Source organism: Euphorbia lathyris, chromosome 10, assembly GCF_963576675.1.
Source record: "Euphorbia lathyris chromosome 10, ddEupLath1.1, whole genome shotgun sequence".
Classification (NCBI taxonomy): domain Eukaryota; kingdom Viridiplantae; phylum Streptophyta; class Magnoliopsida; order Malpighiales; family Euphorbiaceae; genus Euphorbia; species Euphorbia lathyris.
In genome coordinates this window covers 41,163,799-41,235,887 of record NC_088919.1, presented here as the reverse complement: position 1 = coordinate 41,235,887, position 72,089 = coordinate 41,163,799, and the positions used below count along the sequence as shown (strand labels likewise).

Below are 72,089 nucleotides of genomic sequence, written 5' to 3'. Positions count from 1 at the left end.
ACCTTTTATGAAACGGAATCTCTCGTCAGTTACTTGGCTCTTTATAACCTAGGAACAAGCTAAGCTGTCTTATTTATTTTTCTATTGAGTACGATCTATTTCCGCATCCAACAAATTCTATTGAGAAATAAGTTGTGCTACCAATCCTCATAGTTGATCCAATGAATAGTCTGTCTCCTCTCTTATATTTTTCTTACTCTTGTAATTTAACTAAAGCAAGTAACAAAGTGCTTGGAAATAGTTGTATCTACTCTCTCCTAGCAACAAAATTAGAATGACAATGTTAGATGCAAAACGATAGCAAGCCCGAGCATAGCATGAAAGCGGTGGTATACAACAACGTTTACCGTTGCGTCAAAAATGTGTGCACATCTGCACTTAATGACAAGTTTCATTCATCTTTAATAAATTATATAGTATCATGGTTAAATTAAACATATGTTTAATTCGTGAACTATATACCTAATAACCAGTTTTAACTTCTACTATTTTATATAACACACCTTAATATTGGGACCAAAATGGTTATAGTAAGAACCTACTGATTGGGAAAATATATTACATGTGCCATATCAAGTTAAAAGTATCCAGCAGGATGTAAATTCGACCCACACCATATAATTAAACGTATGATACTATTATGCATGTATTATATTATGATACTATTATACAATTATTATATGATGCATTGTCTTAATGTTTAAACTTTTCATGCCATGAACTTGTGTTCAAGTTGACCAAAACGCTTTTTCACCCATGTCTCTACATGCTATTCTAGCAATGATTGTAGTCGATTCCAGGAGTAGAGATTTTTCTTCTCTATTCTTCTACTTTCTCGTGCTCAAGGTTAATGAGTTGGATCATGGGAGCTAGTTGTGAAGTTTCAAAAATGGGTGGCTTCTCTTAAAATTACTGATAAACGGGAACATCCTTTACAACATTTTTAGAAGGGAATTTCAATGTTTTAGATGAGATGAGATACAAGCTGTGTTATATCTGTGTATGTAAAGTGGGAGTAATGGGAAGTTTTAGTTTCTTCAAGGTTTTCCTGGGAACAGTTTCTTTTTTGCAGTTTATTTGGCAAACATATCCAGTATCTCATCTGAATCTCTTCTATTTGTCAAAATTTTACACAGCCACTGAAGTGGGAGCTGAAGCAAAAACCAGGTATGAGTCCTCCTCGTGGGGGTTTTAGGCCCGATGATCCCAATCAGCAAATTGTTGCTGAGGACATAATTGATGAATATGGAGGTATGTACCTATAGCGTGAAGTTTTTGATTGCATGTTCTATTGGGTTATACATCCCGAGGTCCCTCAACTCCACAGTTTTTACATATTGAGCTCCTGATATTATTACCATACTTGGAGCCTTTCATAATTTATAAACTTATACTTTGAAAGCTTCATCTTTTATGTTTACACATTGAATCCTTGATCATTTATAAACCTACACTTTGAGATCAAGCGCTCAATTAGGTCCTTTAAGGATTCAATGTAGGTTTATTAATGATCAAGGGTTGAATGTGTAAACATAAAAGATGAAGCTTTCAAAGTATAAGTTTATAAATTATGAAAGGCTCCATGTATAATAGTAATAAACCCAAAGGAAATTAATAATAGTACATAATAACACTATATATATATATTGTAACACTTTGGTCCAATACTATGTAGATATTGTCCGCTCTGGCCCAAATACAACACCTTGGGCCTCACAGCTTTAAAACGCGTCTACATGTATTGGATTCACATCTTACTAATAAGTCCCAATCACTCTCTTTCCATTTCCGATGTGGGATTCAGTTCATTCCTGCCCCATCGCCATCCCTTAAGGCCGCTCCTTGCTCAGGTCTTCTACCTCGGCGCCACCCACTCCGGACCGGGTATATATATATATATATATATATTGAGAGAAGTATAATTTCAAATAATTCTCAATAGTTTATGAATCTTCCAATGATCTATTTATAAACTACAATGATGAAATAAAAGACTATTAAGGACTAATGAATACAATGATATTACACTAATGCCATCAAAATATTTATTCTAATACGCCCCCGTCAAGATGGAGGTTGGGAGGAGACAAGACCTATCTTGGAAAGAAAGAACCGGAGAGGAGCGGGGAGCGGTTTGATGAGAAGATCCGCAAGTTGTAGCTTTGTAGAAATATGAGGAGTAGAAAGAAATCCCGATTGGAGATGCTCGCGGACTATATGACAATCAATGTCAAGATATTTAGTGCGTTCATGAAAGACCGAATTTGAAGCAATATAAATAGCAGCTTTATTGTCACAATAAAGTGTGACAGGTAAAGGAAGAGGAACTTTAAGTTCTTGTAATAAAAAAGAAATCCATTTAAGTTCACAAGTTGTACTAGCCTTGCTACGATGTTCGGCCTCAGCCGAGGATTTACTAACTGGGGATTGTTTTTTTGCTTTCCAGGATATTAAAGAATTACCGAGAAAAATGCAATATCCACTGATGGATCGGCGAGTTTTTTTACAATGGCCCCAATATGCATCACAATAAGCGGAGAGGTTAAAAATGCTAGAAGCACTATAGAAGAGATTGTAAGAAAGAGTGCCTTTGAGATAGCGAAGAAGATAATAAATAACAGTGAGATGATGAGAACGGGGATCTTGCATGAATTGGCTAAGTTGTTGAACAACATAGCCAATATCAGGACGGGTAAAATTTAAATATAAGGGACGCCCGATCAAACGTCTATATTGGTCTGGAGAAGCCAAAGGTGTACGTTTTAGTGAGAAGTTGTCAAAAGGTTGTATACTTTTGCGTGCAAAATTGAAGGTTGTACACCAAAGTGTGAAATGGTGCAAAGGCTGTACATCACGTATGTAATTTACCCGAAATTGTGCCTTCTCTTCCGCATTGACGGTGGCGATTCAGTTGCTGATGTGGAATGGATATAATAAAAATTGATGATGTGGCGCGTTGACCGGTCATTTTTATCTACTGTACACCATATTGGGAGGTCGCCTATAAGGTCGTATATATTAGTGAGACAAAATGAAGGTTGTACACCAAAGTGTGAAATGAGACAAAAGTTGTACACCGTAGATGAAATTTACCCGTATTTTTTACTGTCGTTGTTAACGTTTGAACTTCAAGGTATTAGTTTGTAAATTTTTAAGCCACGTAGTTTATGTTGAAAGTGATCAAAACAAAAAGGTTTATTTTTGTAAGTTTCTCTTGAAATAATGGTTTAGTTGTGAATGTTAGTGTTGTGGTGAGCAATCTCACCTCTACAAAAAAATTTATACTTTTTTTTTTTTTAAGTAAACATGTCTAAAATTTAAGCGGACAAAACCGTTTAACCGACACTGGATCAATCGGTTCACGATTAGCTCGGTCGGTTTGGATGATTCTAGCCGATTTTTAAAGATTCAAAATTCAAACCCCTCTGTCTAGAACTGCGACCAGTTCCAGTCAAACTGAGTTGAACTGGTCAGTTAGTTTGGTTCTTGCAACCATGGGATTTAAATATTTAAACTTTAACTATCAAATAATAAAGTGATAAAGTGCAAAAAAAAATATTTCTAACATTGACAAATCAGGAGCAATTTTACCTCTAACGTCTAAAATGATGCAATTTTACCTTAACCCTGACAAGTAAGAGCCATTTTAACCCTAACGCTGGCAAGTTGGATCAATTTGAAAAATAATTTATCACACCGTTTTCTATGTCATTAACACTGTCATCTGCACTTCACATATATGTTATTTTATCTTTTATTAGTAACAAATCACAAACATATAAATAGGCGTGAAATCTTAAAAAAAAAATTATACTGTGTTTTGTACGAGTAGGACAAAAAAAATCCAAATATCTCATCGAATTTAAAAAATATTAATGTCCAATTTTATTATTAAATCACGGAAAAATATAAATTTTGTTTTATAGAACCAATCGGTGTAGCGTAACAAACAAAATATCTGTATTTTATAATGATGTTTGAAATTGATCTAACTTATTAACACTACGGACAAAATTGCTCTTACCTACAACCGATATGCCAACCGTCAAAGTTTTGTTGGTTACAGTAAAACCTCGATAAATGCATATCCTTGGGACCGGAAAAAGATATTCATTAAGCGAGATTATTCATTTATTGATAAATGAATAAATTATTCATTTATCGATAAATCAATATTTATTATTTTATAGATAATTTTTTATTATAAAATGCATACAGAAATAGGCCATGCTTAAAAACTCACAAGCAGCCCATTATCTATGGGTATAAGGTTTTCTGTTATTGAGTCACTGGTAAGCGAGTCCTTAGACAAGGGGAAACCCTAGCTCTTTGCTAAACTCTTTGAGTCCCCCCAATGATTGGGGTAAGTTAAAATTCTTAAGTATAAACTCATCTTGCCCAGGCATAAATCGAAAACCAAGCGTTAAGATGAAATCCTTTGATTTAGCCGTAATATCCAATATATTTCTTGGGATATCAACGAAAGGAGACTGTGTTTGTTCCATCACACGGCGTGTGAACTCTGAATGGTCACTATGACTTTTCAATAAAGAATTTAACATTCTAGAATATAAGTAGATAAATGGTTAGTAGTAGATAACTGTTGGGATCCCATATAAGACATGAGCTTGAGTCCGAGGGATAACTGGCAGCCTCTCTATCCACTACTAATACAACTTTATCCGCCCAGTAGTAAGAAGTAGAGTAATAAGTCATCAAACTTCCTAGAATGACTTATAAAGTGGAATGGAGGGAGTAACTTTTATGTAACGTAGTTTCCATCATTGATATGCTCCCATCTTATAGTATGCCTGGTACACATTTTACTAATGATAACATTTTACAGGCTGGAGACAGGTGTTTCTGCAAGAGCAAAGCCATTTGCGGTCGAAGTGCGTAATGTAAAATGCATAAGATGTAGCAATTTTGGTCACCAAAATGGTGATCGTGAATGTCCACTGAAACATGCTATAATGCCTAATGAAGAGAGTCGATTAAAAAGAGATGATCCCTTGACTGCCATCATTGCTCAAACGGATCCTACTGAGGTTAGCATTATGTCTAATTGGTTGTTGACAAATTTAATGATGCATAGTCTTGAGCTATGGCTAGTTGATGTTTTATAGTTATATTTGGCTTGCACAGCAATATTTCCTTAACATGCTTATAAGTATGATTTGATCATGGAACAATGGAACAAAGAAGTTTGATTTGTGATAACATGCATCAGGTTGTGCTTGGTCACAAGTAGTTTGTGCAGATGAGAAATAAATAAACCATTTGTTCCGAACCTTTTATGAAACGGAATCTCTCATCAGTTACTTGGCTCTTTATAACCTAGGAACAAGCTAAGCTGTTTTATTTATTTTTCTATTGAGTACGATCTATTTCCGCATCCAACAAATTCTATTGAGAAAGAAGTTATGCTACCAATCCTCATAGTTGATCCAATGAATAGTCTGTCTCCTCCCAAAGTGCTTGGAAATAGTTGTATCTACTCTCACCTAGCAACAAAATTAGAATGACAATGTTAGATGCAACACGATAGCAAGCCTGATACCTAATGACCAGTTTTAACCTCTACTATTTTATATAACACACCTTAATATTGAGACCAAAATGGTTGTAGTCAGAACCTACTGATTGAGAAAATATGTTACATGTGCCATATCAAGTTAAAAGTACCCAGCAGGATGTAAATTCGACCCACACCATATAATTAAACGTATTATACTATTATGCATGTATTATACTATGATACTATTACACAATTATTATATGATGCATTGTCTTAATGGTTAAATTTTTCATGACATGAACTTGTCGTGTTCGAGTTGACCAAAACTCTTTTTCACCCATGTCTCTACATGCTATTCTAGCAATGATTGTAGTTGATTCCAGGAGTAGAGATTTTTCTTCTCTATTCTTCTACTTTCTTGTGCTCAAGGTTAATGAGTTGGATCATGGAAGCTAGTTGTGAAGTTTCAAAAATGTGTGGCTTCTCTTAAAATTACTGATAAATGGGAACATCCTTTACAGCATTTTTAGAAGGGAATTTCAATGTTTTAGATGAGATGAGATACAAGCTGTGTATGTAAGTGGGAGTAATGGGAACTTTTAGTTTCTTCATATAAGTTTTCCTGGGAACAGTTTCTTTTTTGCAGTTTATTTGGCAAACATATCCAGTGTCTCATCTGAATCTCTTCTATTTGTCAAAATTTTACACAGCCATTGAAGTGGGAGCTGAAGCAAAAACCAGGAATGAGTCCTCCTCGTGGGGGTTTTAGGCCCGATGATCCCAATCAGCAAATTGTTGCTGAGGACATATTTGATGAATATGGAGGTATGCACCTATAGCTTGAAGTTTTTGATAGCATATTCTAATGGATTATACGTCCTGAGATCCCTGAACTCCACAGTTTTGATATATTATTTTCGCACATGGCGCCTTTCATCATTTATAAATTTATACTTTGAACGCATCAACTTTTATGTTTACACTTTGAGATCAAGGGCTCAATTAGGTTTTTAAGGATTCAATTTAGGTTTATTAATGATCAATGACTCAATGTATAAGTTTATAAATATCAAGGCTCAATGTGTAAAAGAAAAGGATTAGGGGCTCAATGTGTAAAAGAAAAGTTCTTCGTGCTTTGATCTTTTTTTATTGCATATTTTATTTCATATTCAGAATATGATATTCTTAATGTCATTCTCATCCATTTTGTAGGGTTTCTCAGTGGTGATATCTCTCAGTTGCTGACCACCTTTTCCCCAACAAAATCCGTAAAAAAGCCTAAACATAAAAGGGATTCGTCACCAAGTGGAAAATTGAAGTCTCCTGAAGAAAATGGGTCTGATAATGAAGAGAATAGATCAAAGAACAAGAGAAAGAAGAAGGTGAACCGTTCTGAATCAAGTTTGTTTGATGATTCGAAGTCTGACAGGTATACGAAGAGTAAGCGTGCATATTCATCTGATGATTCCGAGTATGGTAGGAGGAAAAAAGAGCAGGCAAAAGCATGCTCATTCATCCGAAGATTCTGATATTGAAGGGCATCATACAAGCACTAGTAGTAGAAAGAAGCATATATCTTTGTCTGAACGTGATAGGCATCGCAGAATTGATAAGAAACAAAAAGATTATCGACATTCGTCTGATGACATCACCATCTCCATTAAATGTTTATGAGATCAAGGTCGCAGATAAACTTTTGTGATTACTTCCAACATTTTGCAACATTCTGTGAATTTCAGAATTTCGAGCAAGTTTGTGTCAGGTGCATCTTCTTCATTGCTGAGGTAAACTCCTCTGCCATCAAATGTGAATGTATAAGTGCTAAATATCAGGGAGAGAAGGGGACTGATATCAGCACCTGGAGTTAAAACTATGTATACCTCATACAATGTAATTACTCTTTTCTCATAATTTAACTATGATTATGATTATATTTATATTGAATTAGCTTTTTCTTTTTATGTTAATGTGTAATCCCACTCTAAATAGGATTCCATCCTATTAGTCAATAGAAAGACTAATCCAAGTCTAAATAGAGATATTTTCCCTAGAGGCTAGGATTTTATCCTATTTCTTGTTCATACAATACAATTTTAAACATATGTAAAGGCCTTACATCTCAAAAGTATTCATTAGTATTGTTAGAAGATTAGTACTACTTCATGTGAATAAGTAGAGAAATAAAAAACAAAAAATTTACATGGTTGGGTCAATTCGAGTTCGCCACTAATGGTAGCGGCACCATCCGCTAAAACTTGTCCCTTTTTTACGGCTGCCATTTACCGGGGCTTCGATCGCCGGCTCCCTTGTCATCAAGTCACTAACTTCCTTACTTTCCAGTACTGTGACTACTTTACAATAGAGGAGAATTTAAATCAAATAGTACATGCATATTTACAAGCTTTAAAAGATTAATGGAAACACAAAACGCGTGCGTTTCGTGTATCCAACTATATTAATTAATAGTTAACATGACTACTAGTTAATAATTAATTAATAGTTAACATTAACACAAAGAGTTCAACCTTTAGGGTATGCTTAGATGAGGGGTTTTAGAGGATTAGTAAGGGAAGAGTTTAGAAAGATTAATGAAAACCCTTGTTTGGGAGAGCGCGCATTAGAGGGGTAAGGTTATGGAAGTGTTATAAGGTGACATATTCATGGGCTGAGCTGGGTCGGACCCAATGGACTTTTATCTAAAAATACTAAGCACAAGCCTAACCTAGCATGCTATTAATTTAGACGGGCTTAAAAATCAAATCCTAAATTTAGCTCAACAGGCCTTCGCAGGTGTCCAAGCCCGTTGACAAGTCTAGTTATAAGCCTAAAAAAAACCTTCAAATTATAAACCCTTCAAATTAGGGGATTAAGAGGGTTGAGTATTAATTTACAAAATTAACCTTATTTAATTTTTGTAATTACCTTTATCTAATTTCTTAATATATCTATATAATTTTTTTTTTTGCTGTTGTACAATTTCAACTAATTTATATATTTAAAACACGAAAACAGTAAAAAATGTGAAAACAGTAAAAAAACGTGAAAAACGGAAAAATATGAAAAGCAACGTGAAAAACAATTTAAAAAAAGTCAAAAGAAAGGCGACAAACAAAAAACTGTGAAAATTGAAAAAACTATAAAATATGAAAAACAGAAAAAATAGAAAAAACTACAAAAAGTTTAATTATGAAACATATGTTTGGAAGAATAAATTAGATAAATATTTTCATAATTTTATTATTTTGCATCCTCTTACAAACTCTTCAAATCAAATAAGGTAAGTGTATAAAGTATAAAGCCTTGTAACATTTACATTTCTCCAAGCAAGACTAAGATTGATCCATTACTTGTGACGTGGGATATTTTGATATGAGTTTTCTGAGGTCCTTTTGGTGCATGAGCTAAGACAAAAATGATCAAGGATGACTCGGAAACTGACGATCCCACTATGATACTTAAGTCAACAAAACTATAGGAGGAAATGTTACTTATCAGAAATTTTCACATGCACCTTAATAAGCAAGTGAATTTGCCTAGATCTAAGCCTCAGGATGCTTTGAATCTTCACCTTAGGATTCTAATAAGCCTAGATCTAACAGTGAATGAGCAAATTTTACATGCTCATTAATGTGCATGTGATCAAGACCGTGTTACTGATATGTAATCTGTATATACAAAGAGAACATTACATTTTTACGCACAATGCACTTTTTTATTTATAAAGCGACATGTTATACGTTTTAGAAGGGCTTGATTCCACATGTCATCTTCTCAAAGGAGGAAGTTTGATGTCAATTTGAAATAGGTGTCCCAACCTTAACAGTTGTATGTGTAACCAGACAATTATTTTTTCACTGGTTAATGTGCCACTCACAATTACTTTATTAGAAGGAACTATTTTTATTGGTCAACGTATTAATGATTTATTTATCATGATATCATTTTTCATATATTTTCCTCTCTTCCCTTTCTTTATTAACTCATCTCAACTCTCCATCCAATCAAAACGTTAATTATCTAAAATCATCTACTAATGTTTAACTCCATTCACTTCACATATTTCGACTAAACAACATTTACGCTATATCTGGCCAACATGCAACACATAATCAACAAAGTATTACTCCATCTGTTTCATTATATAAGTCGTTTTAGAAAATGAGATTTTTTTAAAATATAACTCGTTTTAGGTTTCCAAGAATTTCCAGTTTAGTTTTTCGATCCAAACAATCCCATTTTTATCTTAGTTTTCAATGTAGCCATGCGTTTTTTTAACATTCAAAGGTTTATTCCCCAACCATTACATTAGAGAGATTTTTTTTTAAGTTAAGCAATATAAATTAATTAATTTGATTTTATATTAATTGTATTTTTTTTATTTGTGTAAAACACCTTAGAATTAGACCTGTTCAGGGACCCGATGGTCCGCCCAGTCCGTCCAGACCCGTTGATAATGGGACGGGCTTGGTCATTGTAAATTTACAATTAACCCAGCCCGGCCCAAGCCTGAAGATACCCATTAATTTATGGGTTGGGCTTGAGATCTATTATTAAAGTCCGCATGACCCGCAACTTATTTATATATTAGTATTATTTTTTTATGAATATAACGGTATTGTTTGCACCTTATTCAAATTTAGTTTTTTTTTAGTTTTTTTAACCAACATTATGCAGGGGTTTTAAAAGACACTGTTAAAACTGCTAAAAAAACAGACACTGTCAAAATAAACAATATTTAATTTTATTAATAATAAAACTAAAGCCTAACTAAATCTAACATAAAATATCTACCTATATTAATCCCATCTTAATTCCTCCACCTCCCTTCCTCCATTTTCTCAAATTTACAGATTGTATTGATTTGATTATTTTGTTGGATTTGTGAAAATAATTCTTTTAGTTTTAACTATTTTTATTAGTGGAAATAAAATTTTAGATTTATGAAAAATAAAATATGGACGGGCCTGGGTTGGGCCTGGGATTAAGCTTTTCTAATTCAGCCCAGCCCGGTCCGAGCCCGAGGCATATTTACTACGGGCTGGGTTAGACTTGGACATGAATTTTTATTGAAAAGCCCGATATAGCCCAGCCTGATCCAACCCATGAACATGTCTACTTAGAATAATTTATATAATAGGACGAAATGAGTAATAATTAACATAAATCAATAAAAATAATATTTATCTCAATTTTTTTTTTGATAAAATACCACATATCATGGGTAAATTACATATGTAGTGTACAACCTTTACCCCAAATCACACTTTGGTGTACAACCAAAATTTTGTTACACTAAACCGTATGAACTTCAAGTGACCTCCCACTAAAGTGTACAACCGATTTTTATGACCGGTCAACGCTTGTCAACTATGTCACATCAGCATTTTTCATTGTAGAATTAAAAAAAGTGGGACCCACTCTTTATGGAATGACTAATATAGCCTCATTCTTTATAAAATTACTAAAATACCATCATATTCTTTCTTCAACCCCTCTCTCCCATTTCTCTCTCTATGTCTTCTCTCTCACTCCTCTCTCTACCATTCTTAGCATCTCAATGCTATTAAATAAGATATAATAACAAATTAATAATTTATATTTAATAGATATTATTATTGCAACATCTGTTATAATTTATTATATTATATAATGCAAGGAGTCTGTGATTTTTTTCTTCACAAATTTACATCCCCACAAACTAAAATTTTCAGGTACGGCTATGTTGGATTTTGTTAGTGTTATATGATTTTTTTTTTTGTGAATTATTTTGTGTTTATATTGTACATTGTTATTTTGAGTTAATTGAAAGAAGACAACAATAAAAAGGACACCATGTACTCTATGATAAAAAAAATTTGATGTTATTATTCAGCATGTAGAACTTTTAAAAATTGTGTAATGTAAACACTATTTCTCCCGATTGTATATTTCAAAAAATTATTTTTTTGTTTAAGTTATGATTAAGTTGTTATACATTTCTTACAAAATTCAACTCTTAAATAATGTAGAAATTAACTTTTATTTGTTGTATTTTGATGTGTTTTTTATGAATTTATTTTCATGCAGTATGATAATGTTACAAATGAAGGCTCGCTTCAACCAAATTAATTATCTCTCTGCTGAAAAAGACACATGGAGAATAAAAGTCAGGGTTATTAGGTTATGGAAAACACTTGACACAAAAGATAATAATTCCACAATGAATTTAGACATGATATTGCTAAATGAAGAGGTATTTATTTCATATTTTTATATATTCATTAAAACTGAAGTTCAATGTGAATTTTGATAAAGTGGCATGTTATTAAATCATAAAGTTGGAATATCAAATTTACATCATTCCCCTCTTCTAATCCTCCCTACCAAATGTCTTTTAGTTGGCTCTATCACAAAACTGCCAATTTTGATTTAAAAAAAAAAAAGACTAGCTTATAAGAAAATTGAATGAGCTGAGAAAGTTAATTTTTCATTATATTTTTCATTGCTTTTATAGGAAAGAATACAATCTATTTATAGAAAAGAAAGTAGAGTAAGAGCAAGCACATGTGCTAGAAAAGAAGGAATTAACAAAAAGAAAAAATGGAATCTAATGCTAATGATTGTGTCAATGATTGCTGCAAAAAAGTTGTGATCAAATCTCTTTAATGATTGACCGAATGAATTGCACATGGATTGATAACATGGAAAGCGGCTTTGTATAAGCATAGAAATCAATGTCTATGTGTTTGGTGCATTCATTGAAGACAAGATTTTAGGCAATATGTAAGGCGTAGGTGTTGTCACAAAAGAGGAGAGCGGGGTGGGTTGTGACAGGGTGAGATCTTTTGAGATCTTTTAAAAGGATGCGGAGCCAATGCAGCTTGTAAGAAGTAGAAGCCATTGCCCTATATTCAATCTCCACGGATGAACGAAAGACTGTGCTCTATTTCTTCGATCACCAAGAGATTAAGGCAATGCCAAGAAAGATTGCATACCTTGTGATTAATCTTCGTGTGTCTAGGAAAGTGGCCAATCTGAGTTAGAGAAAGCTTGTAATATAAGCTTATTATGACCTGAGAGGTAAAGACCAAGGCCAAAAGTGCCCTTGAGATATCTAAGAACTATATGGGAACGATGAAGATCATATGTTGTTGGCCGATAAAGATGTTGAGATAATAGAGTGTTAACTATATACTCTAGTTGAGTATGGTTGAGATAGCAACTTTCCTATCAGCTTGCGATAGATTGAAATGTCAGTAAGGGTTATGGCTTGAGTTGAAGGCTCTCCTACTAATGGTGGTCGGTTATTATTGTTGTTGGCCATGGTTATCTAAGAGAGCTTGAGCAATATATTTGCTCTAATGCCATGAGAAAATTGAATGAGTTGAGAAAGTTGATTTCTCACTATATTTCTCATTGCTTTTACAGAGAAGAATACAATTTATTTATAGACGAGAATGTAGAGCAAGAGCACGCACAAGTGCTGGGGAAGAAGGAATTAGCAGAAAGGAAAAATGGCATATTAGACTTAGTTATATTTAATAGGTTTTTTTTTTTTTTTGCAAATGTATTAGTAACACACTGGCCTATTTGGTTCAGCTGTTAGTTAATAGTTGTTGCGGTTGCTGTTTGTTGTTAGCCGTTTGTTATTAGCTGTTTAATTATTAGTGTTTGGTAAAATTATATTGAACTGTTGCTATTCTGATTTAAAATATCTAATGTGGACATGTTTTAAATTAATCAACAAAGAGATTTCATATTTTTTTGTGATTTAATAACAAAATTGAAAATTAATATTCATAAATTCAGTGAAATATTTGAATTTTTTTGTCCAACTCGTACAAAACACTATATTTTTCCTTTTTTTAATTCACGGCTAATTATATGTTTGTGATCTGTTACTAATGATGATAAAATGATACACATGTAAAATGTAGATAACAATATTCGTATCTAAGAGACAGTTTAATGAATTATTTCTCAAATTGACCTAACTTGTCAATGTTAGGAGTAAAATTGCTCTTGGCTGCCAACGCTATGGGTATAATTACATCATTTTAGACGTTAAGGATAAAATTGCTCCAAGCTATAAACATTAGGGGTATTTTTGCACCGTATTCTATTATAAAATAAAAAATGTGTTGAATGCAACAAAACTTTGCTCTTCCGATAATTATGTCGTAGAAATAAAATAATGTCAAAGAAGAAACATATTTTGTGAAAATAAGAAAGATAATTTTATCAATAACAAATAACTACAAACAACTGTTTATAAAAAAAACCTCCAAATATGAGCTTTTCGTGAAAAGCTCTAAAACGATGCAGTTTCTAGAGAAAATGTTAAACGCTACAGTTATATAAACCTAACCAAGCGCTAATCTCATATGGTTTGGAATGAAACGCTAAACGTTCTTTCGAAAAGCTGAAACAAACACTCACTAAATATCTTAAACATAATTAATATTTGATAATAACAATCAACCAACATTTTCAAATTTTTTGATAACATAGAGATAAAATTGACTTTAATTGAAAACATTAAAAATAAAATTGTAATATTTCATACGTTAAAATTAAATCTAAATTTTACTAAAAACATTCAAGATCAAATTTGACTCTTATTCCAAAATTAATCTATCTTATTTAGAAGTCTAAATTTTTCTCTTACAATCAATGTTGTAAAAAAACACTAGGCGCTAGTCGGGCGGACAGGCCCCTCGAAGATTAATCGGGGATTAGTCGGAGATTAATCGGGGATTAGTCGGAGATTAATCGGAGATTAATCGGATTTGTATTTTTGTATTTTTATTTATTAATCAACAAATTATTGTATAAATACAATTAAAATATGTATTATACTATATAAAAATAATAATATAAAATTATTTAATATAGAAAAATATGTATATTTGTAACATATATCTTTAAAATTGTACAAACATCAACATTTCAACAACAATATCATTAAAACAACTTAAAAGTGAATTATAATAAAGCAAAAAAAATAAATTCACAATTAAAAATACTTTTGTTGATTGTCTTTTAGACGGTCTAGGCGGTGCCGAGGCGGTCTAGACGGAGCCCAATCGGCTGAAAATCGCCTAGGAATCAATAAAACGCCTAGAGGGACTAATCATAGAAAATCGGGCGGATTCTCGATTTCGAGCGCCTAGGCGGCCTTCGTTTCGAATGGTGCTTACAATGAAGTGACCTTAATTGGTCTTATCTTATGTATGATTTTATTCCCATACATAAACTTGGCATTTTTATGGTTTTCTAGTTAACATTTTGAGAGTTTTTATGTGAGAGAGCAAACACCGAAATTGGAAAATGTGGACAAAAAAATTATTTTCCTAAAATCACAGGCTTAATATATTTGTTGCTTCCTCTACTTAGCACAAAATTTTAACCCTCTCAATTTTCAAAATTTCAAATGATCCTCTATTCTTATCCAATTGCATTTAATAACTCTAAAACTTCAACTGGCTCGTAAATTTTCAAAAGTTCATAACTACTTATCTACTTAACATGTCTCCCATTTTCTACATCCAATAAATTCTATTAAGAATATGAAGCCATTTACAACTTTTGAGAATTAAAGCAAACAATTAAAATTTTGAGCCAAATACAGGATCTAACTATAGATGTATTAGGCCAAAATCATACTTATCATTATTTGCATGAGCAAAATTTGCATCTTTGTTTTGATTTCTTCAACATGAGAAGAGTTTTTTTATCAATTTCACAAAATATCATGTTAAAAAGACCTCTGCAACTATTCCAATGTACCAAAGCGACAAGAAATTTACATATATTACCCATGTGGGAACCAAAATCACTTGCAACAGAACACCAAGCATTTCTCATTTTTCTGAAAACTGAACAAAATTGTGACTTCTAACTAGACTTTCTGAATATGCATTTCTCGAGCCAATTTCAATTGAGTAACTTCATTCGTTCCTATGTGCCATTCTTGACTTCTTTCTATTTAAAGCATAGTTATCAAGTTGCAGACCTTTATTTGAAGAGGGCAGTTCATTCTTCAGAGTCTGAAATTTCAACAGCACCTTCTTCTGGTTGAGATTTAACCTGTCGGGTTTGAATCAGATAATGTGCTACAGATTTGAAGCCCAGCTGCATAACCTGATAAGGTATACCAAACTTAATCACTTCACTTCCTGCTGCTCAACATGCTAATTTCATCTTTATCATTTTGTTGTGATTATTGCAAAAGGAAGTGTGGTAACTAACCTTTTTATAAATACAACCAGTGGGTTCCCATCCTTTCGCCTTTCGGCATAGACTGCAGTTGCAAATTCCACGACAAACAGGGCAAACCCAATTTGCATTCTCGTTCACTTCAATCACACTCTCTCCATATCTGACATGTAACAAATTTGACCTTATTCACATTCACATAGTTATCAAGAATAACTTTATACTTAAATACATCTAAGTATATTGTGGCAACTCTGTAAATTGGAACTGTATTTCTGATATTATTTCAATTTTTCACTTTCCCTTCTTACCAGAAAAAAGAACGACTAGTCATATAATTGATCAAAAAAACTTACAAGAATTGAAAGAATAAGAATTTTAACAACCCATAAGGATTTCAATGGGAATCCCCCTTACAAGCCCCTCAAAGCCACTTTATTATTGTGAACTGCTTTGTATGAAGCAAATACCAAACATCCAGAGGCAGAAATACGGGAAAAAAGTACTAATTAAAATTTCAGAACCAAATAAAGGACAACTTAGTTATTAAGATGACAACAAATACCTTGTAAATAAGCAACCTCCACAAAATTGACCTTGGACCGCTTTGCAACTGCTGCAATGGGTACGAAGCCCAAGAGTTTTCTGCCTGTAAGAAAGGATGGCATTTCTAAGCATTTTTAATGAAGCAGCCCAAATAAAGTAAAGAATTGCCAAGTACATCCAGATGACAAACTGCTGAATTTGAGCATTTTATATCACAAAATAACGCTCATCATGTGAAAATTAAAAAAAGCTGGCTCCAAAAATAATGAATCTACCCAAGGTTCTAGCATGGAAGCATATGCATACCCTACAAGAGCTACCATGCTAAAGAATTGAAACCCTAAAGAATTCTCCTTTTGGAATACCTGAATCAATAGCCATTAGAATATCTTGAATTAAGAACAAGGCATTCAAATTTTGAAAATAAAAAAAAGGAAAATTTTAACCTTCAAAATAAGATTAAATGAGGACAAAAACTGAAAACCTGCATTGATGGCATGTTTCTCCTTTCTCTGGATCATATATGCGCTTTCCATCCTCCCTATATTCATCCATTGACGAAGTCCAAGTTGTCTCACAATCACCTAGAAGCTTCTCATGTCTTTCATCGTATATCTCCGGCTTAGAGCCTTCTTTTATCCGTATCTCTAGATCCTTAGAGTTAGAGGATTCTTTCTTTGTTTTGGTGAAGTAATCTGAATAGCTCACTGGATTCATACTCTTCAACCTGACAACCATAAAGTACCGAAACAAGCAAAAAAAAAATTCTCAAGCATATCTCTATACAATTGGAATTTGGCAAGAAACGGCTGGCAAAGAAAGAAAAGTGATGTTTTGATTTCACCAACACAGTTTTTCACCGTTAATGAAGTTTAATTATTCAATTTCTTTTTAAACGAAAACAACCAGAAGATGTATATTTTCCAAGCTTAGTTAGTGAGCCACAAGACAATACAGAGATGAAAGGACAAATAGTTAACAAATGAAGTTGAAACTTTCCAAAATTGCAAGAGAATCTCATATATTTACTCTCAAGGATTAAATTATACCATTTTTTCCCTTTATTGTTAAAACAAGGATTAAGCCAAACAACATCATTTCACACGATACTATTAGGATTAAGAAGAACATATCATAAACAAGACGCTATTGTACTGGTCTTAATTTCCTCCAAATTTATGGCAAGCAAATTGGGATAACACAGTTCTAAGGACCATAAACAGAAGCCAATAAGGAATTTTTTTTCTCATTTCCGAGATACCTAAAGAATTGGTGGCCTTTACAGCCGGTCCCAAGCCCGGACAAAGGAGGAGGGTTGCGGTAGGTTTGTGGCGGCCAGCGTAAAACTTAGCCACATCTTATGACATGAACCATAATATAAATACCGTTGGGGCGTTCCCTACTCAGCGACGCGCTGCACTTCCTAGACCCGGGTGTAGTGATAAATGTGCAAGGGTTGCTAGGTCGTCGCCCCGAAGCGGCGCGCCACCCCAGGACCCGGGGGTGGTGTCAAATATGCAAGGGTTGCGGGTAAATAAGCTAGTCCACGGTAATGGTAGGGGTAGGGGTAAGGGTAGTAGGTTACGCTTTGGGACATGGAACATAGGTTCTTTGACAGGAAGATTAGCTGAAATTGTAGATGTTATGAAGAGGAGGAGAATAAATATATTATGCCTACAAGAAACCAAGTGGGTTGGAGCCAAGGCTAGAGAGATAGCTCCTTGGGGTTATAAGCTTTGGTACTCAGGAAAGGATAAGGGTAGAAATGGAGTAGGTATTCTTATTGATAGGGAGTATATTGATGAGGTAGTAGCGGTGTCTAGGAAGAGCGATAGAATTATGAGTGTTAAGCTAGTGATAGGGGATGAGGTTGTGAATGTCATTAGTGCATATGCGCCACAAATAGGATTAGATGTGTCTATAAGACAAGCTTTTTGGGATGACTTAGAGGAAGTGGTGCAACAGGTTCCTAGGGATGAAAAAATGGTACTAGGGGTGATCTCAATGGACACGTGGGTTCTAGGCGAGATGGGTTTGAGAGTGTTCATGGAGGGTATGGCTTTGGAGATAAGAATGAAGCAGGAAATGATATTTTGGAATTCGCATCAGCCTATGACTTGAGTATCATGAACACATGGTTTATGAAGAGAACATCCCACTTAGTGACTTATCGGAGTGGCGGTAATGCGAGCCAAATTGACTTCTTCTTAGTAAGGAGTGCTTGGAGAAAGAGTTATATTGATTGTAAGGTGATCCCTGGTGAGAGTACGACAACCCAACATAGAGTAGTGGTGCTAGATTTTCGAAGTAGGAAATGTATAAGAAAACAAACACCTCAAGTAGAGACTAAGATTAAGTGGTGGAAATTGCAAGGGGAGAATCAACAAAAATTTGTGGATGAGATGACCAAAAAAGATATTTGGACTTGCAATATGGATTCAGATATAGATTCGATATGGAATAAGATGGAGCATAGTATAAGGGAAGTAGCGAAGGAAGTTCTAGGGGAATCTAAAGGTAGCATGCCACCGGGTAAGGACACATCTTGGTGGACAGAAGAAGTACGACAAGCAGTAAAGAGTAAGAGAGAATCCTATAAACTATTGGGGAAATGTAGGAGTGACGAGAACTACGAAAAATACAAAGAGGCTAAAAGGGAAGTAAAGAAGGTCATACGAGATGCTAGAGCAAAGATGAATCGGGATCTGTATACAAGATTGGATACGAAAGAAGGGGAAAGAGACATATATAGAATTGCTCGGATGAGAGATAGGAAGACGCGAGATCTCGGAAAATTTAAATGTGTGAAGGATGTGGACCAGAAAGTCCTAGTTGGAGATAAGGATATCAAGGAACGATGGAGGTCCTATTTTGATGACTTATTTAATGGAGATCGCCAACAAGATGTTGGAGATATAAGTATCCATCACGATATGATAAATCATGAATGCCTGCGGAGAATTCAAAAGGGTGAAGTCAAAATGACATTAAGTAAGATGAAGTTGAAGAAAGCAGTAGGACCTGATGGCATCCCTATTGAGATTTGGAGATGTTTGGGAGAAAGAGGAATCGAATGGTTGACGACGTTCTTCAACAAAATTTGGAGAAACAATAAGATGCCATCAGAATGGAGGAAAAGTACCTTAATCCCTTTGTATAAGAACAAAGGCGATGTCCAAGATTGTGCCAACTATCGGGGAATCAAATTAATGAGTCACACTATGAAACTTTGGGAGCGAGTGATTGAACAAAGGCTAAGGAGGACGGTGAAGATCTCGGAAAACCAGTTTGGCTTTATGCCGGGAAGATCAACTATGGAAGCCATCCATCTAATGAGACAATTAATGGAGCACTATCGAAATAAGAAGAAAGACTTGCATATGGTTTTCATTGACTTGGAGAAAGCATATGATAAGGTACCAAGGGAAGTACTTTGGTGGGCCTTGACAAGGAAAGGCATTTCGCGGAAATATATTGACATCATAAAGGACATGTATGAGGGAGTATGCACGAGTGTACGTACTAGTGTTGGGAAGACTGAAGAGTTTCCTATTACGATTGGAGTGCATCAAGGTTCCGCACTAAGCCCATTTCTTTTTGCCATCGTTATGGATGAACTAACAAGTTCACTTCAAGATGGTATACCATGGTGCATGCTGTTTGCAGATGATATTGTGTTGGTTGATGAGACGAAAGGAGTGGAGATGAAATTGGAACTATGGAGGCAAACTCTAGAATCTAGAGGCTTTAAGTTGAGTCGAAGTAAGACAGAATATTTGGAGTGTAAGTTTAGCGGCCGTAGGAGTAGGGAGGTAGGGACAATCACCCTAGATGGGAGAGTTGTTCAGGCCTCGGATTGCTTCCGGTATTTAGGATCTATTATCCAAACGGATGGAGAAGTAGATGGAGATGTTGCTCATAGGATTAAAGCTGGTTGGTCGAAGTGGAAGAGTGCTACGGGTTTCCTTTGTGATCCCGGCATGCCTAATAGATTGAAGGGAAAATTCTACCGGACGGCAATTAGACCAGCATTGTTATATGGTACGGAGTGTTGGGCAGTGAAACACTGCCACATCCATAAGATGTCGGTGGCGGAGATGCGTATGTTGAGATGGATGTGTGGTCACACGAGAAAGGACCGGGTGCGTAATGAAATAATTAGGACAAAAGTAGGGGTCACATCTATTGAGAATAAAATGAGAGAAAACCGACTAAGGTGGTTTGGCCATGTGAGACGTAGAGCGCTTGATGCGCCGGTTAGGAGAACCGAAGAGTGGCAAAGGGATGTAGTGGTGAGGGGAAGGGGAAGACCTAAGCAAACTTGGAGGAGGGTGATCGAGAGTGATATGAGTTTATTGGGAATTGAAGAAAATATGGTAGTGGATAGGACGGAGTGGAGGGAGCGAATCTGTGTCGCTGACACGACTTGATTTTCACGGTTTTATATGATGGTTCATGTTAGCCGACCCCGAATCATTTCGGGACTAAGGCTTTGTTGTTGTTGTTGTTGTTGTTCCGAGATACCTAAAAACATTAAAGGGGCAAAACCAAGTCGATGTAAATCATCATTCTCTATCTTTTTTCTTCTTTCAGATCTTACTTAACCAAAGGACTAACAATGTCATGGAAATAAAGGAGCGAGAGAAAGAATTTCAAAGGGAAAAACAAAATTACCTGGATGAACGCCTGGCGGAATCAGAGAGGGGCAAAGATTTAGGAAGTTTCTGGGCAGTAGAAACATTTCGAGAATTTTTGGTGGTTGGAGCAGGGTGAGATTTGAGGTTGAGAGAAAGGTCGAGAATCCCCAACTTGTGTAATCTTTCGTTGTTTTCTTTGATTCTCTGCTTCCTCAACTCCTCATAGGCAGCTCCGTTATCGTCAGCGCTGGGGCTGCTTCCATCATCTCTCTTTCTTCGCTCGGACACCATTGCTTTTGTTTTGCCTGGTTCGTCAATCAGTCTATCCCTCTCCTTTCTCGTCGCTCACTAGACTACAGTCTCTACTCTACTGAAGAAAAGGAAAAAAAAAATGGAGGGATTTCACATTTCAGGAGGCGGGAAGAATAGAATGAATGAGGTAAGTAAGCGTTATTATATTTTAGGCTTAATACATCATTTGCCCCCTGAACTTATCTAGAATGGTTGATTGGCCCCTGAACTTTCAAAATGTCTCGATAGTCTCCTGAACTTGCATAAAATGTTAAACTTGCATAAAATATAATCAATTAATTACTCGGTTGTAAAAAAAAATAAGTTAAATACGGAAGATATGTTGCACGCATCTTAAAAAAGTAAAACGACTAAGGTCGGGGTATGCGATTATAATATTAGAGAAGAAATGTTTTATAGTTAAATAATTAAGAAATTCTTTTTTAACATGTTTTAATCTATTTTGTGAAGTATGTAATAACATTGTAAGGCACGTGTAACATATCTTCCGTATTTGACTTACTTTTTTACAACCGAATGATTAATTGATTATATTTTACACAAGTTCAGGGGGCTAATTGAATATTTTATGCAAGTTCAGGGGACTATCGAGACACTTTGAAAGTTTAGAGGCCAATCAACCATTTTGGACAAGTTTAATATTTAATTTATCAGTTAATATTTAATTTATTAAACAGTTTAAGGTGTCGTTTGATAAAACTGAAAATTAAGTGCTGAAAAAATAAGTACTGAATTTTAAGTGTTGAATATTATAAGTGCTGAAATTATTAAATGATATAAGCGTTTGATAAATATTAAAAATAAGTGCTGAATATTAAAATATTAGTTGATAATTTGAAGTTAAATATTTTGACTTAACAAAATAAGTGATATGTAGCTTAATTGAAAATTTTAAGTGGTTAATAAAAAAACCATTATTAAACACACTTAAACTAAATAAGTGCTTAATCTATTAATTTAAGTGATTTTTATTGTTATCAAACAAGACCTAAGTTAAGTTCAGCCATGTTCACATGCACCTTAATGACCAAATGAATTTAGTCATTCAGCGTTAGATGTGGGCTTACTATAGGATGCTTTGAATCTCCACCTTATGATTCTAATAAGCCTAGATCTAATAGTGAATGATCAAATACTACATGATCATTAAGGTGCATGTGATCAAAACCGCGGTTTTAAATATAACAAAAAAAAAATAAAGGTTAAATATAACAACTAAAAATATTCATTTGGCACATCATAATGGCAATGCTAAAAACTTTTTTCCAGGACATTCAAAGTAGTCCATCTCTCTAACAGCCAGACTGACAGTCGAGTGTTTAGCATTTTCTCTGCAAACTGCAGCATTTTGGAGTTTTTCATAAACAAGTGTTTATAATTATTTGTTATTGACAAAATTATCCTTCTTATTTCAACACAATATTTTAAACCATGTCCATATTGGACATTTTAAATACTAACAACAACATTTTAATATAATTTTACCAAATACTAATAATTAAAACAGCTAACAACAACAGCAAACAGCTTACTGCAGCCGCAAACAGCTAACAGCTGAACCAACCTGGTCCTCAATTTCATTTTTTAGTTATTTCGTTTAGGTTCTGTTTTTTTAGATCAAAACGTCCTAAAATCGATTTTGAGAGATTATGAGGGTGTTTGTTTCAGCTTTTTGGAAGAGCGTTTAGCGTTTCACTCCAAACCGCAAGAAATATAGCGTTCGGTTAGGTTTATATAACCGCATCGTTTAGCATTTTCTTTAAAAACTGCAGCGTTTTGAAGCTTTTCACGAAAAGCTTTTTCTTGGAGTTTTTCATGAACATTAGTTTATAGTTATTTGTCATTGATAAAATTATCCTTTTTATTTTCACACAAAATGTTTCTCTTTAACATTATTTCTATTTCTATAACATAATTACCGAAAGAAAAATGTTTTGTTGCGTTCAATAAAAATTTTTTATTTTTTTATTTAGATTATTTTTATTAACTTGTGTAATACATTTTTTATTTTATAATTTATTTGTTGATTAATTTAAAACATGTTCATATTAGACATTTTAAATACTAACAGCAACAGTTCAATATAAATTTATCAAACACTAACAATTAAACAGCTAACAACAAACAGCTTACTACAATCACAAACAGATAATAGCAACAACAACAGTTGTTAGCTAACAGCTGAACTAAACATACCTATATGGAGTTTTGTATTTTAGATGAATTTTCTCTAGTAAGTATTCTAAGCTTATATACTTAAAAGCACCCGCAAAAAAAAATAATATTTACAAAAATAGTAAACTAATAAGTAGACCTATTCATGGATCCGATGGTCCGTCCAGACCCGTAGACAATGGGACGGGCTTGGTTAGACTAAATTTTTATCTAGTCCGATCCGGCCCAAGCCCGAAGATACCCACTAATTTATGGGTTGAGCTTGGAATCTATTATGAAAGCTCGTCTTAACCTGACCCGGTCTGTAAAATATTAGTATGTATTTATATTTTGGTTATATATTATTACAGTTTATATGTTAATTAATAAAACTCAAATATAAAGACGTTGCATTCAAGTTTAAAACTTATTCCTATCCTGTTATAAAATTTATTCATATATTTACTTTTATTAATAATATATAATAATAATAAAACTAAAAACTATTTCAACCTAATATATAAAACATATATAAACAAACCTAATCTAATACCATCTGATTGTTTTTTTTTACATTCCGCCTGCCTACCTCCCTCCATCTCCATATCCCATTCATGTTTCGTCTAATTTAATCTCATCTCATTCTTCTTTAAACCTCGCCCTTTTTTTTATAATATTATTGATTGTAATTTAGTCGAAATGTTTCATTAAAAAATAGTTGAAATGAAAATTGAAATTTATATATAAAAAAAATCAATATGGGCGGCCTGGGCTGGATCTGGATTAAGGTTTTTTGATCCAACCCAGCCCGGCCCGAACCCGAAGCATATTTAACACGGACTGGGCTGGGTTTGGGTATAAGTTTTTATTTATAAGTCCGGTGTAGCCCGGCCCGATCCAGCCCATAAACAGGTCTACTAATAAGTAAAAAAAGATAGTGAAGAATTCAATAAGTATCAAAGCTTAATTAATTAATAAAAATTATAAAGATATGGGATTTAAATATAACTTTGGCCTATAATATCATATTGTTTAAGGGCAAGTACATTGAGTTTTTCTCTTACTTCTCAAAAAGGTTTTAAGAAAAATTCATTTCCTCTCTCAAATTCCAATGTTAGTTATAGTTTTTATTAATAGTAAATCAGTTAATGAACGTATAATACCATGGTTTCGAAACCTTCGGTTTCAATATAATATGTAATTAAAGCAAGTTAATTCACATACCGTTCTCCAGGCTATGATTAATATCAAATTTTCGATATCGGAAATGGAAGATTTGAAATTGAAATGCTAGCCCTCTCTATCTTTTTTTTTTTTTGGTAGAAAAGGAAAGGAAAGCAAAGCTAGCCCTCTCTATCTAAATACTCACGTATTGAAAATTAATTAATTTTAATAATATGATTTAATTATAATTTTATTACAATATGATTTTCATATAAAAACATTTTACTTATACATTTAAAACATATATTGTAATGGATTCTATTCAATTTGAGACCTATATCTATATTTTTTTAATGTTAAAAGAGCACCAAATGAACAGTCTTGAATTAACTATTTAATTTTGAATTATGGTTACAAATATTTCAGGTAGGTCAAAATGCATGTATATTGTATGTTTATTGATTTAAATGATCTTTTTTTTTTGAAACATTGATTTAAATGATCTTGATTTATCTTTATCCATGATTTTCGAGATTGTTAGATTTTGGGAAAATTACAAAACTATGTCAAATGGGAGGCTCATTTACATATTTAACCCATTTACTCAACCTATTACATATCTAGACTCATTTTGTGTGACTTTCCCTTAATACCCCCAATATTTACGCGCGGCTCGCCCCATCCCGTCTGACTTCGCATATTTCATACTATGCGAAGTCTGCGAAGTAAATGTTTGGGTTTGCTTGATGAATTTAGTTCGCATATGCGAAGCCTGGATGTGTTTTGAAGCTAATTCGCGAAGTGGTATATAACAAAAAAGGGCAAACAACAACGGATTCTAACATTAAAATCATAACATTATCAAAATTTACAACAAAATTGCCGCAATAACAACATTAAAATCACAACAACAACAAAAATTACAACAAGATTGCCACAATAAACTCCTAACAAATCACTTCATAATACATAGGCTACTATTCACTAAGATTGCCACAATAAACTCCTAACAAATCACTTCATTATACATAGGCTACTTTTCACTACAGATGGATGGATATCTCACGACACATAGGCGCTTATTAACCACTGAGGAATGGACATGTTCCACGGTGTAGACTTTTATTCACAACTGATGGTTGGAAGTCCAGGCATTTTTGAATGGATGTCTCTCATGGCACCCTAACACACCAGCTTCCAGGAATGAATATTACGTATTCAACCACCTTCAGAAAAATTTAATCGTGTTAGTCAGAAAAAATGAAGATTTGGCTTCGCGAAACGATGATTCGCTAAGTATGCGAACATAAATGTGCAAGGAAGATGGTGATTTTACTTAGCGAAACAATTATTTCGCGACATCCGCGAGGAGGAATGTGACGCTCTGACTTCGCGAAAGAATGATTTCGCGGAGTCTGCGAGGAAAAATGTGACGCTCTGATTTCGCGAAACGATGATTTTGCGGAGTTTGCGAGATAAATTTATCGAATTACCTCGCAAATTTCGCGTAATCAGCGTTTTGCGAAGTGAAATCGAAAAATTTCTCCCCGAAGACCTCGCGATAACTGCATATGCTAAGTGGATTTATGGGGAAAACGCAGAAAAAACAGTATATACTTACATTTTTTGATGAACCCAATATGATAAACTGAGAAAAACGATGAAAATAACGTAGAACCACCATTTCTTCGAACGAGCAGGAAATGGAAGATGAAGAACCATGACTTCGTTTTCTAGGATTAGGAAGTTGCAGAATCAAGAGATGAAGAGAGGAAGAAGAGAAATTCATTGTGATTTGGAGAAATGAAGCAGATTTCGTGCAATTTAAAGGAAGATAGGAAGATCAAAAGTCTTAGAATCATTAATGGAGGAGCTGCCACCGTTTCGCGCAACCAAGGAGAAGAGGGGAGAGAACGTTCGCGTAAGGGAGGAAGTGGGAAGGTTAGGGGTATTAAGGGAAAGTCACACAAAATGAGTCTAAATATGTAGTAGGTTGAGTAAATGGGTTAAATATGTAAATGGGTCTCCCATTTGACCTAGTTTTGTAATTTTCCCTTAAATTTTTCCTTCTTTTTTTAATTAAGGTTTAGTGTGTATATTAGGATTCAAATTTGAGATATTTAATTTAAGCAATTTGAGATATTTAATTTAACCAATTTGTCCTTACCATTTAAGTCAAGTTTAATTGATATTGTCTATAAGGCTTAATACATATGTTGTTCTATCCCTCTAAATTTTCAGAAGTTACAAACAATTTTATATTCTTATCCAATTGTATTACCAGGAAATGCACTTTTTCTAGTAAGAACTGAATTGACAAGAACAACTCATGGATTGCCAGGCTTTGATGAGGAATCGCGATTTCAATTATTTAATTTGGATGATTTGCAGACGCATTTAAAATGAAGAAGAGACTTCGCTGAAAACTAAAGCAAAATTTCATGGATTAATTCTTGAGAAAAATTTCCATGATTATCTTTGGAACACAGATTCAGAAGAATTCTCTCCTTTTTATATACAACAGCACATATAATTTGTATTCCTAGACCTTTTTTTTATCCCATATTACGGTATATTAAGTTATTAATCAATGTTCTTTACAATAATTATATTTTGGAAAAACGTGAAAGTTAATTTGTCGAGTAATCACGTATGATCGAATAATACCGGCTGAATCTCATTCTTCGGAGTTTAATTCGGAGTTTAATATGAGAAAAGAAACAAAAAAGAAAAAAGTTTGTAAAATATAATTATGTCAAAATTTACATAGATAAAAATGACTGTTACAAGATTCACTATTCTTTTACTAAATTACAACATTTACAACATTCATTTTTTCATTTTTCACGTTGTTTCTTGTTTTTGTGCTTTTTTCCCACTTTTTAACGTCAAGTTTTTCTTTTCATTTTTCATGAAACCTAAATTTCAACATTTTATAAGTTAGTTGGATTGAATAAGCAACCGAAGCCTAAATTACAACATTTTTTTATTTTAATATTTTGTAATAAAACTTTTAAAAAAAAAATAAGTACAAAACAAACATACAAGTATTTGAATAAAAAACCAACTCAGCCCAATTCAATTCAATTTATCTCATTGGTTTTATGAACCAACCTATGAATTGCTTGTTTTTTTTTTTTGAAACCATGAGTTGCTTATTTTAATGGATTAAGTTAAATTACAATCCAAACACTATAAATTAATTCATTGTACACTCTTAATAAAAGAGAGGTTTCTTCTCTTTTCTGGTTCTACTTTAAGGAGGAAGAAGGAAGTTTGTCTTCCTTCTTCTTCCTCACACCGGGTTAGATTTTTTATTTTTTTATTCTTATTTTCTTTTAGTTGGTGTTTATATATCTTTTCGGATCTCTTTATCCGTCTGAATTGTATCTACTCTCAATAATTCTTTTATTTATACCTTTTTCGGATTTAGCAAGAGCGGAAACGATTTATTTTATCCGTAGATCAATATATCTATGTGGTTGCAACAAAAGAAATGACTCACGTCCGAATGTTCGGAAGGACTTAAAGGATGAAGATTGGAATGCAGACGCTCTTTTACAGATTTGGATTTCCAGAAAGTATATGATTTATTGTTTTTTTTTTGTTCTTTTTACCTTTAATTGTTTGTTTTGCTCATTGTAGTCTTTTTTATTCCTTCGTGGATCTTGTGAGATGTTATTCCTTACTGTTTTATTGTACTTGTTCTTCTTTTTCTATCTAATGAAAATATAAGTATTTTCATAAAAAAAAACAAATAACATTTTCTAATTAGAAACACTTTTCATAAATAAATAAAAAATCTTACTTTTATAATTAGATATTCTTACCATTTGTTTTTGTGCACATATTGTTAATAGACCCACAAATCAAAAAAAAAAAAAAAAAAAAGTTCCACCCTTCTACACCAATAGAGAGCATTGAGCTTCACTCTCATTTTGAGCCACATCCGCACACAGTCTTGATCACATGCACCTTAATGAGTATGTAGAATTTGCTCATTCACCGTTAGATCTAGGTCTATTAGAACCCTAAGGTGAAGATTCAAAGCATCCTGAGACTTAAATTTAATAAGTTTATATCTAACGGTTAATGAACAAATTCACTTCTCATTAAGGTGCATGTGAAAATTCCTGAGTGGCTACAACTCTCCTATGTTACAATTGAGTGTCACATCACCACTTGAGACATAAAAAGAAAACATCCAGTATATTTCTTTGTTCCTACACTATTTGGTAGGGTCCATTATTTACAAAGTTTTTTAATTAGAAAAGAAATATTTTTTACCACGAATCTGTTGAACAGCATTAAAAAGAGAAAATTTGAAACAGTTTCTCAAAAACAATTAAAATAGGTGAGAAAGTGTAGCAGGCAATCTGTCTGCCATTTTCAAGACCACAAAGGACAATTCACGCATCTCATGTGGTGCGTGCACTGCATGCGCCATTTGAGGTGCACAAATTACCATACGTGACCTTAACTTCCCACATTATTATAATTTTTCATTTTGTTGGTACCTTGCTTAATTTTGTAACAAAGAAGTAATAGATGGTATAGTAGTTGGGTGTTTCTAAATCCTTGAAGTAACATATATAACATCCATTATAACATCCATTAGACTTGCTCTAAGGAACAAAAAAAACGGGACAAGACATCAACAAAACAGACAACAAACTAAGGCTGCCTAGTCAGAGCAAGAAAGAACCCAACTATATAAATTTTTTTATTATAGCTAAACTAATTACTAGATGGTTTGAATATATATATTATTTATAACATCATCCAGTTCAAAACCAACCCGAATTACCATGTTAATCCCATAAATCCTTGATCTAATTATCGATTAGATTAAACTATTGCATTACATCCCTTCATCCAATTATGAGGTTTTCAACTATTGGAAATCTCATTTGATTTGTGGTTACCAGGCGATGAAAACAAAAACAAAAACAAAACGGAAAAGAATGGAAGAATGAATTACAAAATCACCAGTTAAGAATAAACAAATGATATTACCTTCTACCTGCTACAATCCAATCATCACGAGGGCCATGGTTTTCCTGCGTAGCGCCATAAGATTTCTATATACATTATAATTTTGAGCTTTGTACATTTTAAATACACAAGTTGTTGTATAGCTGCTTTTCTACATTCCAAAAATATGCCATGCGTGGCCTATCAGCAATTAGCCAATGAAACGCATCTGATGATCATGTCACTGGAACTCATGATCCGGTGAGGCCATTCTTCCAACTGTTGCTATGGCTTTTGAGCTTTGTGATAATGTAATGCAATCAATCAAAACAAAACTACAAAATTGCTAGTAAGGAGCAGCCCGATTCTTCCCATGAATATCCAGCAAAAGATCTTTGAGCTCCGGGAAAACTGATACCAGTACTAGTTCGACTATCGCATATGCAAGTTGCTTCATACAGATTGTAGACTGCAAGTTTCAACAGATTGGCCCAAGTTAATATATGATATAACACTGTAGATACACATTATGTCCGGAGTAATTTCTCATTTTTTAAATTTTAATTCTTCAACCCGTGATGAAATATGAAGAGCTTACAACAACACTACATCTAACTGCAATGAACCAAAAAAAAAAAGAATTCCTAGGTTCAATCTTTGAAGAGTAAAATACAACCCTGGCCCCTGAACTATAGCACTACTAACATTATAACCCTTAATTTTCTTTTCGTGGGATAAAAGTGCTTGAACTGTATACAATACTATGGGTGGCTTTCACATGGTCAGTGACTGACCAAGTAAGTTTGGTCAGTCACTATTAGATCTCCACCGTAGGATTTTAATAAGCTTAAATCTAACGGTGATTGATCACTTGATCAGTCACTGACTAGGTGAAAATTACTGACTATACTAACATTAAAGTTCAAATCAAAGATAATATAATCTGTTTAAAAAATTAACAAAATAATAATCCAGACAAGTTTGAAAATATCTTTGACTCTCTTTTTCCATGTCTCCATAAATTATGGTCAAATACCTATTTCCATGTCATCATTCATTAATTTTGTATGGGTTTTCTTTGATTTGGCCTTTAACGTTAGTATAGTGTTAAGTTCAAGGACTTTTATGTCACGAAACAAAATTTAGGGGCCATAATGTTAGTAACAGTATATTTCAGGGACCATGAATGTGTTTTTCCCCATCATTGCAGGTTGTACAGATTTATGCAGTCAATAACTACCATGCATTCTTAATGCCTCTATCTCAATGGAAGGAACGAAATAGATCGAAGGCCTAACCTGTGTGAAATAGAAAATATCCCTTGCACTACGTTTGTACTGCTTGGCTCCAAGCAAGCTAACCATAGCAGTTGGAGCTCCATCTAACAAAGCGAAAAAGATTTATTAGTTATTACAAATACTTTCAATTATACAGATACAAAATTATAATAATGGAAATTTCTATCTATAACCCGTAGCCTCAGTTCGGTTTCACATGAAGACCTATACAGCGACCACATCAGTTTTAAAATAATATCTACTTCAAGTTTTCCCAACTCTTGAAAATGTTGAAGCATATCTTTAGTTTTTCAAGTTAAAGCTGAAGACAACTTTCTAAATGCTATTTTTTATACATTAGCAACTTGTACATAAGTCAAAACCATTCCATTACAAAGTAACTTTCAGCGACTTTAAGGCTGGCTCGACATTGAAGTCAGACCATCTCCAAAGGATTTAAGGTATTTATTCTCACATTGAACAATCTAGAAGAGTAAAACCACCACAAGTTTGGATTATAGTGCTTAAACCGTACTTACCGAAGAGCATCTTTTTTATATCACTTGCTCTACGAGCAGCCTCAAGCTGCTCCTCAAAGGAACCTGAACCTTGTTTGTAGACTTTATTAGCTCCAAGTTGGTTCATTTGGAAAGGAATTGGATTTAGATTACCATCATTACCTTGGCTTTGTGCAGCCCTTACTCTTGCAAAGAATACACCATCCGGCCAGAGTAACTGAAAGTAGTCAATTATCATATGATTTAAGAACTGTGTTTCTCAAGCAGCAACATTTAAAAATAAATAAATAAATCATCTTAATGCCAGTTTTATTAGAAATTATAGGTTACCACAATTTTATCCTTCTAGCTACATGAAAATTGAAACCCCGCAAAATCGGGACTACAGAAATGCTCCAAAGCATGATAATTCTTAAATTAGAAATAAGAGATAATGCTTCAAAGCTGTGCTTGAACTACATGAACTGTATTTTTAAACCATGTAAGGCTGATACTGGACTGTCTTTTTGAGGACCGAGGGAGTAGTAATTGTCAAAAACTAAAACAGACAGGAGACTAGATTTTTCCTATCAAATTAGCAAAAGAAAGATAACCTTATTGCTAATTTGCAACATAACATTTATTTAACAAATTAAACCCTATTACTTTTGATGTTCTCAGTGATACTACACAATAGTAAGCATACAAAAACAAATGCAACAAGATCCTCAAACAAATGTTCCACCTGAACTATGCATCTCTAGTATGAGTTGCCATCTACATTGCATGGAAACTTTGATTTTAAAGTGTGCCATATTTCGGGAAACATTTTGGAAACTTATACAAAACATTCTGGGTCACGTTTCCATAATTTAAGAAAATTGGAAACTCGTTTATTAGAATTTGAAAACTCATTTTCTAGGATGTAATGTGTTTTCAGAATTTGATCAATGCTAATCACATGTTCAATAAATCCCTAATATATTCTAGATCATCTTCTTACAAGCTTTCAAAATGAAAAATTCTCCTTTCCCCCTATTATGTGACTTGTATGTAATTTTTTTAATGTATATAAAAAAAATAACATACATCCTTATAATTTTAAAATATGATTGATATACCCTTGTATTTTATTATTTACATGTTCCCCCATGATTTTGTTTACTGTTTTTTAGGAATATTGTTTCTCGGTGTCTGTTTCCTTATCCGTTTCCATGTAATATAGGTTGTCACTGATGCAGAATAGATCAATAAGCGTACTGGATAGCTAAAGTAGTCAAAGGAAAATGTTGCATTCTACAGACAGTATCGTTTGTGTTACAGTTTCACTGACCAATAAGCGTGCAGCATAATCGACCACAGAACATGAAACAAATAACATGCATTCATAGAAATGTCACATCTATAATTGTGAAGGAGGAAAATGATTTAAGGGAAATAACACTAACCCTTTAGGATCATCCCTCATTATAAGTAATCACTACATTCAACATTCTAGCAGCATAACTAAAACTTTTCAAACCTCCAAACATGCCAACAATCCTCAATGTATATATGTCAGAAAGACCTCATGGAACAATAAAGATAAATAGAAAGTATATATTCTAGCACCAATGCAACAATATACTTTTGAAGTCACTAAAATGCAGTTCCTAGAGCAGTGGGAGTACATTAGCACAGACATAATGAGATTCATAGGCTATAGAGCTGCAAATTGGTACCATAAACATAAAAGCCAACACAGCAGTGAAACCACATTATTTATATACTGCAAAACAAAAATTTGATTTTAAGACCCTCTTAAGCAAAGTTTATTTCATTAAAACTGGATTAGGTCTATTCCTCAGTAGTGGGCAAGAGTTCTAAACCAAGGTTGAGAGAGTGACATAAGGTTTAGCTGACATGACTACTGAAACTAAACAAGGTCTATTCATTACTGGGTCAGCAAGAGTTCTAAACCAAGGATGAGAGAATGACAAAGGTTTAGCTGACATTAGTACTCACTGATAATGTTATGAACACAGGTTTGAGATCTTGTTGCAGGACCTTGTACCATATAATCTTCTACAAAAGAATGTTTGGAAGTCTTCCTTTCCTCACCTATCTTGCTAAACGGTTAGGTGCTCGTCAAGAGAGAACTCCACGATCTCACGAATTAATTTGTTGGAAAATTGCCTTTTTTTTATTAAATGGAAGTTACCTTTAAATAAGAATTACAAACAGTCTTTTTTACGAATTAATGCAATTAAAACAGAATCCTCCTATAACTAGGAAAGCAAAATCCTAAATCAGAACTAAGTTTTTTACTAACTATTGCAGCATTAAAGCTAATTCCTAATTCTATTAGGAATAAACTATTAAAGAAAATAACACAATACTAATCTAATGTCTGTGTCCTAACAGATAAGCATCCTCAGCAGCAGAAAGTAAAACCAAAAAATCCTAACAGTCAACTATCTTTGCAATGGACTTCATGCAGATATAAACCAAGAATTCAAATAGTGATCCAGTCTTACATCTTGTAAATACCGAATTCCTTGAGCAACAATATCCTCTCTCCGAAGCAAGTAAATCTGCCTCAGAAGCAAATCATCAATAGCATCTTCCATTATCAACTGTAATATTTGTTTTGACATCCAAAAGACCTGTCTTCTGCACCAACCAATAGAAGTAAATGTTAAATACAAACCTAAATCAACATAAGAACAGCATGAATTTCAAGCATGAGAAAATACAAGAGAAGAAACCATAAAACTGCAGAATGGTGTGCATTTAAATTAAAACAAACAATGTAATCACAGAAAAGATTAATACAATATTTGTTTGAGATGACTAGCACTACCAAAAGGAAAACAAAAACATTCAGCCAGCACTGAAGCCAGTATTTTGCTCGATTAACACTGCCAGGAAGGAGCCCCCAAGTCTTAGAAAAAAAGAATTAATTTAACTTTTAAAGGATTGATAATAAGAAAAGCATGGCCCCTGATTAATTCCTATTGAAGCTTTAAATATCATCGTGAAGGTAAGAGGTATAGCTGACTAAACTATTTAACAAAATAAAGAAATCAAGTACATGTGGATATCAGAGTGCCATTAGTTTCAAACATTTGTATAAGATGGCAAAACGAGGAAGAAGCAAGTACAAAATTTACGACACAGCAAACACTTGTACACTAATAAATATTTTCTTTATTATTTTATAAATTCAAGGGATAAAGTGGAGGGATGTAATAAATTCAACATCAAACACTATGATAACATAATAAACTAATCCACCCAATAGCGAGAAAACAAAAAAAAAAAAAGGCAGCTCACCTCAGCCAGCCTCGTCTGTTAAGCTGGAATATCTTATCAACTAGATTTAGTAAAGGTACACTTACATTAGATGGAGTCCACTGCAAGGCAAAAAAAATTATCATTGGAAAAATAGTATGATGGTATAGGCACCCAAAAACAAAAAACAAACGAATAAACATCATGCAATTCAATCCTCAATAATAGCTACTCTCTTCAGATAATTGTAATTCTAGGATTTTTTGGAAGTCCACCAAGGCATCAAAATACAAGAATGTTTGAAAAGGTGCAGTCGCTGGAATATCTTATCAACTAGATTTAATAAAGGTATGCTTACATTAGATGGAATCCACTGCAAGGCAAAAAAAAATTATCATTGGAAAAAAAGTATGACGGTATAGGCAACCAAAAATATAAAACAAATGAATAAACATCATGCAATTCAATCCTCAATAATAGTAGCTACTCTCTTCAAATAATTGTAATTCTAGGATTTTTTGAAGTCCACCAAGGCATCCAAATACAAGAACGTTTTGAAAAGGTGCAGACCCTTGCCAGCAGAGCAACTCTCTTAATGGTTATCAAGCTGATTTGTCACATTCTACCAAAATAACTTGACAGTTGAGATGTCTAAAAAATGTTCCTGGCATATAAATTCTCTAGCCAGGTTATGCTTCTGCTTCCTAGATCTTTGACAAAAAGAACATCTAGTTTTTTTTCACTTCTATACCTTGCCAAAACAATCTCACCTTTTCATCTCAGAAATTGGGTCATGTTGCCAATAGAGAAGAACAGTTGAGAAATAATTTATCAAATTCACAATGAACTGAATCTGTTACTAAACAGTACTAGATGTTCACCAATCTGTTGACTAATACAAGTTCTTCCCAACTGAATCTCATTTCTATCAACTATAGTAGTAGTAGTACTAATAATAATAATAAAGTGAAGTGCTCTATAACATTCAACTTTGGTTAAAATGGGGCCCAAAACCTGCGATCCTGACTTTAGATTAATCCATTGCAATTGGATCTTTAGATATTCTCGCTGATCTAGGTGAACAGTCCATCTTACATGTTTCAATTGAAATTGTAAAACCAAAGAAAGTAACCAAAACATATGATGCCAATATTAGATGCACTTGACATGGAATCAGGGCAACAATATATGGCAAAAGAAATGAACAAAAAAAGCTTCAAAGACTGAAAGCAACATAGCATTTTTTATGGACAAATATTTCATGTGCATGCAGCATGCTTAGCAGCCAGATAACCAGACCAAGCCTTGTAAGCTATGAAGCACTTATACTTCTATGAGGTTGACCTCCGCGTATCCGATACTCCGGTGATACGGATACGCCGGGGATACACTGGAACAACCGGTTACGGGAAAACAAGTACCTCCGCGCAACGGTAAAACGTTGTTGCCGTGTGACCAGAGGTCACGGGTTCGAGTCTTAGGAGCGGCCTCTTGCCAATTAAATTGGCAAGGGAAGGCTTGCCCCCAATACACCCTTGTGGTGGGACCCCTCCCCGGACCCTCGCTCAGCGGGGACGCGTAATGCGACCGGGCCGCCCTTTTTTTTATGGGGATACTTTGGGGATACGATTCAAAGGTAAGTAGGTAAAATTTAGGGTTTTTTTAAATAATTTCACAAAAATAGGGGTTAATATATAAAAAAATTAAATAGAAATCCCTAATATAAATAATTAACTAAACCAGCCCCCACCCACCCTTTTCTTTGCCAAAAAAAAAAAATTAATAAAGAACTAAAAGCTAATCAGCATTAAATGTTTGTAGATGAAGGAGAAATAGATGAAGAGAATGAAAATGTCTTACAATAGTCTTTAGACTTGGTAGTTTAAATAGTTTGAAGTATTAAATGTTTCTTTATGATGAATTGATGACTTATTAGTTATTATGTATGTTATTTGTGGCTTTATAATGACTTATCCCCGCCATACCCGTATCTCATATTTTTCAAACATGCTATTTTCCATACCCGTATCAGTGCTTCATAGCTTGTAAGCTATATGGAAATCTTCATCATAGAAATGACGATCATATGATACATATCTGTCAACGTAATTAACAGAGAAAATATAAAGAACCTCATTTTAGAAAAAATTCTAACCAATAACAATCATATGATCAAACAAATTGTATATGTGATTAAGAATAGACAAATTATCTAAGAAAAACAAAGTTAGAGAGAGACAGACAGAGGAACAGAACTAGTTAAGCACCAAATACCTCAGGTGGCATTCCAACTGGATCATCCATACGACTGGAGGTCGCTGTGCCAGAATTGGCTGCAGCAAACTCACCCTGGTTAATCAACTCAGATTTCAGCTCTACACCTTGTTTCTTCTCCGCATCAAAGTTTCTCGACTCATCGTTGTGCTTGATCACTCTAGGTGGAAAAACTTTGGAATTTAATTCATTATCTGAATGCCAACCACTAGTTTGCTGACTAGATCCTTCCACTGACTTGTGGCTCTCTTGCTGAAGGTTATCTTCGTTGTCAGAAAAGCTGTTCAAAGTGTCTTCTGTATCTTGTCTTAAAACAGGTTTACTCATCTCATCTGCATGCCAGGACAAGTTCCTGCTGTAGATCGAAGAATTAATTTCGTCAAGTGAGGAAGGTGGACCAGAAACTTTGCGCATTAAGCCACCGGAGACCCCTTTAAATTGGCGAACAATATCATCCACAGCATCGTCAACATTAACTATTCAAGTAATAAAAAAAAAAATCAATAATGGAGGAAATGATTGGTAATTAAAAATTAAAAGAGCATACCATTTGGTAACTATCAACAGAACTATGGACAAGTTTATTAAGAAAATAGAGGTAAAGCCCACAACTGAAAAACAGCTCCTCCACAAGCAGAAATAGAACAAATAGATTAGTTATTCATGTAAGTTCCTCAATAGTCCAGGGAAAATATGGAGCCTTTGTAAGCAAATGCCAAAGAAAACAAAGAAGCAGACTACTATTTCACTAATTAGTGCAAATTATATTAGGTGAATTTTTGTAGTAGTAACTAGAAATTACCCTGTATTCACCCATACGTTATCAATTATCATTGAGCTTTTCCAATTTTTCCTTCTGTATATTAGGCATTGGTGTGTCAGTATCTATATCTAGCAGCCTGGCCTGATATTAACTTAATGACTACAAGCCTTATTCCTACACTTTTTCTTCCTTTTTTCACTATATTTCCCTAGCTAGTGTAGTTTTCACTCCCAAACAATAATGCCAACCCCAATAAAATATAAGGTATAGAAAAGATAAATTGGTTTGAATGCAAGCATGAGCCTATTTTTGCATGCCTTGAGAAGTGAGAGATCAAGGCGACGAACTGAGCACTGACGATCAGAACAGCAACGTACTATGCGCGTTAGTCATCAGCCATCATCAGAATTAATCCAATCCAACATACATTCAGAAAAGGTGGAAATTTAGTCATTTTGTAGGCACCTAGTTGATGCTTGCATATGTGAGATTTCAATTGTGCATCAAATCCTGATGGTTAATGTGTTTAGTGATCTAATTTGACCTCGAATAGTCCTAGGATATCACATGTTTTTTTTTTTTTGAAAGGATATCACATGTTAAAAACCAGTTTTGAACAAACAATTAAGATAATAACACATCCACATACCTGCCAGTGTCCTCATCACTGAGGAAGATTTTCCAAAAGAATAACTCTACAAAAATAAAAGACATAAGTTAGGACTGCATTTCTGATAAGACAAAATTTAGAGGGAAAAAGAAAATGGCATACATTAAAGTAAAACCTATAGCAGTAGATATCAAGATTCTACATAATTCAAACCTTTGAGGAAGCACTTAAGAAATCCCACACTTCATGCTGTTCGGCAACATTAGCTATAGAGAGAAGATCCTGGAAAATGCAACTCAATTGGAACAGCAGAAAAATGCATTTTGAAGAACAAAACAGAGCAAGAATTGGACTGTACTTGCAAATATTTATCAAGCTGAATGCAACGTTGATGAACAAAGGCGTCCTCTGTGCTTGACGAAAATATCCTTTTGGGAGGCAAGTGCAAATTATAGTTAGGAATGTCCTTAAGATGCCGATGCAATTTCTCAAAGTTCCTGTATCTGCAGAGAGAAAAAAAACTACATCAGCACAGGAGAACTTCACTTATCCAAAAATTTCAGAACTCAGCAGAACTCTAGAAATTCTAATTGGAAAGATCTTCATCTCCCTAAATCTACTTATAAATAGATGAGAAAAGAACCTCCTTTTCACAAACCAAGTCCGGTTTTCTGCATCTGTCACCGCAATTGAATAAACTGCAAAAGATTTTGACCCAATTTTCTCAAAGTATGCTCCCATAACCTGTAGATACATAGGTGAACAAGGAATCTCTAATTAGATTAAGGAGCAATATAAAAGGATCGACATATAATGATGTTTAAGTAGCTCTAGTTTTGAAATCTGCACAAGGACTTAAGTCCCACCCATACTTCACAACATTAATATTATTGACACTCACCCGGCACTTCAGCTTTGGATTAGGAACATGAGGTCCCCCACTGTAGAGGACAATATCTGAATCCCTCTTAATAGCATGATCTTCACCAAGCTTACCAAAATCTGGGCCGTAGAACTCTGAAATAATGGTTCCTCTGCCATTTCCTGCAGGAGCCTTTTCTGCAACAGTCAGAGCTTTCAGAGCAGAAGTGCTGCTGGATCTCTTAAGCGGACTTTTATTTTCATTGGCAGGTAGATTACTTGTGATGTCCAAACTGATACCAGCATTCTTACTCTCGGAAGAAGACTCCTCATTATGTTGGCAAGTACTCTCATCACTCACCGAACTCATCATGCTGCTTGGTAAAACTTCCTTGCCAACATTTATACAAGGGTCTTGATTATTTGTTGCAGAACCCCTTGCTATTTGTGTAACTCCTACTTTAAGTTTTTTACCCTCTTTCTTTTTATAATTTCTTCCTTTTGTCCACATATTTTCAAGATTTTCAGGAGTAAGAACTTCAGTTCTTCTCTGGTTTGCTGCTTCTAGCACCCGTGCCCAATCTGCAAGCCGTGTTTCAATAGCCTCTTGCTGGTTTGCCTCAGAACCCAAGGATGTTTCTCTCTGATTCTCGATTTTAGAAATCATTCCAATTCCTTGAAAATTATTATTTTTGCTGATAACATCGTTCCTTTGACTATTTGGAGATGGATATGTCCTCGAGGAAAAATCAACAGTTTGTCCACCACCAGCAGAAAGGTCACCAGTTACCTCAATAATGCTACCATCTTTTATGGCCAGCAAAATATATTCAATGATCTCATTGATATACCTGTTCCATACAGAACAAAATATATATAAACAACAATCAAGAACTCATTTGATCTAATTATAATTACATTATGAATTTTTCCTTTTCTCTCTTCACATATCATGCATTAAGCCCACAATAATGTCCTCTAGGCAAGGTTTGGAACAATATGATATATATATGCCCATACAATTGGAAAGTCATCTTCTAGAGAAGAGATTGCAATTTTTCCAAACGACCAAAATTATATCTTGCAATCATTTGATGAGCTTGTCCAACCAGCAACTATAACAAAAAACAATTGTGGCCAATCAAGAAGTGAAATTTAGGGTGAGAGACATTTTATATATCCTGATCATTAGATAATCGAATAAGGTGTTGTCTCGTAATTGGTGTTATGTGATATAGATTGCAAAGTAGATTCCACAATTTGGAACCTTCTTAGCAGTTAGCACCTTCAAAAGGCATAATGTGTGTCCAGAATCTTTGCATACTTTTGCTAGTCTAAAATGAAAGGACTAGATAATGGAAAGACAAAAGGTTATTTGGAAATATGCAGCATTTGCAGTCCCATGGAGTGCATGGATTGAGAAACAGGTGCAGATCTTCAAAATTAGAGTTTATGCTTCAATTATTCATGGTACAAGCATCTTTTCTTGGATTCTAAGCGAGTTCCAAGAGCTCTTAAAAGGGTTTATTTGAAGTGTCATCAAAATTGATTACAGAAGAATACTTTTCCAGCATCTTACTTTACACTCGTTTTTGCAGTTCTATGTAGTCATGCAAGAGGATTCATCAACTTTCATGGTGTAATATCCCTCATTTAGTTCCTTCTCAACAAAATTCCTTTTCTTATGTATGTACTAATTGTTATCATCGTCGGTGACTAGGGAATTAAACTCATTCAAATTAAGTGTTGTATAAAAGCAGAATATTACCTGTGCTACATCAGGCAAAAAGGCCAGAATAACAGACCTTGTGTGGTGCAATTCATATATTGAAACAGAAACTAAGAACGAAATGCAATACCTTCCTATAGATGCTTTCTGCTCTAATACATTTACATCAATGAATTTAAAAAAAAAAAACCACCTACAACTTGGCTGAGGCATAATTTATCCACAGTTGACTTTTCCACAAAGGAGAAGCATGATCATTTTGTTCTCTCATTTTAGGAAGAACCTATTGTAAGTCCAGCTGTATAATTAGGAACACGTATTTCACAGCTATCAGTACAGTCAACCATCTAGCTGAGCATGCACTACACCCACAAACATCCCAGCTCCTCACATACACCAGCCAAAAAAAACATTGTTTGAATTGAATGTAAGCAAAACTGCAGATGTGATAATGAATCCATACTTTAAGCTGCAAATATCTCATAACTGTGTTTCTTTTTCAAGTTTCAGCAACTACATTTCTCTTTGTAGTTCACAGAAAATTGATTTGAACTATGATAAATATAATGTACAATTTACTTTGTTAAGACATGAGAGACACGTCTAACATCTTTTAGATATGTTATTATCTAGTTCTTATATTCAAGAATATCATTTCATAGGTTAGGAGACAGGGAGGGTGTGAGAAAAATCTGGACAAAACAAAATATTCTAATTTTACAGAGTTGATCAACAAAATCATATGTCTCACATAACCTACTCCCTCTGTCCTAAAAATATGTCTTTCTAGAAAATTACTTTCGTTTCGAAATGCTTGTCATTTTAAAAAATAAGACATTTATTAATTTTTTCCAAATCTATCCTTGCATTTAATGTTGATTACAATATAATTAACAAAGTAATTCGTCTTCCAAAAATATTTATAGGCATATTTTAATAAAATAATACTATGATTAAGACATCTTAATGACTTTCTTAATCCCTGAGCTAAAACCTTAAAAGACATCCTTTCAAGAACGGAGGGAATAATTTTCGATAAAAAAAAATGATTGAAGGAAAGGCAGAAAAGATCTGAAACTGAATGAAATATATCTTACACAGGGTTTGCAAGATTCATGACAGGTTGCAATATCAAGCAAGTCACAAGTTCTCGAGCAATAGTTCGAACCAGGGGGCATTGAACTTCTTGAGGTCTTAGAACTACAGCTAAAATTCCACCTATGAGGCGCTGTAGAACCTTTATAAAACAAGAGAAAAAGAAATTATATATAAAGCTGATGATAGAATTAAAAATCATACAAAAGAAGAGATGAAAACTTCATGGCAGTTTCGAACACACCACTCACACCTTGTACTCACTCTCAGGAGATATCAACGCAGGATGAAGCTCTTTAGAAGCCATTAGGTGGTGCTTCAACCTTTCATCTCTCTCATCAGTTGAAAGAGTTCTCATTACATCAGCACCAATTTCAGCCTGATTTCGTCTAAACAGGTCCAAGTGATCTCCTACCAAATCAATTATATCCCTGCAATATTAGCATGTCACTTACTCTGATGGTTTGCAGCGCAGCTAATTTCAGTCATGGAGCTTTTTAAAAGACCACGCAAATTTGAATTTCTTCTTGAGAAAAAAATTTAGAAGGACAAAAAATATACCTTGTCAGCAGATCTACAAGGTTTATCTCCTTAACCCTTCCTGATATTTCGCCAATAGCATCCATAATTACCGCACGCATAAGCTCAGGTGCATCCTTATCTGGTGTAATTTCTGAATACCATAAATCAACTACAAAATCCTTCAAAATTTTATCAATAAGCTCATTGATTGCAGCCTCCACAACAGGAGAATCAATTTTTCTCTTCCACCTTGGTGGGGGAAGTGAAGAAGAAAGGCGTGAATCATTTAGAGACAATTGTTTCTTCTCTAGATGAGACAAGTAAGATCGTGGACATTTTGGTTGGTGGTTTTTCCAGCTGAATTCCACCTCATTAGACAAAATGCGTAGCGCAGAAAGAAAAAGAATTGATATTGGTAGATTTATCCACATTGATGAACTCGTATCTACAATGAATAACAACAAATATAGCAAGATCAATAACAAACGTGACAAATAAGCTTGATTTGTATGTCATCAACATAAGGTTTCCACATCCAGTAATTAATAAACTAATAACTCCACGGCTAAACTCAACAACAAAACACACACCTTTTAACCTACTTCAAGAATAATCTTGATGCATCCTTTTCAACTTGATGAAAGATTTAAAACAAGAAAATCACTCAACACAGAAACTCGAACTCTACATTGCTACTTCTATCTTCTAGACCTCAAAGCAGTGATCAGTAAAAGTATTGGATTTTCCATTTCCTATTATTCTAATTGAATATATATCTAAAGCTAACTTAGCTCACCTGAATACATGTGTACATAACAAAAAAATATCAGAAGAAAATAGAACACCATTATATTTCATTGGAAGTATCTAAATTATAGTACGACCATAAGCAAACACTTGAACACAAAGTGCAGTTACAAAAAGATTAAAAGAAATCATAAATCGATATAACATGAAACAGAAAACTAATTTATAATTAGTCCAGAACAACACCTCTAATTCGAGCTAATACAGAATCAGCAAAGACTCTACTAATGAAGGGAGGAATTATCTAATCTAAAGAGCTCAGGAATCAAGACTAAAACGAAATTCCGACAAAAAAAACTTACGAGATAAGCAGTAAGTAACGGCAAATATACATAGAGCCCACCAAACAGTCCGAACTTTAGCCTCCTCAATTAGATCCTGAATTGCCTCCGTCAGCTTCATCATTCCTTCTGCTAAACCCTAAATTCTCCTCCGAATGTCTACTTTATCGGAAGCCAAGAAAGAGGAGGTCGGAGAATGATCCCTCCGTCTAATCTTTGAGTGGCAACAGAATTGTAGTCGATATCGAATGCTTTTCCAACAGAGTGCCTGGAACTTTGTTGCGTGTAATTTTTTTTTTTTATTTTAATCTTTTGTTTATTTATTTATTTTGAAGAAATCTGTTATTCTTTTGGCATACAGATTGGAAGCGAGACTGTTCACGTGGTACGTTGTCGTTTAATTATTTCGTAGAACGTGTTGGGACTAATCATATGTGGCGGTTCTCCTATATTTGATTTGTTTTTCTTTCTTCGTCTATCTTTAAGCTGTTGACACGTCATCAAAAGACATTGTTTTTTCTTATTTTTTGGAAATAAATATATCAATTTCCTAGATAGAGGCGGTTTTTGTCTTGATAGCTTAAGCTTATGTTACAAATGAGAACAGGAGCAGTCTCAAGTACTCATTCACCACCGGTAGATTTAAGTTTATTAGAATTCCAAGGTGGTGATTTAAAGTATCTTGGGACTTAAATTTAATAAGCATATATCTAACAGTGAATGAGTAAATTCACTTACTCATTAAGGTGCATGTGAAAATTCCTGAAACAGGAGAGTAAGGACAAGTCTTCGCAGTATTCAGAAAACCGATTATGAGTTTCTATTCCTTTTAATTTTTCTATTTCGTGTAGTTTATATGTTTTTATTTATTGTTGTTGCTGATCCGTTCATATTACATGCATAGAAATTAAGGATATTAGAGAAAATACATTGTTACCTCTTATTTATTGATTCCACTATTTATTTATTTTATAATAAGTCCATTATTCTAATTAATTTTTATAAACTCGCGTTTTATAGCGGGAAAAAAAGATGACTTAACATATACAGATCATATAAAATGACATGTATAATAAAATAAAAAAGAGTCTTTAGAAATACATGTAATATGAAACAAAGATAGTAAATATTAATTGTTATAGTTCAAAATCAGATGCCGAAGAATTTGGATTATATAATAAAGAGAATGACAGTAAGTTGCACGTCTTAAAAGTCCCGTATGGATGAATTTTTAAAAACGATAGTTTTTTATTCGAAATTAGTACTACAATATAGATAAAGTATTACTCTAATTATAACTATTAGAGAACTATAAAATGTAGGGTGTATAAAGCTCTCAGGTATATAATTGTCATTGTTTATTTGCTTTTAAAGAATCTTCCACGTCACTGGTATCTTCTTTATTTTACATGAAGCAACCGAATTTAGAGGAATAATCAGAGATTCGATCACCAGAAATCGACCTTATTTATCTATCTCTAATGATAAGAATTTTGGTAAATTGAGTTTCTAATATTTCTTTTTAAAATATAAAGTTTTTGATCTTTCATTTTTTGTTACATTAAACTCCCAATAATCATAAAAAGTTATCTCTCAATATAAAATTTGGTTAATTGAGTGTTATTTATTTTATCTACCTTTAAAATTTATATTTTGAATTTTTTTAAAAGAAATCATTTTGAATAGTTTTATTTTAAAGAGAATTTTATTAATGAGCCAATAAAAGGAACTGTTTAACAAAGTAAGTGGAATAAAACTCAGAATATCATGAAAAACAATTGGACAAGCAGAGAAACAAGAAGACTATGCCAAAACATGGGTCAACTGGTTAGCTTGTCGTCTGGCGAAGCGTACTGAGTAAGATACGTTGTGAGATAAAAAGGACCTGCAACTATTAATGATGTCTCCAAACTCGGATAGGTTGTCCTCATGTGAGTAGATCGCATTCACCATATGTTTCGAGTCTGTTTCAAAAACGACATTCTGAATATGTTGAGATGAAATCAAGGATAATCCTTCAAGTAATGCAAGCCCTTCACATTCCTTGACCATCTGAAGCCCGCCAATTGATGATAGTTTGTCTGCAGCCCGGTGGAATTTGAACTCAAAAACACCCCTGCATCAGTAATGCACTTTTTGAAGCTCGACGAGGGCCGGTGCCATAATCCACAATCTGGAATCTGCGGCCAAGTTGGTGAAGCCTTGGCAGCTTGAGCATTATTCCAATTGCAGAGTGCCTCTATAGCTTCATGGGCAATTCGTACCGGACGAGCTGGTTTGTGCTGCCATAATTTGTTGTTCCGAGTCCGCCACAAGCTCTATAATATCACCAAAATTTTGCCCCGTTTCACAAAAGAGCAACTGGATAGAATTTTGAAGAAAAAATCCAAGAAACTATCAACATTTTGTGACTGGTTTTCAATTAGACTTGTGAGACCCACCTCGCTCTATACCTCTTTAGCAACCGAGCATTCAACACTCAGATGCCACGAATCCTCCAGGTCACAACCGTATAGAACACACTCATTAGGTACCACGAGTTCTCTATCAATCAGGTAGAAAGCAGTTTTTATACGTACCACGTGACTATAGAAAAACTATAAAATAATATTTTGACAGTAAAATAATACAATTTCAGACGAAAATAAGATGAGCACACTCGTTTGAAATGAATTAAATATTCAAAATTGACTAATTTAGAAAGCAAAGTTGAATGTGATAAAAAAATGATCAAATATTTGATGTGTTAAAATAATATATCAAAAACTCAATTTACTAAAATTAAAATAATCAGGAATTTCGGAATGCTTTTACTTTAAAAACAAACTAATTTAATTTAAGGGTAATTAATTTATTAATCACTATATTTTGATAAAACATACTGTTTAGTCTCTGTATTTTTAAAAACATATGGTAAGGTCCTTAACTTTTTTCTCAGTAAACTGTTTAGTTCTTCAGTCTGTTTGTTAGATTTTTTACCATTTATGACTTCGGAAATGACTAAATTACCCTTTATTATTTACCTTCAAACTTCATAAGAGGAAATCCAATTTAGAAGAAGAAGCTATTTATATGGAGAACAAGAAAAAGAACAGACTCAATGCTTACGAATTTGAACGATTAAGAAGAAAATCAAGAAGAAGAACACCCAAAGTTGATTTCAGATGCATTAGAGTTTAAAGGAAAGAAAAATAAAGGAAAAGAAGAACGCAAATCCAAATTGACTAACAAAATCTTCATGAAAGTCTAATGGCAGGGACTAAACAGTTCACTGAGAAAAAACGTTAAGAAATTTACCGTATGTTTTTAAAAATAAAGGGATTAATTGTTAAAATATAGGAAACTAATAAATTAATTACCCATAATTTAATAGAACTCTAAATGATCTATGCAATTACTAATTAATATCAGTTTTGTACATTAATTAATAATGGCAAAAAGCATATTTAAGCCCCTGAACTTTACCTGTTTTAAGGATCAAGCCCTTGATCAATTATTTTTCCACATTGAGTCCCTGATCATTGATTTTGTTATGGATTTGGCCCTTATTTAACTTTTCTGTCCAGTTTGGACTGGATACATCGTTAGGGCGATTCGGCTTGCTGACATGGACAAATAAAAAAAATAATTCATTGACTAGGAGAGATAAAAATTAAAAATTAAAACGAAATTATAGTAATTAATTTTCAGTATATTGCTTCCAAACTCGATTTTCTTCTCTCCCATTTTGTGATTTTCAACATTAAAATCGCCAAATAGATTTTCTCATCTCCTACACTCGACAAAAAAGTGAAATAAGGGCCAAAACCATAACAAAATCAATGTTCAGGGGTTCAATGTGGAAAAATAATTGATCAGGGGCTTGATCCTTAAAACAGGTAAAGTTCAGGGGCTTAAATATGCTTTTTGCCATTAATAATTTACAGGAAAATTTATGGTGAACAAAATAACACATCTGTGTTACTTTAGAGAGGGAAGTCATGGGTGTTTTGCTTTACAATCATTTTTCACTTTTATTTTCTTCAATATTACTTCATCAATATATTTGAGAGAAAATTATGTTTTTCTGTATCAATGTGTACACATATTTTCAGATTTTATTGCATGTGAAGATTATTCAAAACTTTTATGCGAGCTCTTATTATTGATCTGCAGGGGCGGAACCGGGGGTTGGGGGATCGAGTCCCAACAGACCGCCGGAGAATTGAGATTTTTTTTAGTAACGGTGTCTGGTAATATTTTGGACAGAATTATATTGACTATACGTAGTATTATTTCAATGTTTAAAGATAGATGTGATGATTAACGATGCTTACTTCTATTTGAGAGGTCATATGTTCAACTCCCTTCAATCTCATTTTCTTTTAAAAAGTTTTAATTTATTTTAATTTTATTTTTCAATAATTATAAAAAAATCTTACCATTATTAATTAATTTAAATGGACTCTTTATTTTTATTTTGATAACACTTTTGAATTCATTTTTAATATGTCTTTATCATTAAAAAAAATGTAAACATATTTGATTTTCATTTTTATTATGTTTTTACCATTAAAAAAAATAAACATATATTGTTTCAAAAAAAAAAAACATATTTAATTTTCTATTAGTTTAATGCTAGTTTCTAAAAAAAATGATAACAGTTTTACAGTTTTAATGCGTTTGAGCTAAAAAAAATTTGTCCGGCCCTAACGGGCTGGACTTTGAAAATTTACCATCAACCGCACAACTAATTTCTTTTTTTTTTTTGACGTTTTGAATTTTTGTTTACTGATATATTTGAATCTCGGGTTATTCGGGGTCCTGGTTCTGTCACTGTTGATCTGTATTATACTTTTATCTTTCACACCAAAAAATAATAATAATAATTTAGCAAACAAAAATAATAATAATAATAAATGAATAATGTCACTCTATTGAGAGAAAAAGAAAGAGAAAATGATCATGGAGTTAAAAGATAAGATATATAATACCATTTCTCATAAAGTTAAAATAATAGAAACACTTTTCTTTTTCAGGAAGGCAATTAATAATATACTACTATTATAAATTACAAAATTAGATCAAATGGGAGACACATTTACATATTTAATATATTTACTCAACCTATTATATATCTAGACTATTTTTGTGTGACTTTCCCATAATATCCTCAATATTTACGCATGTCCGTCTCCCTCTCGTCTGACTTCTCAGATTCGATCATATGCGAAGCCTGCGAAGCTAATGTTTGGTTTACTTGATGAATTTAATTAGCATATGCGAAGTCTGGATGTATTTTTAAGCTAATCCGCGAAGTGGTATATAACAAAAAAATGTCAAACAACAACGGATTCTAACATTAAAATCATAACATTATCAAAATTTACAACAAGATTGCCACAATAAACTCCTAACAAATCACTTCATAATACGTAGGCTCTTATTCAATACCGATGGATGGATGTGTCTCACGGTACTGAACAAGATTACCACAATAAACTCCTAACAAATCACTTCATTATACATAGACTCTTATTCACCACCGATGGATGGATGTCTCACGATACATAGGTTTTTATTCACCACTGAGGGATGGACCTGTCCCACGGTGTAAGCTCTTATTCACCACCGATGGTTGGAAGTCAAGGCCTTTTGGAATGGATGTGTCTCATGGCACCCCAACATGTCGGCTTCCAGGAATGAATATTATGTATTCAACTACCTTCAGAAAAATTTAATCGTGTTAGTCGGAAAAAATGAAGATTTGGCTTCACGAAACGAGGATTTGCTAAGTATGCGAACATAAATGTGCAAGGAAGAGGGTGATTTTACTTAGCGAAACAATGATTTCGCGACGTCTGTGAGGAGAAATGTGACGCTTTGACTTCACGAAACGATGATTTCGCGGAGTCTGCGAGATAAATTTAGCGAATTACCTCGCAAACTTCGCGTAATCATCGTTTCGCGAAGTGAAATCGATAAATTTCTCCCTGCAGACTTCGCAAAAACGGCATATGCTAAGTGAATTTATGGAAAAAAACGCAGAAAAAACAGTATATACTTACATTTTTCGATAAAAACAATATGATAAACTGGAAAAACGATGAAAATAACGTAGAATCACCATTTCTTCGATGGTCACAAGAAGAAAGAAACCAAGAAACAAGCAGGAAATGGAAGTTGAAGAACCATGGCTTCGTTTTCTAGGATTAGGAAGTTGTAGAATCAATAGATGAAGAGAGGAAGAAGAGAAATACATTGTGATTTGGAGAAATAGTGTAGATTTTGTGCAATTTAAAGGAAGATAGGAAGATCAAAAGTATTGGAATCATTAATGGAGGAGCCAACTGTTTCGCGTAACTAAGGAGAAGAGGGAAAGATCATTCGCGTTGGGGGAAGTGGGAAGGTTAGGGGTATTATGGGAAATTCACACAAAAACAGTCTAGATATATAATAACTAAGTTGAGTAAATGAGTTAAATATGTAAATGAGCATTTCATTTGACCTAGTTTTGTAATTTTCTTTTATATTTTCGAGTAAATGTCGGATTCGAAACTAACAATCAATAAGGATCCTTTGTGGTAAGTATCGGAAAGACAAAATCTTCGGGGGCCCGAAAGAGAGAGTTGCTAATTGTTCCTTCCTCTGGAAAGGACTTAGTGCTATGTTTGATGAGTTCTGCTCGGGAGTTGGCCTGGAGGTGGGGAATGGTAAGTCCATTAGTTTCTGGTTTGATAACTGGATTGGGGATAAACCGTTAATTGAGGTGTGTTCTTCCCCCCCGCCTAGTGATATACGCAACTGGAGGATTGCCGATGTGGTTGACTCGGAAGGGGACTGGATCTGGTCAAAGTTTGATACTTTCTTTAGCCTTGAGACTCTCCTTAGAATGCGGGGAGTGAAGGTGAGTAATCAAGAGGAAGACTTGGATAGGCACTGTTGGGCGCTGACTAACAATGGAGTTTATTCTTGCAAATCGGCCTTTGAAGCTTTCTCTCTCTTTAGATCTGATCCTCCCTCGGATGTGTGGAAGTCGATTTGGACCCTTAAAGTTCCTTTCCGTATTAGGAGTTTCCTGTGGCTGGGCGTTAAGGACAGGCTTCTTACTAATTCGGATAGGCACAGAAGGCACTTGGCTGATTCTGGAGCTTGCAGTAGATGCAGAGGCCATGTTGAGACTTTGTGCCATGCTCTTAGAGATTGCTCTAATAGTAAAGAGGTTTGGAGGAAAATTCTCCCACACCATATTTTCTCTTCCTTCATGGCACATTCTGAGGTCGACTGGTTCTCTGATGGTGTTAGAGGAAAGTTGCTTCCATACATGGAGCATGGTGACATTTTCTTTGCTATTATCTGTCACCAAGTTTGGAAATGGAGAAACGAGGAGATTTTTGGAGATAAAACTGTTTTTATGACAAACTTAGCTGATTTCTTCTCGAAAAAACTTTTCTCTATTATCGATAGTTTCAAAGGAGAGTCCCTTGCCAGAGCCTCTCAGTGTTGTGATGTCCATCTCGTGGGATGGAGCAGGCCAAGAGAGGGGGTTGTGAAGCTGAATACTGATGGTTCCTGCCTCAGTAACGGTAAGATTGCGGCTGGAGGTGTGCTTAGAGATGTAGGGGGCGTCTGGCTTTCTGGGTTCTCCCAGAATTTAGGGTTGGGTTCTTCCTTTTCTGCGGAGCTCTGGGCTATTCTTACTGGAATCAATCTTGCTAAAAGGCTGGGTGTTAAGAGGCTCTCTGTGGAGTCTGATAATTTGGAAGCAATCAAAATGATTTCTGAGAATCATTCTATGGGTCTTAACAGTCGCAACCTCATCAAAGCTATTATAAGGCTTTGCTCCTCCTTTGAGTTCGTAGAGTTCAGACATATTTTTAGAGAGCAGAATCGTGTTGCTGATCGCTTGGCGGCGGCGGGCCATGAAGGGACATTAGGCGTTACTACCCTTCCTGTTTCCCTTAGTTTCATCCCTCATCTTCTCTTAGAAGATAGGATTAGGGTTAGCTTCCCTAGGCTAATTCCTGGGTAGTTTGTTGTTGTTCGTTTTTCTTTTCCTTTTCTACCAAAAAAAAAATGTTGTTCGTTTTTCTTTTCCTTTTCTACCAAAAAAAAAAAAGGATCCTTCATTTATATGGATTCTGAGTATTAATGTAAAGTGAATAACAAATTAAAAACGTAATACTTTTAAATGTAAATTTCAAATAAAACTCATGTGGTTTCACTAATTTTCAGATAAAGGACTGTGGTTTACTTTTTGTCAAAACGAGGATTGAGGTTTCACACTTGGATTAATGATATTAAAATCATCTTTAACGACCTGAAAATGAAAAATTTCAAGAATTAAAGTTGTTCAATGTCATATTTTCTATGGAACTATATTTTCAATTTTCGAAAATCATCTTTTTTGGAACTTTCTCTCTCTTTACTAAACTTCATCTAAATAATCTCAAAATAAAAAAGTTGAAGAATTAAAGTTGCTTAGAATATTAGTAATTCTTAAAATATGTCATTTTTAAAGTCGTCAAGGGTAATTTTAATAGTATCAATCGAAAAAGTCCTTATTTTGCTAAAGTTGAAAACCCTCAATCCTCGTTTTGACAAAAAGTAAACCACAATCCTTTATCTGAAAATTAGTGAAACCACATGGGTTTTATTTGGAATTTACCCTACTTTTAATGAGTATTGAGATATAATATTACTCAATAGAATACATCAATCAACCAACTTTCTCCTATAAATATAAAAATTAAAATAAAATAAAAATATAGTTGCAAAATATATATAATATCTATGAGAAAAAATAAACTTCACTTGACTAAATCATCAGCGGTGCCGTCTTGATCACGACTCTTATATCTCAATAGATGTAACCCCTACTTTTGTCCTAATTATTTCATTACTCACCCAATCCTTTCTCGTATGACAACACATCCATCTCAACATACGCATCTCCGCTACCGACATCTTATGAATGTGACAGTGTTTCACTGCCCAACACTCCGTACCATATAACAATGCTGGTCTGATTGTCGTGCGGTAGAATTTTCCCTTCAATCTATTAGGCATGTCAGGGTCACAAAGGAAACTCGTATCACTCTTCCACTTCGCCCACCCAGATTTAATCCTATGAGCAACATCTCCATCTACTTCTCCATCTGTTTGGATAATAGATCATAAATACCGGAAGCAATCCGATAACTGAACATCCTTCCCATCTAATGTGATTGTCTCTGCCTCCTTACTCCTATCGCCGCTAAACTTACACTCCAAATATTCTATCTTACTTTGGCTCAACTTAAAGCCTCTAGATTCTAAAGTTTGTCTCCATAGTTCCAACTTCCTCTTCACGTATTCTTTCGTCTCATCAACAGGGGTTTATTTGGCTCAACTTAAAGCCTCCACATGGGTTTATTTAGAAATCGGTGAAACCACAGGGGTTTTTTTTGAAATTTACCCTTTATAAAAAAGATTAAATAAAAAGGAGAGTCACTTGACTCTCATTTTTGGGGAATATGGAGAGCCATCCATCCAATTAATGATAATTAAATTAAAACTTTAAAAGTTACTAATGACTTGAACAGTCTTCCTCGTAGAATTAGAAATCCGCTTTGAATTCCAAACTTGATTAAAAAAGACATTTTTAAAAAAAAAAATATAAGGTCCTCAAATGAAGAAGAACTGAATCTCAAGCTCTTCAACAATGGCTTCCAGGTCCATGAAGAACAACAAAATGCCTCATTTTTTCAAAGTAATTCTTGATCATACCATACGTGATAAGAAACTGGTATATCTTTCTCTTTTCTTCTTAATTACATCCTTCAACATATAATTTCTAACTAATATTTATTCAAAATAGGCCATTCCAAGAAAATTTGTAAAAACTTATGGAGATAATCTGTCAAGTTTTGTCACGTTGAAGGTCCCAACCGGTGTAAAATGGAAAGTAGAACTTGTCAAAACTAGCGCCGAAGAGATTTGGTTGCAACGCGGATGGCCAGAATTTGTTGAATATTACTCGATTGCTTATGGATCTTTTCTAGTATTTGAATATGAAAACAACAATGGTGATTTCAATGTTATCATATTTGATAAAACTTGCACGGAGATAAACTATCCCTCCATCCCGGTCCGGGAACAAGTACCAAATGTTGTTCAAGTTTCGAAATCATTCCAAGCAGAAGTTTCATCTTACAATCTGATCGCCGCAATGGTAAGGAAAATCATAAACTTTGATAAGTTTGATATATCCATGTTCACATGCAACTTACGGCTTGATTAGGGGTTTAGAGGGGTTAATAAAGGAAGAGTTAGTAAGGGTTGATATAAACCCTTGTTTGGGAGAGGAATGGTTAAGGGTTTCTCCGAATCCATGTTTGGAACCCAAAAAAAATTAGAAGGGCAAGAGTCTGCTTGGATGGGGTTAAAGGAGGTTCATTGAAGGGAGGTTATTTTCCTAACCTTGAGGTTATTTTTCTAAATAGAGGTTCAAAAACTTTGAAATAACCTCAATTTCAGTTCCATTCTCTTCTCTTCCCTTTCCCTCCCTTACCTTTAATGAACCTTGTGAAACCTTCATCCAAGCAAGCCCTAAGGGTTTGGAGGGGTTTTGAAAGGTTTTTTCTGTCCAATTTTCAACCCTCCAATTCGGTGGGTTTGTAAGGGTTAGAAATTATCTTTCCTTCCCCTTCTTTACCTTTTCCTACCCTTCTCTACTACCCTCCTCTACCCTTCCTTTATTTACCATTCCCTACCCTTCGTCCAATCAAGCCCTTAATGACCAAATAAATTTGTTCATTCACTGTGAGATATAGACTTATTAAATATAAGTCTTAGATGCTTTGAATCTCCGTCTTAAGATTTTAATAAACACAGATCCAACGGTAAATGACCAAATACTACATGGTCATTAAGATCCGTGCGATCAACACCGAAATTTGATATTGAGAATGTTATATAATAATATTTGTTTGTAAAGTGCAGGCTGTGCCGAGATATTATATTGAAAATAACGTTAAGCGAAGAAGTGAAATAAAAGCAATAAACTTGAGATTGAAGGTTAACAATAAATCCAAATGGTGGTTAGTGAAGCTGGTTCTTCATGAGGGCAGAGGTCTAATATCCGCAGGTTGGCTTAAATTTGCACGGGATAATGTTTTGAAAGTCGGAGATGTTTGCATTTTTGAGCCGCCGGTTAATGATACTGATCCAATTCCGCTCGTTAATGTCTTTATTAGGAGGGGTTAAATGTTGAGAATTTCACTGAAGGTATCGATTTCTCCATGTTCTTCACAATATTTTCTAACAATATAGCTTAAATTTGTTAGATTAATGATTAATTTAGCCTTGTTAATTTTGTAGGTATTACAGCTGAAGAATAGTACTTGGCGCAACGGTAAACGTTGTTATCGTGTGTGATCAAGAGGTCACGGGTTCGAGTCTTAGGAGCGGCCTCTTCAAGGAGTGGAACCAGGAGGCTAAAAAAAATTTGCCCAGCCCTAACGGGCTGAACTTTGAAAATTTACCGTTAACCGCATAATTAATTTTGATTTTTTTTTTGACGTTTTGAAATTTTTGTATTAATATGTTTGAGCCCCGAGTCATCCGGGGTCCTGGTTCCGCCACTGGATCTTTTGCCAAATAAATTGGCAGGAAAAGGCCTGCCTCAATATACCTTTGTGGTGGGACTCCTCCCTGAACCCTCGCTCAGTGGGGACGCGTAGTGCACCGGACCGTCCTTTTTACAGCTGAAGAATAGAAAGAAAATACAAATTGATTTAGGAGTTTTTTTTTTGGTTGAGAAGAGAGGAGAGGAGGATGAAGTTCCTTTTGGTAGCTTAAGTTTTTATGTTTCTGTTGAGAATTTTGGGTGCCTGTGTTACATTTTTATCGGATCTATTTAATAGAATTTTATATTAATAAAATATAAAGAGAAATGAATCAATTGGAAGGATGTAGTGAAGGGATGAAAATGGATCATTTTACTAAATTTATATAATTTTGGGACCTGTATTGAAGAGCTTCTTGCACACCCCATCTACAACTCTTATAGAGTAGTTTGTCCATCAACTATTACTGCATAATAATAGTAGTTTCTAGGAGTTATTATTTAAAATTAACTGGTCGTGTACGGTCAAGGAAGGAACGGAGCACAAGCACAACTTTTACTGGCTAATTGTGGAATGTCAGAAATTACTCAGGCAGGATTGGGAGGTCCAATTAATTCATGTTTTACGCGAAGGGAACCGAGCCGCGGATTAGATGGCAAACTATGTAGGAAGTTTAAATTTGGATCTTCACGAGTGTGAGGTACCGCCTGCAGGCATCTAAGATATTCTGTATTCTGATCTTTGTGGAACTTGTCTCATTAGGATGACAAGTACTCTCTAGTCTATTTTGTTCGTCGAGGTTTTTGCCCCTCCATACTCATCAAAAAAAAAAATATTTAAAACTAACTGCACCTTAGAGCATCTCCAATAGAGAGTGCTCAAAAGAGTGCGAGCTGATGTGGCATCAGGTTTGACAACTTTTAAAGGGTGTCCACTATTGGAGTGATTGTGGGTGTCAAGGAAAGTTGCCAATTTTTGACAACCTATTGGCAACTTTGTTTAATTATTTTTTAATATAAAATCTGTGGTCCCTCTCCTAGAAATAATAAAATATGGAGCCTTTTATTTTTAATATTTATAATAAAATAATAATTTATAGGATTATAATAATAACTTTTCAAGCAACCTCTATTGGATCATTTTTTAAGTGGATTACTATACCCAGCCCCAAATTCACACTTCCAGCCCCGAAAAAGACGTAACCGCCCTTTAACTAAAAATTGAAAATCCCAAACTCTCCCAAACTCTCCCAAATACATTTTGATCCAAAATCAAAGACAACACGTTTGATGGAGAGCAATCCGTTATCACCGGGAAGAGACGGGAGTGATGCTGTGTCTGAAGTTGAGGTATTTTTCCGATTGAAGTTCCTATGATTTCTGTCAATTTTTTTAAAAAAAAATCGCTGGTTCGGACCTCGGGCGTATGAGTATCACGCCCCACCATGTGGTCGGGCGTGTGAGCATCACGCCCGACCATGTGGTGGGGCGTGATAGCCACACGCCCCACCACATGGTGGGGCGTGATGCTCGTACGCCCCACCATGAGGTGGGACGTAATGCTCATACGCCCCACTTCATGGTGGGGCGTGATGCTCACACGCCCGACCACATGGTGGAGCGTGATGCTCACACGCCCACGTATATTGTTGCTGTTTTTTCGGGTTTAGACACCGAAACACTGTAGAAATATCGCGCGTTGGAATGTAATGTTCGTTATTTATCATTTGCAGGAGGTTTCATGGGAAGAATTTGGCTGAAACGGCATTGATTACAGTTCGCAGTTTTTTCCCAAACAAACGTTTCAAACATATCATGAAGCTGTTAACTGGGCAAAACAAACGGCAATTGGGATCGGATTCGAGTTAACAACAGCGTCGCATAAGACAGGGGGCAAGTCAAAGTGGATATTGGTTAAATGTGCTCGTGGTATTAAGAATTATAGAAGGAAAAAGGATATGGATACGGATGAGATACTGCGGAGGGAAACAAAAACAAAGTAATGTGGTTGCAAATTCCAGATAAAGCTTCTAAAAATCGCTGAATTAGGCGGTTGGGTGGTGAATGGGATTGCTGGAGATAGAGGAAAGCACTCTCATCAATTGGCTATATATCGTCAGGGCTACAGACAAATGAGCGGACTAAGCTCGGGTTCTAAAAAACTTGTTCGTGAAATGAGTTCAGCTCAAGCTAAGCCGTGTGCTATTTTTGCTGCAATCAAAGAAAAACATCCGGAGGATTGCCCGACATAAAGACATATCTATAACTACAGGGAGAAAATCAGGACAGAGAGCTTTGAGGGTCGGGATGTAATCGGTCAGTTTTATCGGCTTGCTATAGATAAGGAATACATACATTGGACGCAAGCTGTGCCGGGCAGCAATGTTGTGACTCACTTATTTATGGCACATCCTACATCGATCAAACTGTTCCGATCTTATTACTTGTTTGTTGGTATGGATTCAACATATAAAACAAACAAGTATAAGATGCCATTCTTTGAGATCATTGGAATGACGCCTTCAAACAAAAACTTCTTGATCGCCTATGCAATCATGAAGGATGAAACTGAGGGAAGTTATATGTGGGTGTTACAAAAATTGAAGCTTTTGCTCCAACCTGATGTGCATCCAACAGCCATTGCTACAGATCGGGAGTTAGGACTGATGAGGCCGGTTCGTGAGGTATTTCCTCATAGTCATCATTTATTGTGCACATGGCATATTAATAAAGATGTGGAGGATAGAGTAGGCAAGTTGTGTGGAGTGAAGAGTTTTGGTGAAATTTTTAAGAATTCCAAATGGAAACGTATAATTGAAGCCCCGACAGTAGCCGAATATGAGGCGGCAGTGTATGCCATGAAGGATACTACTGCCAAATGGCCTCGTGTGATAGAGTACGTGGAGACGACATGGCTAGTGCATAAAGAGAAGTTTTGTCGAGCATGGACGAACAAGGTGTTGCACTTAGGAAACACCACAACCTGTCGAGTGGAGAGTTCACATGCACAGTTGAAACAGTGGTTGAATTCATCTACTGGTGCACTCGATACAGTGTGGGCGAAGGTGCACAAGGACATTGAGGCTCAGATCGAGGCGATCAAGTAAGACATTTATGTTGTTATTTAATTTAATCTTTTATAGTGTAATACATTAGTTTTGTAATCCTTTACGGTATATAATCAGATACTCACTCGAGGACTCGAGAAGAAGATCTGCGGTGGCTCACTGTGGAGCACCTTTCAAGTATCTCGACTTACACGTTTCACATTACTGCTTGCGTGTACTAAATGCTGAGCTCAAGCGTATGCACGGATTGAGTATGAATGTGGTAAGTGAATGCGGATGCGTGTTGCCCATGACTCATGGCATTCCGTGTGCTTGTGAGCTTAAAACGTATATTGACACAAATGAATCAGTCCGTGCTGACCGAATTGGAGATCTCTTGAGGTTTTGAGTTACATACTAGTTAGTGCTCTCGTATATGCTGACGGGTCTGAGGATCACCGTTTTTTTCACTCTCTGGTGGAAAAGGTTGAAAAATTAGATCCTTCAATGGTGCGTAGCATATCGATGATGATTCATGATCAGATAAACCCAGAACAAAGTGGCTTCAAAGAACCTGAGGTCAAAGACACTGTTAGGGGTAGACCAAAGGGGAATTTATCAACAAAACGAAATCCGAGTGCATGGGAGTACAGTCAGGCACCACGAGGTCGAGCACGGTCCTCAGGTTCGAGGAGTAGTCGTAGTCGAGGCCGTTCCTCATCCTCATCTGTGCATAACAACGAGATGCCGGGTATATTTTATTTTATTAATATATATGTTGAAGTTAAAGTAAATATATTTTTATTGATGAATTTCATATATTAATATTTTCAGTCGGATTTGATGCGGATATCGCCGGTTACCACCATTTACATCGGTTTCAAGGTCTCATCGTACCATTTATTACTGGATTCCATGATGTTGTAGCAGATGGTAACTGTGGATTTCGTGTGTTAGCCGATGCCATCACCTATAATCAGGAGGAGTGGAAGCTGATGAGAGTGCTCATAGAGAATGAGATGCGGGCAAACCGTGATCTATATGTGCCAGTGTACGGGAACGGATTTGATGCTGCCCTCGCGCGTATTAAATGGGCAAGAGTGGGGTGTAGTGAGTCCCACTGGATGGTGAGTCCGGATGACTTATATGTTGCTGCATCTGTTTTGAATGCAGTAATATTCCTTTTTACTACATCACAGTTAGGATGTTGCACTATACTGCCGATGCGTTCCGACGATGGAAGACCACCAGAGCGAGAGATTGTGATTTTTCATTTGGGGAGTTATCATCACTACATACGTCTTTATTTACATCCTACATTTCCAGTGCCTCCCATTGCCACCCAATGGCTTATATTTCATGATCCGAGTGTTCGTCACTTGGACAATCTATACGCTGAAAGGAGAGAGGCTTGGACTAGATTATATTAGTTTTATATGTTGTAATTAATAATATTTATTCATTAACTTATATTATTGTTACTGATTTTAGTTAAAATTGTATGGTATTTTTAGGTTTTAAGTACAATTCTGTAGTTACGGGTTTAACGGCCTAGTTACGGGTTTAACGGCCTAATTACGGGTTTAACGGCCTATTTACGGGTTTAAAAATCTATTTTTTTTGCCAATCCGACACGCGGGCGTGTGGATATCACGCCTCACCGTGTGGTCGGACGTGATAGCCCAACGCCCGACCTTGCGGTGAGGCGTTGGGCTATCACGTCCGACCACGCGGTGAGACGTGTGGCTATCACGCCCGACCACGCAGTGAGGCGTGATATCCACACGCCCGCGTGTCGGATTGGCAAAAAAATAGATTTTCCCTCCCTAAAACCCATGAAAGGGCATTTTCGTCATTTCACGGGGGCTAGGGGTGGGAATTTGTGGCTGGGTTTAACAACACCCTTTTTTAAGTAAAGGTTGACAAAAGTGATATGAAGAAAAGAGACAATAAAATATTATATTTTGGAATTATGTGTTAAATTTTGGTACTCGTTTTTAGCACCTTCTGTAACAGATGCTCTTAGAAACAACTATTATGGATACCTTAACTTTTGGATTTCATGGCATTTTGTGCTGGATGATTAAATTTCTAGTAGTTGAAATGGATTTTTGTGTACCGAGTGGGTTGGACATTTCATGATCATTAATATCATATATTTTTGTGAAGGCAAAAAGTATCCTGAGGTCCCTGATCTTTCATTGTTTGGTGCATTAAGCCCTCGATCTTTTATTTAGACACATTGAGCCCCTGATCTTTCATCATTTGGTGCATTAAGCCCTCGATCTTTCATTTAGACACATTGAACCCTTGATCTTTCATATATGGGTGTATTAGGCCCTTCCGTAAATCAATTAATATATAGGTTTATTAAGGGCATGTTTGGTTAGGTTTATATAACTGCAGCGTTTCGCATTTTCTCTGAAACTGCAACATTTTGGAGCTTTTCACGAAAAGCTCTTTTCATGAACAGTTGTTTGTAGTTACTTGTTATTGATAAAATTACTCTTGTTATTTCCACAAAATGTGCTTCAATTTTAACATTATTTTTATTTTTAGAACATAATTATCGAAAAACAAGGTTTTATTGTGTTCAATAAATTTTTTATTTTTTTTATTTAAATTATTTTTATTAATTTGTATAATATATTTTTTATTTTAGAATTTGTTATTTTTAGAACATCATTTGTTGTCACACCAAACATGCCCTTAATAAACCTATATATTAATTGATTTATGGAAGGACCTAATACACCCATATATGAAAGATCAAGGGCTCAATGTGTCTAAATGAAAGATCGAGGGCTTAATGCACTAAATGGTGAAAGATCAGGGGCTCAATATGTCTAAATAAAAGATCGAGGGCTTAATGCACCAAACAATGAAAGATTAAGGGTCTCAGGATGCTTTTTGCCTTTTGTGAATCAAGTCTGAATATATTATATAGTGTGGGCAAAATATCATTTGTACTTATTTTTGTTGATTTGTTGTTTTTTTTGGGGCAAACTTCAAATTTGGCAGTACCATATTTACTCAACCCAACACATTTTATCTGTCAAGTATGAAGCACGGATACTTCTAAGAGGTTGATGTACGCATATCGAATACTTTGGAGATATGGATACGTGGGGATATGTATGGGATACGCGGGGATACGGCAAAAAAAATATCTATGTGTTGGCCCAAAATAAAATAAATTTTATTTTCATATATATAAAAAGCTTATGTTTAATTTTAAGATATAGTTTCTATTTTTCTAAATAATAATAGTAATAATAATAAAATAAGATGAATGAAAAATAATATATATATATAGGGGTGAGATCCAGCGTGACAAGAGCTTAAGTTATGACAATGAGCTTATTGTGTGACATAACAAAACTACGTAGTTTTTGTGATAATTAAAAAGGGTAAGGTGACAAATTAGTAAATAAAATGAAAGATAGGATAGAGAAAATTGTTTTATTTTTTTCTTTAAAATGCATTTTCCCAACTTTTCCAATCTCGTTTTTCAAAAAATTTTATACCGTTGGACTCGTCTTAATTAAACGGTCATTTTAAGATCCATGAAGCTCAAGTAAAAAAAATTCCGGTGAACGGAATCCGGGTGGGTATTTTCCGGTGAGAAAAAAAGTACCCAGAAAATTCTCAAAAAATTCAAAAAATATAAAACATTATTCTAAGAAACTTTAATTATTGGATCGAAATGGGATTTCTTACGGTTTAGTCCCAATAAAACGTTTTCCTTAATTTTATCCATTTTACATGCTTCAACAATTTGTTGGGACTTTATCGTAAGAAATCCCGCTTCGACCCAAGAATTAAAGTTTCTTAGAATAATGTTTTACATGTTCTGAAATTTTTTGAGAATTTTCTGTGCACTTTATTTCTCGCCAGAAGCCGCCCATCCGGATTCCGTTCACCGGAATTTTTTTACTTGAACTTCAGGGATCTTAAAATAACCGTCTAATTTAGACGAGTCTAATAGTATAAAAAAATTTGAAAACCAAGGTTAAAAATGTCAGGAAAATGTATTTTAAAGAAAAGAAATAAAACATTTTTCTGTTGGAACAATACAAGTATTATGTTGGAACAAATGGTACACTGATTTGGAACAATGTAAGTAGGACAAAAAACGTGTCCAGAAAATTATCAAAAAATTTAAAAACATGTAAAACATCATTTTAAGAAACTTTAATTCTTGGCTCAAAGTGAAATTCCTTACAGTTTTGACCCAATAAATTGTTGAAGCATGTAAAATGGATAAAATTAAGGAACAAGTTTTATTGGGACTAAACCGTAAGAAATCCCGCTTCGACCCAAGAATTAAAGTTTCTTAGAATAGTGTTTTATATTTTTTGGAATTTTTTAAGAATTTTCTAGGCACTTTTTTCTCGCCAGAAAACGTCCACCCGGATTCCGTTCACCGGAATTTTTTTTACTTGCGCTTCAAGAATCTTAAAATGACTGTCTAATTTAAACGAGTCTAATAGTATAAAAAATTTCGAAAAACGAGGTTAGAAATATCAGAAAAATGTATTTAAAGAAAAGAAATAAAACAATTTTCTGTTGGAACAATATAAGTATTATGTTGGAACAAATGGTACACTGATTTGGAACAACGTAAGTATGATAAAAAACGTGTCCAGAAAATTATCAAAAAATTTCAAAACATGTAAAATATTATTTTAAGAAACTTTAATTGATGGCTTAAAGCGAGATTCCTTACATTTTTTACCCAACAAATTGTTGAAGCGTGTAAAATGGATAAAATTAAAGAAAACATTTTACTGGGTCTAAACCGTAAGAAATCTCATTTCGACCCAAGAATTAAAGTTTCTTAGAATAATGTTTTACATTTTCTGGAATTTTTTGAGAATTTTCTGGACACTCTTTGTCTCGCCGGAAAACGTCCACCCGTATTCCGTTCACCGGAATTTTTTTTACTTGAGCTTCATGGATCTTAAAATGACCATTTAATTAAGACGAGTCTAACAGTATAAAATTTTTTTAAAAACGAAGTTGGAAAAGTTGGAAAAATGCATTTTAAAGAAAAAAAAAACAATTTTTTCTTTCCTTTTATTTACAAATTTGCCACATTCCACTGATTAATTACAAAATTGGTCATTGTCACACCTGATCTCTTCTATATATATATATATATATATATATATATATATATAAAGTAACCTCCAGCTCGGCGAGCTAGAGGTCAGTCCTCGCCCGGAGTCCGACTTCTCCAAACGCACCCGAACACAATCACAAGCTAACCTATGAAGCCTAGCCTATCCCCACACCTAGGCCTAAGTCTTAAAAGTCTCTCTAACAATAAGGTAGTGGGGTGATGTGACATGAAAGTTAAGGAAAATTAGGAATAAATTGGTGATGGTTAATGAAAGTTGAGGAAGTTAGTAGGTGGCAAGTTAGTGAGCAAAATATGAGAGAAATTCATGGGTTAGTGGTGTATTATTTACCTAAAATGCCACTAAAAAATGCTATAAATAGACCTCAAAACCTTGATTCATACTCACTCACTCAACACAGCAAAATCCATTCCTAAAGGTCCTTTCAAATGCTCTCTTTTTAGTTCTTAGTTTTTAAGTTCTTTGTTTTTGTTCTTCAAGTTCTTAGTTTTAATTCCTTCTTTTAGCTTGCTTTAGCCTTAATTCAAGTTCTAATAGCCTCCTTTCAAGTTTTTTCAATTCAATTTAGCATTCCCAATCTTTTAGTTTGCTCAATTCCTTAGCTAGAATTATTTTTGCAAATTAATTTTTTCAGATTCGTCCAACTATCTTCAAAGCCCGATTTCGTCCATTTAAAGTTATTTTTTGCTTTCAATCCCCTCTACAAATTTGTTTTTGACTTCCTCAAGTTCAATCTAGCATTTTAATTTGCCCAATTACGAGTTCAGAATCTCCGTTTACAAGCCAATCTTTATACCTCAATTTCTTTAAACATTATGTTTCCAGATTTTTCCAGATTTGTCCATTAATTTTCCTAGCCCGTTTTCGTCTATTTAAACTCCGTTTTAGCCTTCGATCCCTTATAAAAGTTTGTTCCTAACTTCCTGAAATTAAATTTAGCCTTTTTATTCATCCAATTCTGTGTTCTTAAGCATTCATACGATTCCTCCGAAGTTGAAGGTTAAATCTGCCCCATTGTTGCCTACCATAATTCAGAAATTGCCAAGATCAATTCCGCTCGTGCCAATCAACCGTGGTGTTCTGAGAACCTCGAACTGACACCAAAATTCAACGTCCAGCCGAGATAGCTATTGTGACTCCGAGTTTGTCGTTGAATTCTAAATTATTATTTTTACATTTCAATTCATTGTATTTGATTTGCTTTCTCAATTCAATTGAATTAGCTATATGTTTAGTATAGAAAATTTTCAATTGTAATTAATTTCATTTTTTTATGCTTACTTTGAACACGTGTATTCAAACCTTGATTTATATCAATAAATACCAATTTTTCACCAAACCTTGTGTCAATCTCGCACCTTTAATTTCTTTATTTTATCCGTCTTTAATTTAATCACATTGGCTTAAATTAAATAATTTTCTAGCAAAGTTTCTATAACGGCGCTAGAGACCTAAGAGAGACTCTTTCAATCCTTGCGTCCCTTGCCAATCGCCTCGTTTAGATTTCAAGTTTTTGGCGCGCAAATTCCATAAACTTAACCATTTTAATTGAGAAATAATCTTCTCTGGCACGCCCGCACCCTGACCAGATGTGACAAGGTTGAAAATTAGCGTAATCGCAAAATATCGCTAACACCATGTTTTCTTTTTTCTTTTAATAATGGGGATACAAGGGGATACTGCAAAATAGGTATCTTTTTTCTTTTAATCACGAGGATAAGCCGAAATATTTTGGAGATACGTTTCAGAGTTATTAGGTAAAATGCGGGGGATACGTGGAGATAGGGGGACCGAAACTACCCCTGATCATGATGGTTTCGACTGTTGGAGGGACCCGAACTCCCCTTTATACGCCCTATTTGTTAGTTTTGTTTTCTGTTTGAAGTCTCCTTGTTCTTCAATTACTTCGGTGAGCATTAGAGAGAGATTGTACTTTGTAGTGCGTTTGGAAGTCTTTCTCACTCCTTTTATGCTTTTACTAATATATCTTGGTCCATTAAAAACAATGTAATGTTTAGGTGTGGAGGAAGTGATATTTTTTGAAAAAAAAATGATTTTAAGCTTAATAGATTGAGAAGCTTAAGATTTTTTTTTTTTTAACTAGATTGATTTTTCTAGCCTTCATTGGCGGACTCTGTTTGAAAGTTTAATTTAGTATTAAGACAATCAAGTTAATACTTTGATTTATGAGTTTTGACTCAACTCTTTTAGATTTGATTTCATATTTTTGTACAAATATTATGCTTTTAGATGTAGCTTTAGCTTTAGCTTTGAGAATTCTTTCTTGTTGATTTAGTTATTGAACAATCAAATGCAAAATTTTAACCCTCAAATTGTGGGTATTGAGCCTTTCATTGTAACCGAATACTTTTCCATAGCTTGCTAATGCTATAACTTTTTTTAATTGTCATGTTAAGATTACGAGGGTGTTTGTTTCAGCTTTTCGGATGAGCGTTTAGCGTTTCACTCCAAACCGCAGGAAATATAGCGTTTGGTTAGGTTTATATAACTGCAGCGTTTAACATTTTCTCTGGAAATTGCAGCGTTTTGGAGCGTTTCACGAAAAGCTCATATTTGGAGCTTTTCATAAACAGCTGTTTGTAGTTAGTTGTTATTGACAAAATTATCCTTCTTATTTCTACAAAAATATGTTTATTCTTTAATATTATTTATATTTCTACAACATAATTACCGGAAAAACAAGGTTTTGTTGCATTCAATAATTTTTTATTTTTTATATAAATTATTTTTATTAATTTGTGTAACACATTTTTTATTTTATAATAGGATAAAATGCAAAAATACCCCCAACATTTATAGCTATGATCAATTTCACCCTTAACGTCTAAAATGGTGCAATTATAACCCTAAGTCAAAAGCAAATTTACCCATAACATTGACAAGTTAGGTCAATTTGAGAAATAATTTACCAAACTGTATTCTTGGTCATGAATATTGCCATCTGCATTTCACATGTGCACGGTTTTATCATCGTTAGTAACAGATCACACACATATAATTAGACGTGAATTTTTTTAAGAAAATAAAAAAATATATTGTCTTTTGTACAAGTTGGACAAAAAAATTTCCAATATTTCATCGAATTTATAAATATTAATTTTCAATTTTATTGTTAAATCATAAAATATGAAATCTCTTTTTTAAGAACTACTGGTATGTGCAATTTGGTGTATAATAAGAAATAAAATATCTATGTTTTCTAATAATATCTGAAATCGACCAAACTTACCAATGTTAGGGGTAAAATTGCTCTTAGTTGTCAGCATTATGGGTAAAATTGCACAATTCTAGACATTAAGAGTAAAATTATTCCTAGTTGTAAACATTATGAGTATTTTTTCACATTTTTCCTTTTATAATTTCATCGTTGATTAATTTAAAACATGTCCATTTTAGACATTTTAAATCCGAACAGCAACAGTTCAATATAATTTTACCAAACACTAATAATTAAACAGCTAATAACAAACAGCTCACATCAACAGCTAACAGCTTACTGCAACCGCAAACAGCAAACAGCAACCGCAACAGCTATTAGCTAACAGCTGAACCAAACAGGTCCTACATGTCTAATCCTAAATGATAGAGGCACAACCATTTAGTTTAATTAGCACACCTAATTGTAAAAAGGTAATTCCCTCATTTTAATGAACCCATTTGTGCCTTAATTTTTTTTCTTAGTAGTCACTAGATTGTTTTAGCTTAGCCTAGTTAATTTTCTCCCCAAATCATCCTAATTGGCTACTTTTTTTTTTTTTTTTTTATAATGAAAGATAATTTCATGCAAAAAGTGAAGATAACTAGTTATAATTTGCATAGGTGCATGCAATGTAAAAAGTTTGAAAACGGTTGATAAAGGTAGTGCCGTTCTTGACCTTTTAGAGGTCTGGGGCGAGATGATAAATTTAGGCCCTTTATATATATATTCTACTTTTTATCATAAAGGCAGAATTTTTTTTTCCCAAAGAGTTATGACATTAAACTTAAAAGATAATTTGATGTGAAATGTCAATGAATTTCAAGAAATTATGGATGTTGGTTTATCACATAGTTGTTGGAAGAGAAAGTTAGAGAACGTCAATGTCCAAATCTAACCGGTACTATAGGCTTGTTACAACCTAATTGAAAGAACTTTTGATTGTTTTTAGGTTTCGAACAAAGCATTGAAGTTTTGACAATTTTGCAAGTCTATGGGATTGAGGAAGTATGTCTAAACTCTTTTGTGCTTAAATTTTCATCACCCTTAAACATATTTAAGTGATTGAGTAGTTATTTTGTGAGAAAATTTCATTGGATTGCCTTTTTCTTTTTCATTTTGTCATATTTGCAAGAATTATTGATTAAGTTAAATCTACTTCTTTTGATATTTAAAAGCAAAATTGCATTTTCTAAACATTGATAGTCTTCCATTCATTGCATTGGTGCTAATTTATGTTTATGCTATAATTACTTCTCCAAAGTGTTTCTTTTGTTATTTTTGCTTAGAATGAATTTATTCTTTTGCTCCATGACAAGCAAAGCTCAATTATGGAGGAATTTGATATGCATAGATTTTACTTATTTTTACCCCATGTTTCTCATAATTTAATTGGATAATTATTGCTATTAATGAAAATGTTAATTTATTTGATATAGGTTGGAAAAAGAGGATATTGGTAGATTAGTTGTGCCTAATAGGAATAAAATTGGCATTTTGGAGGAGTAAAAAGATAAAAAATGGAGAACTAATGATAAAAAAGAAAGTTCAGGAAAATAATCTGCCCAGGTGTAGGCTAATAGCCCAACTTACCTATATTGTTAGTCCTCCCTGCAAATTTAGCAATCCAAAATAATGCTTACCGTGCTTGACTAGAAGTCCAACTTACCTAGATCGATATCCCACCTTGCAATTTCACTAGTGTCTAATATATCTTTTCTCATTTTGCTTAGAGGTTGGCCACCCTTTACTCCTAATTTTAGAACCCTAGAGGCAATTTTGGCTAGATTCACAAGGATAACTTTAAGATTATTGCCACGCCCGTGCCCGTGCCCGCAGATCAAGATCATTTTTTAGTTGTTTGTGGTTTGAAAAATTTAAAAATGATTATTAATACTTGATATTATTAGTTACTGTTTCTTAAATGTTTTAGTCTTCCCTAAGGAGTACGGAGAATGAAGAATATGGATAAGGTTTTTGAAACATTTGTAAACGGGGAATGAGAATCCTACATGGACGGGGATGAGGATAAATTTGTCCACGTCTAACTCACGTGGACGGGGATGGAGAATCCTCGACTAGTCGGGGAACATGGTGGGAAATACATTCCCTGTCCCGCCTTGCCTGTTACATCCCTATCAATTTATCACTTATAAATCACGAGGGGATGGTCCAAATTTTTTCGGTAACGTTTTCTGGAAAGTGCATATTTACTTCTAACGTATGAAATCGTGCAATTTTACCCCTACACAGGTGAGAGTTTGAACTAACTGATTTGACAATTATTCGACAATTACATTGGATCTTCCAAACAAGTTTGTTGATAAAATAAAGCAGTTATGTCTATTTTGTTGGATTGCTTATACCTATTTTATCAACACATCAAGTATTTTATGCAATTTTTTTTTGTGTGATTAACTTGTATATGACAGACTTAAATATTGTAATTTCGGTAGGTTATTTGTAGTCATGTCAGCAACAGAATAAATATTTTAGACAAAATTTATGTTGCAAGGTTTGGTATGATAATTAAATAACAATAACACCATATGTTAATATTTTTGTTTAAATAATGGTAAAATTAATCTTGTTTGATAATATTACGATAAATTTGCACTCATTTATATATTAAAAGTAAATCTACACTTTTTTAAAAACGTTGGAAATAAATTTACATCTTATCACGAGAGATCACCACAAGTATCCGTGTCATGATAAGATGAAAAATGAATCTAAATGTCACAGGATAAGATGGAAAATGAATCTAAAAACTAGGAATGTCAATCAAAAATGAACTTTTTGTTGTTCAAATTAATAACTCTTATTATTTTTATTATAAAAAAACTGTTATTTTTAAACTGAATTTGTTTTAATTTATAATTTTTTTTAAGTTAAATCAGTATTTACCCACACATCTTGCATGCATTTGTAATAATTTTACTCTGAGCAATGGAAAAAAAAAAACCAACTGTTGAACATTCTATTTTGGGTAATAAAGAAAGAAAAAGCGTTGAACTTTTTTCGGCCCGCGGAATCAGCGTATTGTTGTTGGCCAATCAAATCTGCTACCTGAAAACTCTAAAACCATCGTCCTGCGCTTCTGTTTTCTTCTAAATAAATAAATAAATAAAAATGCAAATTAATTAATCAACGGTCCAAACACTAGCTATTTAAATCATTGTTCACCTGTCTCTCTCGTAAGGAACAAACAAACAAATAAATACTAAAAAATATCTAAAGATATTTAAATAATTAATAAAAATCTTAATCCTTATCCACTCAGGCTGCACTTCTTATTTCATATATTATCCTCCTCCTCATCATCTTCATCGCTAATCATTCGTGTTATCCAATTTTACAGTTTCAGCACTTGTTTGGCTACAATGATTAAGGCAATCCCCCTTCCTTCTTCCTCTTCCTCTTCTTCTCCTTTGCTTGTTGAACCCAAGGATTTCCATCCTTCACAACAACAACCTTCTAGGAGACTTCTTTCGACCATCACTTGTTCCGCCTCTTCTTCTTCTTCGTCGTCGTCGTCGTCGACAAGGAGCTCTGATTTTATTCCTAAGCTTGAACCGTTTAGCCGGACCAAGCTCGAGAGAGCTGTCAAGGAACCTCCGTTGATTCAAAAATCCGAGAATGAACTTTCTGGTAATGCTTTTTTCGACACTGGTTTCGTTGTTTTTATGGAGTTAATTTGATTTCCTTTGGTTTTGTGTAAGGTCGATGCGTGCGTTTAATTGGTTACATCTCTGCGGATTTATATTGTTTACGCAGTTTTCTGAGATTGATAATGTTTGATGGTATTTTTGCAGATTATTGCTCAACGCTTGAAGGAGACGATTCTTATAGCTGTTGGAAGGCGTATTTCGAGCTCAAAGATTTCGAAGTAAGTTTAGCTTTCCCATATCCGTAGAGATTTAATTTTTATAATGTTCCTAAATTTGTGGATTTTTGGCTGATAATATTAGTTTAAAAATCTAATCTAATTGATTTTTCTGCGTATATAATAGTCTTTTGTTGCAAAAAGATATACAAAGTCCGAAGACCTATCTGAATTTTCGAAATCATAACAATTAACAAGCTTATGGAATATGGAAAATAAGAGGCTTACAATTTGTCAAATCTGAGTTAATTTTTGCATGATTGCTCAGAATCAGATGCATATGGTGTTATTTTTCTTTTTCCGAGATACCAAAAGACAAATAGCATTTTGAGTTACTCTTGTTTTGGTGGATTGAGCCCATTTCCATACATTAAGCCCCTAACTTTTTAAATCTGTATTTTTAATGGTTCTAAAACAGTTTTTATATGTGATGTGAACATAGAGAAGCTATTTAAAAAATACAATTTTAGACAGATGAGAAAAGCAATACTTTTTTAATTTAATTAGATGTTCACATCTACTAATTTGGTAAAATGGGGCTTAATGTGACCAAAAAGTGGAATGATCCCTAGGATGCCTTCTGCCATTAGCAAACTATGAATATATAGGATTTTTTACCATTTCTGTTTGTTACAGAGTCAGTCTCGTAAAGAGGATGTAGAAAGGCTGATTCTTCAAGCTGGAGGAATGAAGTCATTGATTGGATGTTTACATGGAATTTCATCAATGAACAAAGGAACAAAAAATGGTTTTGGTTCCCCGGCACCAGTGAGTATGGAGAAAGAAAGAGAGAGAGCATGTCCAATACCAGATGGACTACCCAAATCCCAGGAGGAGCTTGAAGAGGAAGAGAAAGCTAAAATGCCAGATTCACCATTTACTAGATTACTTCGAAACAAAGGAACATTTCCTGCCTGGTACTCTCCTGCTCCTGACCACGAAACAGATTGATTGATAAGCTGTGTTATTTTGAAGAGAGCTTGTTTCTTGTTAGTTCTTGTGCATATCTGTGAGTTATAGTATCTGGCTGTTGTGCAAATTATGCCACTAGATGAGACTTCACTCTGTGTCTATATATGTCGTTGGTTTTTGTAGTTCCAGAGAGCTATATAGCTACACAATCAAACGACTCTAATATGTAATTTCTTGCATTTGCCACCATTAATGAAATAGAATTTCTTGCTTGTAATTATTTGTTTGGTTTCCTTAATACCATCTCTGTTATATCCTGCAAATAACTGTTTTTTTTTCTCTCTTTTGCTCGTATCATACAATTAATGAAGCCTAATGATGTGATCTGCTCTAATCTCAGTACAATAACCATGATTTATGATTCATATGCAATTTGCTGAAAATTTCTTGCATTTTGATTGTAATCATATTGGCAACTTTACATCACCCAAACAAGGCCACAACAAAAGAGAGAGATCCTAATCCTCCATTTGTTGGAGCATCTGAACAACTGTTTCCATAGAAGGCCTCTTTTTGGGATTATCTGAAAGGCAATTCTCAGCTATTGCAATAATTTCTGTCATACTTGCTTTCAAATCCCCCAGTTTGGGGTCACATATGCCTCTTAATCCTTCCCTCTTTCTCTTTTCTATCACATATTCTCCCAAGTTTGTTACAATAGATCTCTTCCCTGTTATAAGTTCCAGTAGCAGAATTCCAAAGCTGTAAACGTCTGACTTAGGCGTGAACATTTTCGGATAATGTT

At 34.2% G+C, this 72,089-nt stretch overlaps 5 protein-coding genes and 1 pseudogene across 8 annotated transcripts in view; 3 read left to right on the top strand and 3 right to left on the bottom strand.

Moving 5' to 3' along the window:
* LOC136209326 (uncharacterized zinc finger CCHC domain-containing protein At4g19190-like) overlaps nt 1-7,393 on the top strand; it is a 13,299-nt pseudogene extending 5,906 nt beyond the window's left edge.
* A 7,711-nt stretch (nt 7,394-15,104) lies between these two features.
* LOC136208477 (uncharacterized) lies at nt 15,105-21,297 on the bottom strand. The gene is made up of 5 exons (XM_065999390.1): nt 20,936-21,297; nt 16,746-16,988; nt 16,281-16,364; nt 15,749-15,878; nt 15,105-15,640 (listed from the first exon to the last, which is right to left on the bottom strand). Exons 1-5 carry the CDS (start codon nt 21,187-21,189, stop codon nt 15,533-15,535), a joined length of 819 nt encoding a protein of 272 aa, XP_065855462.1. The 5' UTR covers nt 21,190-21,297; the 3' UTR covers nt 15,105-15,532.
* An 8,223-nt stretch (nt 21,298-29,520) lies between these two features.
* Nucleotides 29,521-43,806, bottom strand: LOC136208510 (uncharacterized). Of its 3 annotated transcripts, XM_065999426.1 has the most exons (16): nt 43,513-43,806; nt 42,443-42,848; nt 42,135-42,312; nt 41,884-42,023; nt 39,098-39,908; nt 38,840-38,940; nt 38,555-38,699; nt 38,410-38,478; nt 38,236-38,281; nt 36,824-37,299; nt 34,592-34,671; nt 33,793-33,928; nt 31,460-31,514; nt 31,319-31,381; nt 30,801-30,883; nt 29,521-29,971 (listed from the first exon to the last, which is right to left on the bottom strand). In XM_065999426.1, the coding sequence occupies exons 1-16, from the start codon at nt 43,613-43,615 to the stop codon at nt 29,849-29,851; spliced, it is 3,015 nt and encodes a 1,004-aa protein (XP_065855498.1). In that variant the 5' UTR covers nt 43,616-43,806; the 3' UTR covers nt 29,521-29,848. The 3 variants fall into 3 exon arrangements, with proteins under 3 accessions (XP_065855498.1, XP_065855499.1, XP_065855497.1); XM_065999427.1 differs by lacking the exon at nt 31,319-31,381; XM_065999425.1 differs by having other exon boundaries at nt 31,319-31,514; nt 43,513-43,805.
* Nucleotides 43,807-53,080: 9,274 nt separating this feature from the next.
* Nucleotides 53,081-55,357, top strand: LOC136209613 (B3 domain-containing protein At4g01580-like). Of its 2 annotated transcripts, none has more exons than XM_066001134.1 (4): nt 53,081-53,257; nt 53,393-53,683; nt 54,454-54,738; nt 54,832-55,357. In XM_066001134.1, exons 1-3 carry the CDS (start codon nt 53,174-53,176, stop codon nt 54,715-54,717), a joined length of 639 nt encoding a protein of 212 aa, XP_065857206.1. In that variant the 5' UTR covers nt 53,081-53,173; the 3' UTR covers nt 54,718-54,738; nt 54,832-55,357. The 2 variants fall into 2 exon arrangements, with proteins under 2 accessions (XP_065857206.1, XP_065857205.1); XM_066001133.1 differs by having other exon boundaries at nt 53,330-53,683.
* Nucleotides 55,358-69,781: 14,424 nt separating this feature from the next.
* On the top strand, nt 69,782-71,561 carry LOC136209329 (CCG-binding protein 1). The gene is made up of 3 exons (XM_066000770.1): nt 69,782-70,137; nt 70,302-70,375; nt 71,009-71,561. Exons 1-3 carry the CDS (start codon nt 69,870-69,872, stop codon nt 71,321-71,323), a joined length of 657 nt encoding a protein of 218 aa, XP_065856842.1. The 5' UTR covers nt 69,782-69,869; the 3' UTR covers nt 71,324-71,561.
* A 241-nt stretch (nt 71,562-71,802) lies between these two features.
* Nucleotides 71,803-72,089, bottom strand: part of LOC136208098 (probable inactive receptor kinase At2g26730) — a 2,045-nt gene continuing 1,758 nt past the window's right edge. The window contains exon 2 of the mRNA XM_065998932.1: nt 71,803-72,089. This exon is cut by the window's right edge and continues 267 nt beyond it. Coding sequence (XP_065855004.1) covers nt 71,803-72,089 — 287 coding nt within the window.

Coding starts and splice junctions, on each gene's coding strand:
- LOC136208510 (XM_065999425.1), bottom strand. CDS start 43,615: ATGATGAAGCTGACGGAGGCAATTCAGGATCTAATTGAGGAGGCTAAA. Junction 42,849..43,512: donor CGTTACTTACTGCTTATCTC/GTAAGTTTTTTT, acceptor TATTCATTGTAG/ATACGAGTTCATCAATGTGG. Junction 33,929..34,591: donor AACAGACGAGGCTGGCTGAG/GTGAGCTGCCTT, acceptor TGGTTGGTGCAG/AAGACAGGTCTTTTGGATGT.
- LOC136209613 (XM_066001133.1), top strand. CDS start 53,174: ATGGCTTCCAGGTCCATGAAGAACAACAAAATGCCTCATTTTTTCAAA. Junction 53,258..53,329: donor CCATACGTGATAAGAAACTG/GTATATCTTTCT, acceptor TATTCAAAATAG/GCCATTCCAAGAAAATTTGT. Junction 53,684..54,453: donor ACAATCTGATCGCCGCAATG/GTAAGGAAAATC, acceptor TGTAAAGTGCAG/GCTGTGCCGAGATATTATAT.
- LOC136208477 (XM_065999390.1), bottom strand. CDS start 21,189: ATGGTGTCCGAGCGAAGAAAGAGAGATGATGGAAGCAGCCCCAGCGCT. Junction 15,879..16,280: donor GGAGGTTGCTTATTTACAAG/GTATTTGTTGTC, acceptor GTTACATGTCAG/ATATGGAGAGAGTGTGATTG. Junction 15,641..15,748: donor CTGGTTGTATTTATAAAAAG/GTTAGTTACCAC, acceptor ATACCTTATCAG/GTTATGCAGCTGGGCTTCAA.
- LOC136209329 (XM_066000770.1), top strand. CDS start 69,870: ATGATTAAGGCAATCCCCCTTCCTTCTTCCTCTTCCTCTTCTTCTCCT. Junction 70,138..70,301: donor ATCCGAGAATGAACTTTCTG/GTAATGCTTTTT, acceptor GTATTTTTGCAG/ATTATTGCTCAACGCTTGAA. Junction 70,376..71,008: donor TCGAGCTCAAAGATTTCGAA/GTAAGTTTAGCT, acceptor TGTTTGTTACAG/AGTCAGTCTCGTAAAGAGGA.